This window comes from Vicia villosa, linkage group LG2 (genome assembly GCF_029867415.1).
Source record: "Vicia villosa cultivar HV-30 ecotype Madison, WI linkage group LG2, Vvil1.0, whole genome shotgun sequence".
Lineage (NCBI taxonomy): Eukaryota > Viridiplantae > Streptophyta > Magnoliopsida > Fabales > Fabaceae > Vicia > Vicia villosa.
Window position 1 is genome coordinate 190,528,154 of NC_081181.1, and position 72,089 is coordinate 190,600,242.

Below are 72,089 nucleotides of genomic sequence, written 5' to 3' on the forward strand. Positions count from 1 at the left end.
AACAGCCCAGACTAGTTATGGTAGGGAGAGACGAACATCCTGACGAAGTTGTCCACAGAGTCAGGAGAAATGATTTGGCAACAGAAAATAATCTTACTGCCATGATAGAAAGAATAATGGCTAATAACGACTTTAATACTGGATTTCGACGTCCAAATTACACATCTCCCATACCTGAATACATCATGCAAAGTGAATTGCCAAGGGGTATTAAGGTACCCAAGTTTACCAAATTTGCAGGGGATACTAGTGAATCGACGGTGGAACATATAGCCAGATATGTAACAGAGGCAGGAACGTTAGCAGGGAACAAAGATCTAAGGATCAAGTATTTTCCTAGTTCATTAACGAAGAATGCTTTCATTTGGTTTACTACTTTACCCCCAAACTCCATAGATACATGGACACAATTGGAAAGATTGTTCCACGAACAATTTTACATGGGTCAAACAAAGATAAGTTTGAAGGAATTGGCTAGCATTAAAAGGAAGTTCACAGAGCCTATTGATGATTACCTAAACAGGTTTCGTTTGTTGAAATCAAGATGTTTCACAGTCGTCCCAGAGCACGAATCAGTTGAAATAGCCGCTGGTGGTTTAGACTATTCGATTAGAAAGAAATTAGATACCCAATATTTAAGAGACATGGCCCAATTGGCAGATAGGGTTCGACAGGTCGAACGGCTGAAAGCAGAAAAGGCTAAAGTGAACAAGAGTTATAAGAAAGAAAGAATATCCTACGTTGAAGTCGAAGACATTGATAGCGAAACCTTCGATGACTCATATAGCATAGAGGAGGTCGAAATAGATCTAGTTGAACTAAAAGAAGCATCGCCTTATGCTTGCAAATTACTTACCCCTGCCAACGGAAAAAATCAAGTAGAAAATGATAAAAGCGATAGATTTACTAAGAAAACCTATACATTCGATGTCACCAAATGTGACAAAATATTCGATTTACTAGTAAAAGATGGCCAAATGATAGTGCCTCCTAACTCTAAAATTCCTCCGTTAGAACAACGGAAGAAGCAAGGCTTTTGTAAATATCATGGTTTTTTAGGCCATAAAACTTCACAATGTTTTCTTTTCAGGGATCTAATTCAGAATGCTATCAAGGATGGTCGTTTGAAATTCGCTGACAAGACCAAAAGTCATATGAAGGTCGATACCAACCCCCTGAACATTGCTGACACCAACCTGTGTGAGCCATGTGACATCAACATGGTGGAAGTGTCTGAAGTCGAATTTGCTGAACCAGAAATGATGTCAAAGGGAAAGCAGGCTACTGAAAGCCTAAATGATGACGCGGTCTTCAATACTGATGTTGAAGGATCCCTCGACCCAGAAATGACCGACAATCTGGAAGAAAAAACTAGTGAGGCCACTGAAGACCTCAGGATGAAACTTCAGCAGATACAAATTTCTGAAGCCCCTCCAGCAGTTGTCAATATGGTAAATGCTAGACGACCTTTGTCTGAAATCGAAGAGCTGGAGGAATGGTTGACAAGGCAACAGGGAAATGTGGATATTTCACCAAAGGGCGAAACTTTGAAAGATTACCTTTGGAATTGCCACGAGAAGAATGGAGGAAAAATGCTGATGTGCCCAAGATGCTCTATAATGCTGAATCGAAGAATCCAAGCTAACTTCGAGAGGACCCTGAGAGAGAGATTGGAGAAGCCTTGGAGAGGCGGAAACCTACTGCTAAAGATATACCCAAGAACTGCGGAAAGTTTGGTGAGTTTCTTGGTCAGATGCCACAAAGCAAATACAGAAGTGGTGTTATGTCCTAGGTGTGGAGCAGTGTATGATGAACTTCTAGCGCGTTCTCTCGAAAGGAGTTATTTTATCATGAATCGAGAAACCCAAGGTCTCCGTCCTAATATATATACGTTCGACAATCGAACTTCATATAAGAGGCCTGACAGTCCTCACCCTAAGGCACGAAGGGTCACATTCAAAGTCCCTGCAGATACACCTAGGGACAGATGGGTGCAAGCTGGCGTAAGAACCAATAAGTGGAGAAGTTGGGACCAAGGAGGAAGAACTGCGATGGCCTATAGGAAGCAATTCCAGACCTCAAATCGAGAGACGTATAGGCTTGAGAATTACAAAGGTAGAAATCCTATGTCCAGATCCCAATGGAGACGGCACCAGAGAATGAAGAAGGCCCAAAGAGAATACAAGCCACGAGAGATTGGAGAGTCTAGCAGCAACCAAGTCCAACACCAGGGGGCAAAGGCAAGCAAACCTCCGGTAGAACGCAGACTCTTCGAAGCTGAAAATATTTTAGAAGAAGAAGAAAAGATGCGTTCCAGTTCTTGGAAGGAAGAAGATAGAATGACAAATGATTTCGATTCGGATGGAGTATCATCTCTCAACTTGATATGCAACGTGGTGTCAGTCCTCCCTCACGAATTCGATCAAGAAATTGAAGTTGAGGAGTGTGAAGAAACTGACGTCGAAGAGATGACAAAACACATACCTGTGTGTTACTACGTATTAAACAACGGAGCAGTTGAGGAGCAGAATGCTTTCTTCGAAACGCCTGACGAAGGCATGCGAAATCATCTGAAACCACTCTACATAAGGGCTAAGATTGAGAACGTTGGCATTAACAAAGTTCTGGTAGATGGAGGGGCGGCAGTGAATCTAATGCCCCAATACATGTTGAAGAGAATTGGTATGTTTGACACAGATATAAGGCCTCATAACATGGTTTTGTCAAACTACGAAGGCAAAATTGGGCAGACTCTGGGAGTTGTTCAAGTAAATTTAACTGTGGGTTCCGTTACCAGACCAACTATGTTCATGGTAATACCAGCAAAAGCAAATTATAACCTCTTGTTAGGAAGGGAATGGATCCACGGAGTTGCTGCGGTGCCTTCAACTATGCACCAAAGACTAACCATTTGGAGACAAGATGGCATAGTGGAGAACATCGAAGGAGACCAGAGTTATTATATGGCTGAAGTTAATCAAGTCAACAAAACTAGCTTCGACAGGAACCTGGGAAATATAGGACCTTGTCATGTTGCGGAAGATATATACACTCCAAACAAGAACGCATTATATTATCTATCTTTACACCCAAATGGCTTCTAGTGGAATAGAGAGATAATGGACGGTCCAGAGGATGTCGCATCAAGAGAGAATTATCCAACGATACGGCCAACAGGCTGGGACGACGACGTTGATGATGTCTGAGTCCTCCTTCTTTGAGAAGATTTCGGCTTATATAGCCGAGAACAAAAGAAACACGGCTCTCGAAGCCGAGTTATCAAACATGACAGTAAATTCGGTTTCAGAAAATAAGAAGATATCAAATTCAAGGTTACATGCGTCCTCTCAATCCTTTGAAGATCCAGTTCGAATGGTAAACACCACAGAGGAAGAACTTACCCAAAAACTGGACGCAATTTACGACGAAGAGCCTCTGGGGTTCGAAAAAGACCCTATGGCCTCAAATATTAAAATGTTAGCCCAAGATCCACTTGAAGAAGTAAATCTCGGGGAAGGAGATCGGAAGAGGATAACGTATGTTAGTGCAAAGCTGGAACCAACTCTAAAATCTAAAGTCATTACGTTGCTGAAAGAAAACAAAGATTGTTTTGCGTGGGATTACGACGAAATGCCTGGTTTGGGACGAGACTTGGTCGAACTAAAGTTGCCAATCAAAGAAGGGAAAAAGCCTATTAAGCAAACTCCAAGAAGGTTTGCACCCGAGATCCATTCGAAGATCAAAGCAGAGGTAGAAAGACTCCTGCGCTGCAAATTCATCCAGACCACGAGGTATGTTGAATGGATTGCTAATATTGTGCCAGTTATTTAAAAGAATGGTTCTTTAAGAGTATGCATAGATTTTCGGGATCTAAACGCAACAACACCTAAGGATGAATATCCTATGCCTGTGGCAGAAATGCTGGTAGATTGAGCCGCAGGTTTCGAGTATCTGAGTATGTTAGATGGATACTCTGGATATAACCAGATTTTCATTGCAGAAGAAGATGTATCTAAAACAGCTTTTCGTTGCCCAGGGGCAATAGGTACATACGAATGGGTAGTAATGCCTTTCAGCCTAAAAAATGCTGGGGCAACATATCAGAGAGCAATGAATTCTATATTTCATGACTTTATAGAAACATTTATGCAGATATACATAGATGATATTGTGGTAAAATTTGTATCAGATTCCAATCATCTAGATCATCTGAGCCAATCATTCGAGAGAATGCGAAAACATGGCTTGAAGATGAATCCCCTTAAATGTGCTTTCTTTGTGCAGGCGGGAGACTTCCTAGGTTTTTTGGTCCACAAGAAGGGGATAGAAATTAACCAGAATAAGATAAAGGCCATTATGGAAGCGAAGCCTCCTTCCACGAAGAAGCAACTGCAGTCCTTATTGGGGAAGATAAACTTTTTGAGAAGATTCATCTCCAATTTAAGTGGACGCACACAAGCCTTTTCACCTTTGCTTCGACTCAAGCAAGGCAAGTTTGAATGGCTAGCTGAACATCAAGAAGCTTTCGAAAAGATCAAGCAATACTTGATGCATCCTCCAATATTGGCTCCTCCGAATGGAAAGAAGCACATGCGCTTGTATATTTCAGCTTCGGATAAAACAATAGGTAGCATGTTAGCTCAGGAGGATGAAAATGGCATCGAAAGAGCCATCTATTACCTAAGTAGAGTACTCAATGATGCAGAGACTAGGTATAGTGCAATAGAAAAACTCTGCCTTTGTTTATATTTCTCATGTATTAAACTCAAGTATTATATAAAGCCAGTTGATGTTTATGTTTCGTCCCATTGCGATGTTATTAAACATATGTTATCGAAGCCAATATTACATAGTCGAATTGGCAAATGGGCTTTGGCCCTAACTGAGTACTCTTTAACATTTCAACCCCTTAAGGCAATGAAGGGGCAAATTGTGGCAGATTTCATTGTCGATCATGCAGTAGTGGAAAATTCTCAGCAATACGTGGAACTGCCACCTTGGAAGATATACTTTGACGGTTCAACTCACAAAGAAGGAACTGGCGTTGGAATATTGCTAATTTCTCCTGAAGGAATTCCAACAAAGCTCAAGTATAAAATCGAAGGCCCTCTATGTTCCAATAATGAAGCTGAGTACGAAGCATTGATAGCCGGACTTGAAGCTTTGTTAGAATTGGGGGCAACCAGAGTCGAAATTAAAGGAGACTCCGAATTGGTGATTAAACAACTAACGAAAGAGTACAAGTGCATCAAAGAAAATTTGATCATGTACTTTGTCATAGAAAATAGGTTGCTTAGAAAATTCGAATATGTGGATCTGAACCATGTCCAAGATTGCATAATCAGGAAGCAAACGATTTGGCACAACTAGCCTCAGGGTACAGGGTATCGAAAAGCAAATTCGAGGAATTGATCCAAGTAAGAGGCAGAGCAATGGCTACGAAACTTTCTCCAAGTGATCTGGAAAACTCACAAATAGGGTTTGCTAACAAAGAAGAATTCGAAGTTTTGAACATAGACTCGTTGACAGACACAGACTGGAGAAGTCCAATTGTGAATTATTTGAAGGACCCTTCGTCAGACACGGATAGAAAGGTAAAATATCGAGCCTTATCATACTTTCTGATGGGAAATGAGTTGTTCAAAAAGACTCCTGAAGGAGTATTGCTAAAATGTTTGGGTGAAGCGGAAACTTACTTAGCTCTCTCGAACGTGCATAGCGGAGCATGTGGTGCCCACCAAGCGGGGCACAAAATGAAATGGCTTCTATTTCGATACGGAATGTATTGGCCTTCCATGTTAAAAGACTGCATAGAATTTGCCAAAGGGTGTCAAGAATGTCAAGAACATGCAGGTATTCAACATGCTCCCGCAAATGAACTAAGTTCAATAATAAAGCCTTGGCCCTTTAGAGGATGGGCGTTGGACCTAATTGGAGAAATTCACCCCAAGTCATCTAGAGGTCAAAGGTATATTTTAGTGGGAATCGACTATTTTACAAAATGGGTCGAAGCTATACCACTCGCGAATGTTGATCAAGAAGCTGTGATCGAGTTCATTCAAAAACATATTATATACAGATTTGGGATCCCAGAAAGTATAACTACAGATCAAGGATCAGTGTTTACTGGGCGAAAAATGCAAGATTTCGCCAAAGAGATAGGCTTCAAGTTGTTTACTTCTACACCTTACTATGCTCAGGCAAATGGACAAGTCGAAGCAGCGAACAAAATAATAATTGGTCTCATAAAGAAGCATGTAGGGAAAAAACCTAAAAGTTGGCACAGAACTTTGGACCAAGCACTTTGGGCTTGTCGAACATCTCCAAAAGAAGCTACGAACACTACACCTTTTCAACTGACATTTGGACATGATGCGATACTCCCAGTTGAAATATACTTGCAATCAGTCCGGATACAAAGACAAGCAGAAATTCCCCCTAACATGTACTGGGAACTGATGATGAATGAATTAGTTGACTTGGACGAAGACAGACTTCGAGCTTTGGAGATGATAAAGAGACAGAAAGAAAGGGTGTCCAGAGTATACAATAAAAAGGTGAAAGGTAAAACGTTTATTAATAATGACCTAGTTTGGAAAGTTATTTTACCTATAGATCGAAAGAACCAAGCTTTGGGGAAATGGTCCCCACACTGGGAAGGTCCCTTTCGAATCTTGAAAGTATTTTCAAATAATGCTTACGAGATAGAGGAATTAGCAGAAGATCGTAGGATCTTAAGAGTGAATGGGAAGTATCTAAAGAGATACAAACCAAGCATGCATGAAGTAAAGATTGCAAAAACGTAGACATCTAAGTAATACTACGTAAGCCAAAATGGTTAGGTTTGCACCAAAATGGCTCCGTGACCAGAAAACATGTATAAATAAAAATACGGCAGAAGATCTTCATTAATTTTAAAAAGGAGGTACAAGCGACTTTGGTCCATATGGAGCAGCAAAGATTACAAAAAGCGAAGCAGTAAAAAAACCTAAAAAGGATCTACCCTTTAGTTGACCCTTTGTTCTAAGTCTTCCAAAGACAGCATATGAAGACCCTCTGCTTCGAACATGTTCATGCGCCCCAAATCTCGCATCCTTCGCACTACACCTCTCTTGAGGAACAAGTAGGATAAAAACCTCCCAAAAGGAAGGCAACTTACTGAACCCTCTCGAGAGGAAGTTAAAGCGACAGTTTCCACGAGTCGTTTGAAGATCAACAAAGGAAAGTTGATCTTCACCCCTCGCAAAGCACAGGAGATGAACTCTAAGTCCTCCACCATAATGTTGTTCTCATCACAACTTCGTGGGTAAAAGTTACCCACTAGAAGTTGATGCCAAATCCTGATGACTTTGGCGCTATATGGATCATTCTCCATGAGATGGTGGAGGGCGTGGTGAAACTGTTATCATCAAAGGTTGCTCCAGTGTTGCTGCAGCGCAACAAGTCAGAGATGGTGGAGGGAGTGATAGAAACTTCATCCCCTCGAACTTCAGAAACTATGGTAGTTCTTCCTTCAGGATCAATGCGTAGGTACGCAAACATCCAGAAATCAGCAAGCATCTTGGGATAAACATTCCCTTCTAAAATTGTTGGGTAAAATCCCATCCCCTGATTGTGGAAAAGAGCATGAAGGCTGATGTAATGCCTGCTGAATTCTTCTGGGCAGGGTTTGAACTCTTTTTTTAATAAGAGTTCTAATGTTAGCATAGGTTAGGTTGCTGTTGAGTGCCATGCTAAAGGTTGAAAAAGATTGTGGTTGAAAAGAACACGAGAAGGAAGAAAAGAATTCTGAAGTGAAGGTTTGAAAAAAGCGTGAAGAAAAGAATGGGACACTATCCCTTTATATAGTCAAAATGAGCGATAAGGAAACGTTTCAGTTTTAATGATTGATTAGACTGCGTTTGGTGTTTCCAGTGAGAAGTTATGGTCACCGCCGTTTCCCGCCCTTGGAAGTTGGAACGTAATCATAAAAACTGATGCACGCACGTCTTAAAGAGACGTTTGAGAGGAAATGACGTCAGCAAATAATGATGATTACGGCTAAGGGGAGGAGAAACGTCAAGTTTAGGGCTGCGAAGGGCAATCGAGCCACGTGAGGCATTCATTAAGGTTACTGTGGCGTAAAAAGAAATATATTGATAATATTTCGAAGTATTGCTAAACATTACCATTGGTCATCTCAGAGCAAAAAATGTGAACACATAAAAAGACGAGTTTCGCATACATATATTCTGAAAATGAGCGATTACAAAACAAAGGGATTTACGCCACAAAAGGTAATACAAAGTTCGAAGAAAATTAACTGAAATCCCTAGGAAGGCTATCTTTGATCTTCGAATACTGAGCCTCCCACGAAAACATACGAAGCTCAAGCAATGCTCGTTGCTTCTTTAACTCTTCGATCTCTGGCACCAATTTCTGCGCAGCTTCGAAGTGTTGGATACCTAGTCGCGCTACTTCAGTTATCTCTTGATCATTGGTTTGTTGAATGGTTGCTTGGCGAGACTCAGCTTCCTGTATCTTCTCTTCGAGTTTCTTAATCTCTTGCTTCCAAGATTGTATATTTTTCTCACACTCATCATATTCTTCTTGGTTCTTCAAACGTTCCAACCTAAGAGCGTCACCCTTGTTGGTTGCCTCAGTGGCAGCTTTCCATGAAGAACTATGAGAGGCCATTTTTGCAGCAAGCTGCTCATTAACATTGTTCTGTCGGAGAATGTTAGACTGAAGCTGGTCGATTAAAGAGCCCAGAAGTACAATCACATCTGAGACCTCTTTCGAAACCAGAAGTAAATCCACTTTCTTCAAGAGTTGCTTCAAGCCATGACATCTCGTGGAGTCCTTACTTAAGATTTCGACGAGGTTCGTTTCGAAGAAATTCTCCTTTATTTGATGAAGGAGGCCAGGGGTGTCCTCTTTGTCTCCAGACTTGGTCTGAGCAGTTGGAGAAGCTTCGGACGCAAGAGCTGAAATACTATCAATGTTCATCATGGTTTTGAGAAAGCTGAGAGGATCAGTTTGCCTAAGTTGCTCCAATTCTGAAGGAGTAGGTATGGCTGGGGCAGGCAGTGGAGTAGTTTCAGGAATAACTACAGTTTCGAAATTTGAATTTCCACAGAGGTCAGTTTCGATCAACTTGGAGGTTTCTTCCACGACACCTTTATCAGATACGGTGTCCTCACTCCCAGTCGATGGTACAGCTGCATTATCTTCGCCTGAGAATTGGTCCTCCTCACCCATGTTTGCGTCTTTGCGAGTAGGAGGAGAATCATCAGTCGAATGGCTTCCTTCAACAGAGGATACAGTATTGATAGTGGAAAGAGGAGGAGCGTCTTCGAGGACTGGTGAAAGTATATGAGAGGTGTGTTGAGGGACATCTGCAAAAATGAACAAATATGGTTAATTGTGGTGTAAGAGTTGCAAGAGAATTATTCGACATAAGCAAAAGACTTCTTTGCTCACCTTGGGGATTACCAAGGTCAATGGCAGCGTTGAAGGAGTTGAAATCAGAAGTAGCTGTTCCAATATCATCCTGCAATCATAAGGTGACGTTAACTTAATCATTCGAAATAAGATTTATAGAAATGATTATGTTGCAAAGCCTAGATACCTTAGCTGTATTAGTGGCTGGACTTGAATTGTGGCTTTCCATCACGAGAGCATTGCTAGTGGCTTTTAAAGGCGATTCTTCAGAAGACACCTTATCACTCGAAGAGGTAATCTTCGAAGACCCGGGTCCTTTCCCTTTGCCCACAGGAGTGGTGACCTTCTGTCTCTTTTTATGCCCTTGCCTGGTACGAGGGGGAGACTTGTCTTCCTCATCCGAAGCAACGTCTGGAGTAGTAGTTGGAAGAACTTTTCGCTTCGAAGGCATTGGAGGCTTCGAACTCTGAAAAGTGAAAAGGAGAAAAATAAGCGCTATTCGTAAGACGTGCAAGTTGGAATATGAAATGTGTGTGTACCGTGGGTTTCGCGTCAGTCGTAATAGAATCGCTCCCACTTGGCTTATTGCTCTTAGAGGCCGCAGAATCTTTCTGCGCAACAGTTGCTTTAACCTTTCTCTTTCGAGCAACAACTGTAACAAAGATTGGAATTATTATTTCAATAAGAGAAAGAAGAGTCAGTCTAAAGATTAACTAGACCCAAACCTTCGGGTATTGGAGTCAAGACACGAACGTGTTCAAGATCTATATGAAGATGCCCTTTGAAAGTATCCAGGGTATGCTTAGTCGGGACCACTCGTTCAGCGCGCTTTTTGGTACTCTCTTGAAGAATTTTGAAAGCATTCCCACACACGAACCAGTCTGGGAAAGGAGGACTTAAAGCCACACCAAAATCAGCACTTGGTAGTGGAGGGAATTTTGGAGGATTAAGTTGAAATGCCACTTCATAACGTAGTTCTGGTCGAACAGACGGGGGCAATTTCAACTTATCCAGTTTTGCAGAAAACTTTTCACGTAAAATAAAAGCAGCTTCGTGAACGGTCCGACTAAGATCATCAGGCCTGTAAATAGTTTCAAAGAACTTTTGAAAAGCTTGGATTTCTTTAATGTGAGTGGAGGTACCTTTGTGGAATTTATCCTGCACAATAGTAAAAGCTTCAGTTAGTTCTCGAGTAAGGCCTTCGACATCATAGATTTGTGTGGTATAATAATCTAACCACCATTGTTGAAAATCTGGAGTGGAATAGAAAGCAGGAACGAAAGAGATAGGAGAAAGGGTGAAAACATCAGTATATCTGGCTATCTTCGTATCACATTCATCTTCAGTTAGATATAAAGTATGGAAGCACATGTGGTTCCTTTTGTCATACAGACACTTGGGCTTCACTTGGACCAACCCAAACTGTCTCGACACAAGATTTGGCTGATAGCAAACGAGGATACATTGACCTTTGGAAGGTCGAAGGCGGTGATAGAATAACCTCGGGGTAAGAAAAGCTTCCCAAATAGCCAAAGACTCAGCTTGGTGATCCGGAGATGTTGCAGGAAACTCTCGAGTAAACCATTCAGAACCTACAGCTCTTCGTACAAATGGAGTCATCGAAGAACTGAACTGGTAACGTTTAGCAAACATCATTACATATGCTAAGAAATGTTCACGAAGTTTCCCAGTTTCTTCTTTCGGGGTTAACAAGGCCAATCTAGTCCCTTCGACAGTTCAATTTTTGATTTCTGGAACTTCTTTGTTGACGACGCCCCGGAATGGAAGGTGAGCTTCGAAGGTGGCATTAAGCCACAATTGTAATAACCAGAAGGGACCAGCAAAAAGGAGAGATCCTGTTGTATAAGTCTTTACAAGATCTATAGCTTCACCAAGGTTTTCGTAAAGAAATCCTAGAATCAATTGGCTCAGGTTCAGTTTCTTACCATCATGTAACTGATTAGCCATGCAAAGATATCTTTTCGCTACTTGTATGGACCTGGAGCAGAAAACACACCTCGAAAGCCATAATGCCAGGAAAGCAATATGTTCTACGTCAGAGACTGCAGCATTTGCCTGATCATGATATTGCTGGATGAAAGCAGTATAAGTGACTGTAGCTTCGTTGAAGTTGATAGTATCAACATCCAAGACATTAGGATCAAAGGTTTCGCCAGTCGGTCGAAGCCCTGTGATGGCAGCTACATCGAAAAGGGTTGGAGTAATCATTCCACATGGAAGGTGAAAGGTATTGTGAGAAGTGTCCCAGAAATGGACTGACGCTACTAACATAGTTTGGTTATATTCTAAACCAGTCTTGGACAATTGAATTAGGTCATAAATCCCTAACTCTTGCCAGAAAGAAGCCTTCTGTTTCTCCACTTTGGCTAACCAAGAATAGTACAGTTCGGGATCTTTTGCTAAAGGGATTGACCTAAAAACCTTCACAAAATTGGTTACATAATCTAACCTAATTTTCTCTAAGGCTACGGGAGGCGCAGTCGAAGCCCCTTCTGTAGGGTTAGAATCCTCTAAGATTGGATTACCTTCATCGTCTATTTTAATTTTGCTAACCAGAGGCCTAGTCTTATAATACGCAGGAAATAATTTATTTGGTGAACTATTTTCTCCTGGTAACGGGCCCATGAAAGCATAAGTTTTTCCAGAAAGTTCAAAAGGGATGATTACCTGAGAAGCGTAAATGGCGCGTTCCTCCGCAGTATTCGGATTTGGTATGTATTCTTGGTTCCCCATTTACATAGGTTTCTGAAGCTTCAGAACTGGTTGGAGAGCATTTGAAGAAGACGCCATTGAAAGATGTTTGATTTGAGGAAGAAGTTTGGAGGCAACCAAGTACGGTCTTTTCTGAAAAGAGTTTGAAGGAATAGAACTGAAAGGGAAAAAGAGAGGAAAAGACTAAGTATTTAAAGGTTTAACGGAAACCCTTTCAAATCTTTTGGGTAAAGACTAAAGGACACGCGACAAGTATTGATTTAATCCAACGGCGGTCGAATAGTCACCAGCTCTATTCCTAGGATATAGGAGTAATGATCATAAAGTAAGGTCAAGACGTGGGAATGTAACTGTTGAGAAGACGTTTTTGAAAGTGACAAGACGTTTTGGAAATAGAGTCATAATTGATTATGACGTCAATTTTTAGTCTCGGGACTCTAAGAAAGCAAACGAAATCCCATCATGGCAAGAAACGCCCATTTCTCTCGTTTGTCGAAACAGACATTTATTGGGGGCAATTTGTTAGCTGGAGATTTCGTTTAAGAAGTTGATCTTCGAAGGTTTTAAGTTCGAAGAATGATGGTTACTGATGACCATCTTCGAAGATTTAAAAAATGGCTACTGATGGCCATGCTTCAAGAAAATGTCTAAGTTGAAACGAAGGAGAGAAGTATCGAAGCTAACACGGAAGATATCTTTGCCAAGACTTAGACATTTCGCGGAAAATTACATAAAGTACTGAAGCTTAATGTATTTCCGTAACATTTTCGAATATAACTATATGGCCACATGTCGAAAAGGACTTGAGCGGGAAGATTTGAATTGCGAAACGGTTTCTATAAACTGCACATAGACAGATGGCATCCCCAGAGTTCTCGTGGATAACGTGGCATTAGATTATTGTATGACCGTTAGGGTCAAATTTAGTATAAATAGGAGTCTTAATGATAGGATTTCGTGTGTTCATTTTGTACAAATCACTCACATATCGCTCAAGTATCAAGTGTTAAGAGAAAGAGTTCGCTGAGAAATGTACGTATGACACCACCAATTTGAATACATGTGTATTTACTTTTATCAAATATCTTTTCGTTTTCTTTACTTTCCTTGTTTAAACTTTTACTTTCGAAGTCATTAAGTTTCATGCACATTACTTTCCTGCAATTTATATTCTTGCGACTTACATTCTTGCATGTTAATTTTCTTGCAATTTACATTCTCGCAATTTACATGTTTTCTTATTACGATTTATGCGTCGAAGTTACACTAACTCATATAACCAGCGTTATCTCGAATGATTAGTCATTTGAACATAAATTTCTCGAAATCAAAACAAACAGGTATGAACCAAATCACATCAATAAACCTTTCGTTTGACCATGTCCTATGATCAATCTAGTCGATCCTGCGAGTAACCAAATCATATTTATTATAGTTTGGAGGACTAGCGGTTGTTTACCGGAAATCACCGTAAATAGTATGTTGCCACAAATGTGGTAAAGCTGGTCATTATGCAAACCAATGTTGGACCAAGAAAGTTCTCAATGAAATTGTGGATGAACAATTACGCTTTCAACTTGAGAAAGTTTGTTTACTTAAGTCTGACTCAAAGACTAATTATTCTAATGAAGATGTTGACATGATCTATGAATCATCATCAGATTATTCCTCTGATAATTCTGATAATAATAATTGTCAATGCATTCAAATAGATTACTGGATGTCTATTGTTGACATGAACGGTCTTAATGTTCTTACTAGAGAACAAGATGAAGCCATAAAGGCTATTGAGTCTATCTCTGATAATAATCTTAAAAGAAAAATGCTTGAAGTTTTAATTCAAAAAAATTCTAAAAAAGAATCTCCTATTATTATTGAAGCCTCTTACCAATTAAGTGAGGTTTTATCTAGATTTCAACAATCCAATATCCGTGAAACTCTAGTTTCCCTTACTGATTTACATAGAGAAATTAATCTTTTGAAATCTGAAATTACTCAAATAAAGAAAGATAATAAAAAAATTATCTCAAAGGGTCTCCTTACTTGAAACAGGTAACCTTAAAGTTGAAGAAATATCTTCTACTAACAATCCTTCTACTAATGATAGGTTTCTTACTCTTATTGATAGAGTAATTTCTCAAAAATGGTTTGTTAGAATAACTTTAGTTGTTAACAAAATGTTTATTTTAGAAAATTAAGTTGCCCTTATTGATAGCGACGTTGACGTTAATTGTCTACAGGAAGAAATTGTTCCGACCAAATACTATACCAAAACCACTTAAACCCTTGCCCAGGCTAGTGGTGACAAATTAATGGTTAATTATAAATTACCTAATACATATGTTTGTAATCAAGATGTTTGTTTACCTACCCATTTCATCTTAGTTAAAAACATGACTCATAGAGTTATTCCTGGAACTATTTTTTAAATAGCACTATGCATTTAATTAATGTTAACACTAAAGGCATCACTATCATAATTAATGGTAAAACTGTCACTTTTGAATTTATTACTGACCCTCATATTAAAATGCTTAATGAAGTTAAAAGTATTCTCTTAAATAAAGAAAAACAATTAGTTTTTCTTAAAGAGGAAGTTAGTTTATTAAATACTAATGAACAACTTAATAAAAATGAGATAAAAGAACAAATCAAATTGATTGAGCAACAGTTTAAAAATGAAGTGTGCAATGATTTACCAAATGCTTTTTAGAATAGAAAGAAACATGTTATTTCGCTACCTTATCTTGATGACTTTAATGAAAGTCAGATTCACACCAAAGCTAGGCCTGCTCAAATGAACCATGAGTATTTGGAGTTATGCAAAAAATAGATAGAATCTCTTTTAGAGAAAAAAATTATTGAGAAAATCTAAATCTCCTGGGAGTTGCACAACTTTTTATGTCAACGTGGGTTCCCTAGACTTGTTATTAATTACAAGCCTCTCAATAAGGTGTTAAGATGGATTAGATATCCTATTCCTAATAAAAAAGACCTTTTAGAGAGATTAAACAATGCTTTAATCTTCTCTAGGTTTGATATGAAATGTGGTTATTGGAAAATTCAGATTAATGAATCTGATAAGTATAAAACATCCTTTATTGTGCCTTTTGGACATTATGAATGGAATGTCCTTTCTTTTGGCCTTAAAAATTCCCATTCTGAATTTCAAAATATTATTAATGAAATTTTTAATCCTTATACAAAATTTATAATTGTTTATATTGATGATGTCTTAGTTTTTTTCTAAAACTATAGATCAACATATTAAACATTTAAAAATATTTAAATAATTAATTAAACATAATGGATTAGTTATATCTGCTCCTAAGATGAAACTTTTTCAAACAAAAGTTAGATTTTTAGGTCATGAAATTGACCAAGGAACAATAATTCTTATATAAAGAAGTATTGAATTTGCTTCAAAATTCCCCAATATTATTACAAATAAGAAACAATTACAAAGATTTCTTGGCAGTCTTAGTTACATAGTATATTATTATGAAAATCTTGTTAAAGATATTGCCATATTACATGCTAGGCTTAGAAAAAATCATGGCCCTTGGACTAATGAACATTCTCGGGAAGTCCAAGAAATTAAAAATAACGTTAAAGGTTTGCCTTGCTTATCTCTTGCTAACCTAAGTATTTCAAAAATGTTGAAACTGATGTTTCAAACTTAGTCTATGGAGGAATTCTTAAACAGATATATTTGATACATCAAAAGAAGTTTTTGTCAGATTTACTTCCGGAAAATAGAATCCTACTCAATCTAAATATTCTACTATAAAAAAAGAAATGCTTTATGTTATAAATTTTTTTTCAAAATTTCAAGATGATCTTCTTAATAAGAAATTCTTATTAAAAATTGATTGCAGCTCAGCTAAATCGATTATTGAAAAAGATGTTAAAAATCTTGTTGCTAAGCAAATCTTTGCTAGCTGGCAATCTCGATTATCTATGTTTGAATTTGACATTCAACATATTAAAGGTGAAAATAATTCACTTGCTGACTACCTAACTAGTTACTTTTTACAGGGAAAAAATGATGACCCCATATAGGGGAAGAGGCCGCGGTTATGGCTATGGTGGAAGAGGGAGTAACAATATGTCACTTCAACTAGAATCAAACATTCCTCTAATAGCGGATTGGACTACAGTTTACGAAGGAAGAAAAATGCAACAATTACTTGCATCTTCATCAAAAAAGGAAGATATTTCTTCCTCTTTTTCTAATAGAAATATATCCTACAAGGAAGTTGCGGTTAATAACCCATCTCAAGAACAAATGGATTATTTTGAAAATCCAGTAACTGAAAAAATCATGGATATTGATGAAGAAGATATTAAGATAAATCCAAATGATGGATGGTCTATCAAAACCAGATACCTCGAATCAAGAGGATATACAGGTCTTCATGGAAAATCTAGGCCTCACCTAGAGAATCTTTTGACTGTTACCGAATCGCTAACAATTACTCACCGCTACCAGAACAATAATCCTGGAAGTTTTATAAACTTCAGTAAATTCCATATTAATAAAATCTTGTTACAAAGAGAATGGGTCTCAACCATAATGGTGAGAAGGCAATAAGGATTGCTGAAGGAAAGTATATTTACTTTAATTATTGGGACTATGTCCAAGCTTTTACTCAAGCTTTTTATTATCAAAATCCTAAGAACAAGCATTCTTGGTTTTTCTCTATTAATCCAGAAATGATTAATAAACCCATACCAAATTGGTTTTTACAAATGGTGGACTAAATTTAGTCCGTCTTTAGAAATATTACCCAAAGAATTACTTGATTTATACAATCCATGGTGTGATAATAGTCCACTTATTGTAAATATTTTATCTGATAATTTAATCACAGGACAGTGTCCATTTTGGTTCTTTACCAAATTTCAGATTCCATGGATATGAAGATGATCTATCACCATATCTCAAGATAAATTTAACATACCCATTTTAGAAAGAAATTTCTTCTATAAATGGTGGAACAAGATGAGTTCTGAAGAAATCCAGAATAAAATTGTTCTAATTCAAGCAGCTATAGCTGAAGACCAAAATAATAAAGTCAAAGAGCAAAGCTCCCAATAAACGTCTATGGGAAATTTAAAGAACTTTTTCCAGAGAAAATATCCAAATGAATCGAAGAAGAAATTATGGTTAGAACTTTGGATCATATGAAGAACCAATTCTTCTCCACTTTTCCAACTAAAGCATCAAAAGATGATAATTCATCTATGAAGACTGGCTCTTCTTTAGGATAAAGAGATTCCAACAACTTTGATTGTTTAGGAGGAGAAGCCCAAGTGGATGACCCAATTGCTCAAGATTTATGGGATGCAATAATTCAATCCATGACTCAGAATGCAAAAGACAAAACAAATAGATAATAAAGAATCTTAGAATCTCAAGACAAATAGAAAAAGACAAGAGAGAATCTTATCTTGAAAGAAAAACAAATTAATGCAAAAAACAAATGCAAAGATAAGAAGGAATCTTATCTTGAAAGAATGCACATGCAAAGATAAGAATCTTATCTTGGAAAAAGGAAGAAATCTTTTCTGCTTTTTGTAAGAAAGTTTTGTTGTTAATGAATTATTGTTGTGTCGATGGGGCCCAGTGTGTACCTGACATTAATAATTTATTTTTGTTTGTTGTAATCGGCTATCATAGGTAGCTCTTACCAGCTTAAATAGTAAGCCTTTGTATCCCTATATAAAGGGAACTTCTTTCCTTTTGTAAGCACGCAATTTTAATAATACAACAAAGTTTTTATATACGTTATGTCTTCCATCTACCCTCTATCACTAAAATATTTAAAATTATGATCCTTATTCTGCTGTATTACATTTCTATATAAGCATTACATATTTTAGTGATAGAGCGTAGATAGAAGACATCATATACAAAAAATTTGTTGTATTATTAAAATTGCGTACTTACAACAGGAAAGAAGTTCCCTTTTTATAGGGATACAAAGGCTTAATATTTAAGCTGGTAAGAGCTACCTATGATAGCCGGTTACAACAAAAAAATATGACTATTTAATGCCATATACAAACTAGGCCATATCGACACAACAATAATTCATTAACAACAAAACAACAAAACTTTCTTACAAAATGCAGAAAAGATTCCTTCCTTTTTCCAAGATAAGATTCTTATCTTTGCATGTGCATTTTTTCAAGATAAGATTCCTTCTTATCTTTGCATTTGTATTTTGCATTGTTTTTCTTTCAAGATAAGATTCTCTCTTGTCTTTTTCTATTTGTCCAGAGATTCTAAGATTCTTTATTATCTCTTTGCTTTATCATTTGCTTTCTGAGCCATGGATTGAATCATTGCATCCCAAAAATCTTCAGCAATGGGGTCATCCGCTTGGGCTTCTCCTGCTAAACAATCAAAGTTGTTGAAATCCCTTGATCCCATAGAAGAGCCAGTCTTCATAGATGAATTCTCATCTTTTGATGCTTTAGTTGGAAAAGTGGAGAAGAATTGGTTCTTCATATGATCCAAAGTTCTAACCATAATTTCTTTTTCCGATTCATTTGGATATTTTCTCTGGAAGAATTTCTTTAAATTTCTCATAGGCATCTATTGGGAGCTTTGCTCTTTGACTCTATTATTTTGGTCTCCAGCTAAAGCTGCTTGAATTAGAATCATTTTATTATGGATTTCTTCAAAACTCATCTTGTTCCACCATTTATAGAAGAAATTTCTTTCTAAAATCGGTATGTTAAATTTATCTTGAGATATGGAGATAGACCATCTCCATATCCATGAAATCTGAAATTTGGTAAAGAACAAAAATGGACACTATCCTGTGATTAAATTATCAGATAAAATATTTACAATAAATGGACTATTATCACACTAGGGATTGTATAAATCAAGTAATTCTTTGGGTAATATTTCTAAAGAAAGACTAAATTTAGTCCATCATTCGTAAAAACCAATTTGGTATGGATTTATTAATCATTTCTGGATTAATAGAGAAAAACCAAGAATGCTTGTTCTGAGCATTTTGATAATAAAAAGCTTGAGTAAAATCTTGGACATAGTCCCAGTAATTAAAGTAAACATACTTTCCTTCAGCAATCCTTATTGCCTTCTCACCATTTAGGTTGAGATCCATTCTCTTGGTAACAAGATTTTATTAATATGGCATTTACTGAAGTTTATAAAACTTTCAGGATTATTGTTCTCGTAGTGGTGAGTAATTGTTAGCGATTCAGTAACAGTCAAAAGAATCTCTAGGTGAGGCCAAGATTTTCCATGAAGACCTGGATATCCTCTTGATTCGAGGTATCTGGTTTTGATAGACCATCCATCATTTGGATTTATCTTAATATCTTCTTCATCAATATACATGATTTTTTCAGTTATTGGATTTTCAAAATAATCCATTTGTTCTTGAGATGGGTTAATAACCGCAACTTCCTTGTAGGATATATTTTTATTAGAAGAGGAGGAAGCAATATCTTCTTTTTTTTGATGAAGATGCAGGTAATTGCTGCATTTTTCTTCCTTCGTAAGTTGTAGTCCAATCCCCTATTAGAGGAATGTTTGATTCTGGTTAGAGTAACATATTGTTACTCCCCCTTCCACCACGGCCATAACTGCGACCTCTTACCCTATATGGGGTCATCATTTTTCCCCTGTAAAAATTCACTAGTTAGGTAGTCAGCAAGTGAATTATTTTCACCTTTAATGTGTTGAATGTCAAATTCAAACATAGATAATTGAGATTTCCAGCTAGCAAAGATTTGCTTAGCAACAAGATTTTTAACATCTTTTTCAATAATTGATTTAGTTGAGGTGCAATCAATTTTTAATAAGAATTTATTATTAAGAAGATCATCTTGAAATTTTGAAAAACATTTTATAACAGAAAGCATTTCTTTCTTGATAGTAGAATATTTAGATTGAGTAGGATTCTATTTTCCAGAAGTAAATCTAACCAAAACTTCTTTTAATGTATCAGGTATAGCTTATTTAAGGATTCCTCCATAGCCTAAGTCTGAAGCATCAGTTTTAACAATTTTGAAATACTTAGGGTTAGCAAGAGATAAGCAAGGCAAACATTTAACCTTACTTTTAATTCCTTGGACTTCCTGAGAATGTTCATTAGTCCAAGGGCCATGATTTTTTCTAAGCCTATCATGTAATATGGCAGTATCTTTAGCGAGATTTTCATAATAATCTACTATGTAATTAAGACTACCAAGAAATCCTTGTAATTGTTTCTCATCTGTAATAATATTGGAGAATTTTGAAGCAAATTAAATACTTCTTTGTATAGAAATTATTGTTCCTTGGTCAATTTCATGACCTAAAGGTCTAACTTTTGTTTGAAAAAGTTTCATCTTAGGAGCAGATATAACTAATCCATTATGTTTTATTAATCCTTTAAATATTTTTAAATGTTTAACATGTTGATCTATAGTTTTAGCAAAACTAAGACATCATCTATGTAAATAATTATAAATTCTGTATAAGGATTAACAATATCATTCTTAATATTTTGAAATTCAGAAGGGGCATTTTTAAAGCCTAAAGGAAGGACATTCCATTCATAATGTCCAAAAGGCACAGTAAAGGTTGTTTTATACTTATAAGATTCATTAATATGAATTTACCAATAACCTGATTTCATATCAAACTTAGAGAAGATTAAAGCATTGTTTAATCTATCTAAAAGGTCTTTTTTATTAGGAATAGGATAACTAATCCATCTTTACACCTTGGTGAGAGGCTTGTAATTAATAACAAGTCTAGGGACTCTATGCCACGTTCTTTTTCAGCAGCATTGTTGACATAAAAAGCTGTGCAACTCCAAGGAGATTTATATTTTCTGATTAATTTTTTCTCTAAAAGAGATTATATATCTTTTTTGCATAACTCCAAATACCCATGGTTCATTTGAGCAGGACTAGCTTTGGTGGGAATATGACTTTCATTAAAGTCATCAAGATAAGGTAAAGAAATAACATGTTTCTTTCTATCCTTATCCCAAAAAGCATTTGGTAAATCATTGCACACTTCATTTTTAAATTGTCGCTCAATCAATTTGATTTATTCTTTTATCTCATTTTTATTAAGTTTTTCATCAATATTTAATAAACTAACTTCCTCTTTAAGAAAACCTAATTGTTTTTCTTTATTTAAGAGAATACTTTTAACTTCATTAAGCATTTTAATATGAGGGTCAGTAATAAATTCAAAAGTGACATTTTTACCATTAATTATGGTAGTGATGCCTTTAGTGTCAACATTAATTAAATGCATAATGCTATTCAAAAAAGAAGTTCCAAGAATAACTCTATGAGTCATGTTTTTAAATAAGATGAAATGGGTAGGTAAACAAATATCTTGATTACAAACTTATGTATTAGGTAATTTATAATTAACCGTTAATTTGTCACCACTAGCTTGAGCAAGGGTTTGAGTGGTTTTGGTATAATACTTGGTAGGAACAATTCCTTCTTGTAGACAATTAAGTTCAGCGCCACTATCAATAAGGGCAACTTCATTTTCTAAAATAAACGTTCTGTTAATAACTAAAGTTATTCTAACAAACCATTTTTTAAAAATTACTCTATCAATAAAATTAAGAAACCTATCATTAGTAGAAGGACTGCTAGTAGAAGATATTTCTTCAACTTTAAGGTTACCTGTTTCAATTAGGAGACCCTTTGAGATAATTTTTGATTATCTTTCTTTTTTTGAGTAATTTCAGATTTCAAAAGATTAATTTCTCTATGTAAATCAGTAAGGAAAACAGGAGTTTCATGGATATTGGATTGTTGAAATCTGGATAAAACCTCACTTAATTGGTAAGGAGATTCAATAATAATAATAGGAGATTCTTTTTTAGAATTTTCTTGAATTAAAACTTCAAGAATTTTTCTTTTAAGATTATTATCAGAGATAGGCTCAATAGCCTTTATGGCTTCATCTTGTTATGTAGTAAGAACATTAAGACCGTTCATGTCAACAATAGACTTCCAGTAATCTATTTGATTGCATTGACAATTATTATTGTCAGAATTATCAGAGGAATAATCTGATGATGATTCATAGATCATGTCAATATCTTCATTAGAAGAATTAGTCTTTGAGTCAGACTTAAGTAAACAAACTTTCTCAAGTTGAAAGCGTAATTGTTCATCCTCAATTTCATTGAGAGCTTTCTTTGTCCAACATTGGTTTGCATCATAACCAGCTTTACCATATTTGTGATAACATACATCTAGCATTTTAGCTTTTATTTTTCCTTTATAATTAAAAGTCTTATCTTTTGGTCTACCTTTATTAAAGTGACTCCTTTTCGTATTCTTCTTATAAGAATTTTTATAAATATCCTTATTATTTTTATGAGGTTTATTCCTGAAGATTTTTCCTTTCTTCCTTTTATTCTCTGAAGATCTTCCAAGATCAAAGACAAACTGGTCGCAGAATTCACCCATTTGGTGTTTTTTCAGAAAGTTTATGTTTCTTAAGCTGATTTCTAAGCTTAATATTATTACATAAGGTTAATCCTTCATTAACACAAGTGCTAATAATTTGACCATAAGTAAGATCAGGGTAATTAATATTTATCCCATCATTTTTACTTCTTAAAGAATGCCTAACCTTTTCAGAAAAGAAATGGGGTATACCATCAATAAATCTGGCTTTCTAGTGGATAGAATTAAGGTTGTTTAATTGGTAAACTCTAGACAAAAAGGTATCTTTATACCATCTAAAATATGTAAGTGAAGGACATCTTAGATTCTAAATTAGAGTTTGAATTTTTTCTCCAATAGGGATATTGGTTCCAACAAAATGTTGAAGGATAGAAAGCTTAGTGTATAAACTGCATCATCTTCACCTGTGGTGGCAATACCACTTGATCCGATTCCAGGAGCTTCGGTCTTAACCATTTTCTTATGGTGAAGAATATTTTTTTTCTGACTTTCAGTGAGATAATGACCCCACCAACCTCTTAATTGACCAACAAATCTAGTTGTTATGAAGGAGGCAATATTTTTGTCGGAATTTCCGTGCTGTTTTTAAACAGTTGAATACATAATTATTTTTTGTATTGTATCCACGATTTGCTTGTTATTTAATCCATAAATATTCCATTCATAAATGACTTTTGCAGAATACGAATTTTGGAAGGGTTCAGATTCCTCAAAAAGTAAATATTGAGGAGAGGGACTCTTATAATAGTATTTTTCTAAGGGTTTAGAGTTATTAACAGGGTTTATCTCAATAGTATTTTGATTACTAATGTCTAAGTCAGCAAACATATTTGCTAAATCATTAATGTCTTCTTCATTGGAAGAGTCTTTATTAGACATAACAGTTAAATGTAAATCTTTAAGTTTTTTCTTAAGAATACGGACAAACTCATCACCGCTGGTTTCCATTTTAAATCCTTCTATAGGAATTAGAGGTTGAATTAAAGGAACATATGAAATATTAGATGTAGAAGCTTGTTCCTGGGGTTTAGGCTTATTAACAAGGTCAATAATAATTTTTTGACGAGCTATTTGTTTGTTTAAAAGGTCTTTTATGGATACAAGTTCTTTTCTAGAGAAATAAATTGTTCTCCTAGATAAACAAGGTAGCACTTGGTATAATTGTTGGATCTAATTATGGAATTTAACTCCTTAAGAGTAATATGATTTTGTTCAACCTTTTGTAATTGAAGGGTGAGATATGGTGTAACTTCTGTATGAGAAACCAAACTTATTGTCTATTCTAGGGGAAAAGGAGATTCCATTTTTTCTCCTTGGAAATTTTTTCAAGAATTTTGTAGGACTAACAGTTCGTCTTGTTTCATGAAAAACAATTCTTTTTGTTTACTTATAAAGTAACTAATGAACCATTTGACAATGGGAATGAAATTTTGGTTCATATACATTTTAGTATAGTACTCATCTTTAAAACTTGCTAACACATGAGCCGAAAAAGTTTTAAAAAATTTGAAGTTTATATTTTGAATTTAAAACTAGGCAACACTTCGTGAAGTGTTGCAGTAGACGGTTTTTATTTTGAATTCTGAAATAGGCAACACTTTGTAAAGTGTTGTAGAATGCGAAACAATACAACATTTGAAAACGGTTGTTGTAGGCGAAACAGTGCAAGATTTAAAAAGTGTTGTTGTAGCCGAAATAATGCAACACTTAGCAAAAGTGTTGCTGAAAGTGTATGTTTCATCATGCAACCTTATGAAACAACGCCAGTTTAACCTTTAAATTGAGCATTTCGGATTCAGAAAAACACATGACAAAAAACATACATCATTTTCACTAAATTTCAGACACTCTTTGCTACGTTCGAGTTTTCGTCGATATTGCACAAACTCGATTACGGTTTAATTATCCTATCTATTTCTGCATTCCAACTCTAAGACATATTAAGAATGCTTGAAATACTTTTAGAAAAGTGATTCTATTCACGCTTTTTCCTCATTCTATTTAATTTAAATTCATTTTTCTAACACTAATTACATTATTGAGATTTTTTATTTTATTTTAAGGAATAACTCTTTTCTTTTTTTAGCCAAATAGATTATTAGTGTACTATACTATGTTTTAGATCACTCATAAACTATATAAATCTAATTATTATTATTATACAAATCAAACTATTATTATAAGAGAGAGAGAGAGAGAACCTTATTTTGTGGAAGTAAGTGAGGCATTCTAGAGTGTTTAGGAAGCGTTGTCATAGAAAACCTATCAGCCCGATCAAGCTTTTGTTCTTCACTCACAACATTTCCTTGTCCAAATCCCTCCATATGTTGTCCAGTTTGCCAAAACTTTTTCTTTTCAGACATTGGAAGGTTGAAGAATTCATGAATCTCCAACTCTACTGTCTCCACTAAGGAAGAACTAACATCATGATTTACCACCTACAATAATTAAGAATTAATAATAAATAATTTAATTTAACTGATCATATGTGATAGTTCAGTTAAATAATTGCAAACTGTTATTCTAGGATTCAATTTCTATCCGAAACATATATATATATATATATATATATATATATATATATATATATATATATATGTGTGTAAATAAATTGTTGATTTTTATAAAACATCTTTTATAAACAAAAATTGTGATAGAGAAAAGTGACCTGGAAGAATCCCCAATCTTTGCATGCAAGGTGAAGCTTAGCCAATTCTTCACTCCCAAATTCTAAAGAAAGCAATTTCTTCATATTAATAACTGGAATTTCAAGTATACCATCATCAGTTTCATTGATGACAAATTCTTCAAGTTGAGATTGAATATATCTTGCTGGAACTGCTGAAATATTGTTCTTGGCCAACTCTTGAACTGATGGTACAAGAAGAGATGTTCCAGAGAAATTCTTTATCTCTTCCATGGATTATTATCTGTCTATATCTATTATCACTAAACAGGTCAGAAGTGATGGCTCATTTAATTATTTAGAGGATGGTATTTATAAGTATTTTTTTCTCCTTTTACAATTATTTTAGAAAAACTTATGTAAAATAGTTTAGTGGACCACTTATTAGCGGTGAGTATAGAAACATGAACCTCTTTTTTCATTGTTTTTTTCTTCATTTCTTTATCGTAACCACCGAATCAATTTTTTCTCGAAAGTTGAACAAAATCAATACAAAATACTTGTACTGAACTACTGATATGAATAGCTTACACCATAATCCGACAATTAGATTAACTTGATATTTTTCTCTACTATGCTTCCATTAATTAGATTTTCTACCCTTAAATAAATGTTTTTTTATTATGTTTTCTCGCGAAATTTATATATATTATACAATGATTGTAATTTCTCTAAATTCTTCTTTATCTTCTTCATCAAACCCACGTCTTCAATTTTTATACTCCAATTTTTTCCAAACTCACATCTAAGTTAATTAATTCAATTTTAAATTAGTGTTGTTGTTATTTATAATTTATAGTTATGCTCATAAATTTCCACTTTTAACTTCAAAAGAATTTTTTTGACAAAACGTCTCAAACAATTTCTCAACAAAATGTCAGATCTGACCGAACCTCTCAAACAATTTCTCAATAAAATGGCAGATCTGACCGAACTCTCGTAACCATAACACAATGGAAATCATAATGCTCACACCAATACATTCGAGAACGGCTTGCGTGTGATGGTGAGCATGAAAGTCAGAGTTGTCTCAAACTTTTGAGAGGCCCAGTGTAAGAAGTTGAAGTTATCTTCAGTTGAATCCTGAAAAAAAATTCAGGGGTCCTATTTAAGCGTAAACTAGCAATGAAATACATAATTGGAGGCCCTTTTTGTTATAGCTTAAACATGAAAAAATTTGAGGCCCTGTGATGTAGGTCGCCTTGCACACCCTCAAAGACGGTCCTGATGAAAGTACTAACTTAAATTGTGACCTCTACTCTTATAGGGCGGCGTATGGACAGTTCTAGCTGTATTTGTTATGTACCATTCCTACTATGATCGTTGGGAACTTTACATTTTTACTTTGTATTTTCAATTCTACCCTCTAACGGATCTATCCTTCTCTATAAAGGAAGTCATTGGAAGAATTTGAAATCAACGAATCAGTTATACAAAACTACACTAAAGCGTTGCACAAACTCTTTCAGAGAAAACCTTTGTATAGTTTTGTATTTTTAGCAAGGAGCTTTTGTTCGTATCTTGCTTTTCAACACTTTTGTGTTGTTGTACTTAAACATTGTGTAATCTGTTTATTATAAGCATCTTTGTTAACACATATTTGTAATCAACGGTGGTTGATAGATGATAACACGGAAATATATCGTATATTTGATTCGATTAACATAAATTATGTCTTTATTTTATATTAATTATATTATTTTATTTTAGTATTATGCTGGTATTTTTATTTTATTTCAGGTATTCAATTTTTCCCGAGTTCGATTAAAAAGAAGTTAAATAAAGTATTTTCGAAGGATTATTCAGTGAAGAAATGAAGAAATACAAAAGCCCAATTGGAAGCCCATTATTCATTAAAGAAAAGAAGAGAAAAACAAAATAAAAAAAATAAAGAAAAGGAAGTGGAGGCGCCCACCCTCTAGCCAAGGGGCCCCCCCACTCTACTTGCCTAAGATGGAATATGAAGAAGAGAAAAAAATGGGATGTCCGTCCCTCCCTCGGTGGCCCCCGCCCCTAAGCTATTGTGAAGAAAAAGAAAAAAAAGAAAAAAAGAAAAGAGGCTCCCGTCCCTTGTGCTTGTGGCTCCCGCCACAAGCGTTCTTTTAGACTTTTTCTCCAGAAACTCTACACGTTCTCAACAACATTTACACCTTCAAGCGCCGATTCTTCAGGAAAACGGGTTCTGCCTCCCCTAAATTCTCTCAAGGCAGTTTACGAAGATGACTTATAAAAAGGAACCGAAAGAACATTTGGGGGTCGACCGTTTTTACTCAGATTTTGATTAGAGTTCAGGGCAAGTTTCATTCACGATGTAAACGGAATAGTTCTCCTCATCGAGGACTATTTCTAATATAGTCTTGGGATTTATTTCTGCATTTATTTACATTTTGGATTTCAGTCAGCCAATATATTACAATTCCAGTTTCCGATTAATTACAGGTTCATTTACTTTTACAACAATTTAATTTCTTGCTTTTATTTTCATTTTCTGCCATTTATATTTATGTTTTATCTTTCAGATATTGTTATCATTTTATGCTATTACCATTTCTTTCTTCAAACACCGTTTCAAATTACATTAGACTATTTATCATGTTTTTGTTTAATCTAAAAACCCAAATTTGCTTATTTATTTCTGTTAGTATGTCTAGCTAATTTGTTTTGAGTCTGGTGTATGAGGACCGTCGTTACCGACGGGTCTCGTAGAAAATAATAGGTGCGAACTTATGTTTAAAATGTTGTTTTGGTTTTAATTTCTAAGTCTAATTTAAATAGCTTTTTCACGAGAGTGAGAGGTTATTTGACACGATTTTGTCACAAGAGTGAGAAATCAATTAAGGTTAGAGTCGGCTTTGCAAGAGCGTGGGGATCGAATCAGATAGTGGAAATTAGGCAACAAATTTAAATACAGCGAGAGCGCTTTAGATGCGTTTAGGATATTATTGGCTTTCAAAATATATATCTTAGTTACCAAGCGAGCGAGAGCAAAATCTTGGGATTAGGAAGTATGAATTTAGTTAATACCGCGAGAGCGTGAGGCGGAGTCTTTAAGTTGGTATATTCTATAGAACTAAGTTATAGTCGTAATTAGTACCTGTTTTCTATAAGTCCTTCAGGAACGCGGAAATCATATTCTGGCCTCGTTTTAATATTATTTTCTAGTTTAATTTAGTTTTACCTTTAGTTCCCCCTTAATTAAATATTCATTAGCCTTAGCTTTACAAAGCAACGATAGATTATAGTAGGTTGATATTGGTCTCTATGGGTTCGACAATCTTTTATATTACTTTGATATTTCCGTACACTTGCGGACGCATCAAGTTTTTGGCGCCGTTGCCAGGGACCAACAGTCAATATTGTTATCCGTTGTTGCACCATATAAAGTAAGGCATTACTTTAAAAAAATTAACAAATTCCTATAATCCTAGGTAGATGGATTACCCAAATTTTATCTACAACCCCGACTCCTAGTATTTCGAGGAATCTCAAGAACCTTATAAATCCGACCTCGAGATACTAATGGAGAATTTCAATACGTCACTAACTCCTTCTCACCCAAATTACTCATGCAATTACCAATCACAACATTTTGAGGAATCACAAGAATCCCATAAATCTAATCTCGAAATACTAATGGGGGATTTCAGCGCGACACTAACTCATTCTCACCCAAATCATCACTCGCAATATTTTGAGGAACCGCAACAAGTCCATAAATCCGACCTCGAAATATTTTTGGAGAATTTCAATGCTGCGTCACTACCTGATTCTCACCCAAATCATCTCTTCAACCACCAATCCCAACATTTTGAGGAGTCGCAAGAATTCCATATTTCAAACCTCGATACACTTATTGAGGATTTCAATGCGACACTAACTTATCCTCAATTGAATTTCCTCTACAATCACCACACCCAACATTTCGAGGAGTCACAAGAATCCTATAAATTCGACCTTGAAATATCTATGATGACGGAGCTTTCTGTGGAAATACAAAATGTGACGCTAACCCACTTTGAAGAACCACAAGAATCCCGTAATTTCAACTTCGAAGCATCAATGGAGGATTCCGATGAGGTGCTAAATCACTCTAGGTTAGAATCTATGATGGATCACTTTGTAGAGACACAAACTATCCAAAATGAAGAGTTCAGCAAACAAAGTATCCATGCTAATGAAACCCTTAGGCAGCTGAACACTATGGTCGAGTCCTTAGCGACTCACAACATGGCCTTGGAGAGTCAAATATCCCAGCTTGAACAAAACCCTCCGGGAACCTTCCCAGAGGAGCAAGTGGATGTTGTAACAACCAATAGTGAAAAACAAATTGAAAATCCCGAGGAGAGTGATAATGAGGTTGAGGATAGCGACAATATGGTTGAGGAGAGTTCTGACGAGAAAAGAGTAGAGATTGAGAAAAATCCACCAACACCATCCAAAAGGGAGGTTGTAGAAGAGGAAGAGAAGGAAACACCTATTGTTGTTCCTCCTCCCTATACCCCGCTGATTCCTTTCTCGCAAAGTTTTATAGAAGCTACGATAAACTAACAATCGAAGATGTATGTGGAGGTATTGGAAAATATCCACACTAATACACCCTTGTTTGAAGTCTTGCATAAAAAGAGAAGGTTAGAGGACCATGAAACTAGGGATATCATTACTAGTAAGAGGGTAAGGTTAACCTTTGAGGTGGTGGATAAAATCACTAATCCTAAACTTGAAAAGTTGATACTTAGGATAGATCCAAAACCACCACCACAAGTTTACAAGAGTGAACCACCCCACAGGAGAAAGAAAAGAAAATGTGAGGGATATGTGAGATGGCTTGATAAGTGGCCATGGAAAGCGAAGATTATTAAAGGTTCAATCGAGGAGTCATTCTCGAGAGAACCACCTTGAGTGCTTGCACTCCTAAGCCGTCGAGCCATCGACATTAAACAAAGCGCTGCGTGGGAGGCAACCCACAAGCTTTCAATTTAATGTTTTCCTTTTATTGTTTGAACTTGCAGAAAATAAAAATATGGATCGGTTGTCACGTCTCGACCATATCTAGGTGAAAAATCTATAGATGATCATCTAAAAAATGATCCGGTCTTCACGCATATTCCTACGAATGTTGCTGTTGGTGGTGACACCGTTGATGAGTATGATAGGAGAATGTATTTCCTCCGGACGCGGAGCAGATTTGGTTGTGATAGCCTGTCAATAGCATCCATACAGGTTTTGTCTTTCCTTTATCCACCTTCTCTCAAAACATTGAGGACAACGTTTGGTTTAAGTGTGGGGGAGGAACATTATCGCTTCCTATTTATCGCTTTCTAGTTTAATTTATTTGTTTAGTTTATTGCATGTGTTGTCAAGTTTTTATACGCAATTTTCAGTTGCTATTGAATTTCCCCGAAATTTTAAAATTTTGACCTCCCACCAAATTTTTCCTTTTTGATGCAAGGCGCACACACTCTGAAAGTATATAAGTTTTCACTTTAGGCTATGTTAGAGAGACTTGGGAAAGCTTTGATAAAATCGATACCGTTTTGACACCCCAAAACCCCCTAAGTATGTGAACCAATTTGAGTACCTATTATGCAGAAACCTTAAGTTTGAGTTTTAAATTAACCCGAGTAGTTTATATTAGCAGTCGGCACCATCTTAAGCACAAAATACGTAGAGAGTCGATGAATATAAGTGAATGATCCAAAAATTTTAAAAATTTCATGCTTTAATAAAATTGAAAACAGAGAATGCACCAATTAGTTAAGTGACCCTCACCCGGTCACTTAACCCAACGATTGTGGAACCTACAAAAATACAATAAAGAACCTATTGACAGTTGGTTCAGAGGTGCCTGGTGCTGAACTTGGTAGGGCGGACTACGGTCCGAACCCCCACAACTTGCAATAGGGTAAATAATAGGGGTTACCAAACTTATGTACCAGAATCCCGTGCCAAAGAATCAAAATCACTAACCGACTAATCTACTATGTGCATGCAAGGATAAAGGGCTTAATGTGATTGCGCTCGAATGAAAGTGGGTGAAATAAAGCAAAAGAAATAGGTTGAGTTATAATAGAATGATTCGTACTGGTTTGCATATGGTTGGAGTTTTTGATTGCGTATTGTGATTTCGTGTCATTACGATGTTTTTGGTGTTGACGTTTAGTACCTATCGATCTAACATTAGCCTAGCAATCGCGTACGACTATGAGTCGTTTCGTGCCTTGTTTCAAAAACCGCACTTAATCATTCTGTTACCGTGTTGGTTAATTGTTTGAGGAAAAGCAATGGTTTAAGTGTGGGGGAATTTGATAACACAGAAATATATCGTATATTTGATTCGATTAACATAAATTATGTCTTTATTTTATATTAATTATATTATTTTATTTTAGTATTATGCTGGTATTTTTATTTTATTTCAGGTATTCAGTTTTTCCCGAGTTCGATTAAAAAGAAGTTAAATAAAGTATTTTCGAAAGACTATTCGGTGAAGAAATACGAAAGCCCGATTGGAAGCCCATTATTTATTAAAAAAAAGAAGAGAAGAAAAAATAAAAATAAAAATAAAGAAAAGGAAGTGGGGGCGCCCACCCTCTAGCCAACGGGCCCCCACCCCACGTGCCTAAGATGAAATATGATGAGAAGAAAAAAAGGGACGTTCGTCCCTCCCTTGGTAGCCCCCGCCCCTAAGCTATTGTGAAGAAAAAGAAAGAAAAAAAAAGGGGCGCCCGTCCCTTGTGCTTGTGGCCCCCGCCACAAGCGTTCTTTTAGGCTTTTTCTCTAGAAACTCCACACGTTCTCAACAACATTTCCACGTTCAAGCACCGTTTTAGATTTTTTTTTCTCTCAACCGAACTCTCAGCTTGAACGATTCTTCAGGGAAATGGGTTCCACCTCCTCTAAATTCTCTCAAGGCAGTTTACGAAGATGACTTATAAAAAGGAACCGAAAGAACATTTGGGGGTCAGCCGTTTTTACCCAGATTTTGGTTAGAGTTCAGAGCAAGTATCATTCATGATGTAAACGGAATAGTTCTCATCATCGGGACTATTCCTAATATAGTCTTAGGATTTATTTCTGCATTTATTTACATTTTGGATTTTAGTCAGCCTGTATATTACAATTCTAGTTTCCGATTAATTACAGGTTCATTTACTTTTACAGCAATTTAATTTCTTGCTTTTATTTTCTTTTTCTGCCATTTATATTTGTGTTTTATCTTTCAGTTATTGTTATCATTTTAAGCGGTTACCATTTCTTTCTTCAAACACCGCTTCAAATTACATTAGACTATTTCTCATGTTTCTGTTTAATCTAAAAACCCAAATTTGCTTATTTCTTTCTGTTAGTATGTTTAGCCAATTTGTTTTGAGTCCGGTGTATGACGTATGTCGTTGTTAGGTGCCAAATTGTGTTAATATTTAGTTTAATTAATGGCACCTTTCGACCGTTTTTATCGGATATTCGTACAATTCCCTGAAGTTTTAGATAATTATTTATAATTTATAATTTTAAGCTTTCTTTTATTTGATAATATGTGTTTTAGTGGTGATCTTGTAGGTTTTAGCCATTTTTTGGAAGTTTGGAGCTTATTTTGGCCTTCATTGGAGAGTGCTAGGCAGAAGATAGCGCGCGTCGCGCGGAGATCTGGGCGCGTCGCGCCCTGGGCAAGATATTAGAGCTTCCAAACCAGAGAGCTGCGCGCGTCGGGCGCATTGGCGGTTTATATTCCTTAAGTGTATTGGCGCGAAGCGCGCTGGAGGGCGCGACGCGCCCTGGACAGAAAACTGTTTTACTATATAAAGAGTAATTCTGATATTTGACCTTCTTCTTGATTTCTTAAGAGCTCTTAGAACCCTAACTACTGTAGCAAGTGAAGAATTGGAGATTCGAAGCTTTGATCGTCGATTAATCGCCGTAGATGCTTGTTGATCTTCATCCTTTCCTTCTTGAGCAAGCTACCATTTTCATGGATAGCTAAATCTCTTTTGTATCAAGATAAGATGTAATCTTCCTAGCCTTTGTTATGTTTTTCTTGTGAATATACTATGTATGAACAAGTGATGATCAATATAGATGGTTTAGTTTGTTCATTAAAGCTTTTCTTTGGTATAAGTGTTTGAGACATCAATGTTTGTATCTAGACTTAACTTTATCATCTATCAAACTATAAATTGCAGACATGGATTTAGCGTTTGATGTTTACTTAGTATCGGTTTTAAAAACGTTATTCGTATTGTTTAAACGGTGGAGAAATCGTCGGTTAAACAATACGGTAAATCTAACTATATCGTTGCGGACACGGACGATATAGGCGTCGATACGTAATTATATTGATCGTTACCGAGTTCATATACATATATTTATAAGGAGACATACAAATTTAGGTTGATGAAATCAAATCTTGATACATTGTCTTTAACTTAGAACTTTCATTAATTTACTCTTTGCTACTAAATTGATTGAATGAACTTTTGCAAACTCAAAACTAAAGTAACATTAACTCAAGACAAAATAGGCTATAGAACGGCGGTGATATCGCAATAATCCCTATGGATACGATATAAGCGAAAAGTACACCACAATACTCTTTCAACAAAATGGCGCCGTTGTCGGGGATTGTTGTTTAGATATTGCAAGCATTTCAATAGTTTGTTTTGTATTGAGTCTTATAATTAATATCTTGTTTCTAAATTTATTTTCCTTGTGTTTGTTAATTTGCTTGGTTAGTTTTTCAGATTACAGTTTATGCGAGGACGTATACCTGCAGATCAACTCCTTTTTGATCCTGAGATTGAGAGGACTGCTCGTAGAGAGAATAGCAAAACTCGTAGGAGGAGACAACTAGCTAGGGAAAGAAGACAACAACAAGAAGCATCTTCTTCTTCAATTCCGGTTGAAAACTTGGTTGAGGAAGAAATGGCTGCAGATCCTAATGTTCCAGCTCGAGGGCCTTGTGTTAATAGCCCTCGACTCAATGCACAATTTTCTCGTGATCAAGCCAATGGAAGAAACTCCGAGATGAAAACGGGGTTACTTCAATTACTTTATCAGAATCCTTTCACAGGAGCAGATCACGAGGATCCTTTTACTCATCTAACAAAGTTCTATGAAATCGCCGGAACCATTGGTGCTCCGGAAGCCGAAGAAGAACAGGTGTGTAGCAACCTGCCCTAAAAATTAAGATTCTTAGAGTCGCCACCTATTCTGAAGGGCGAATAGGAAACCCTACGTAGTTAAGAGATCGGGGTAAGTTATTATAATCAGGTTGAGGGAAGGTGTTAGGCACCCTCAACCCTTTCCTATGGCTTTGAATCTAAGGTAACAGTTTATGGCTAAAATATTTAGGTTTTATAGCTAAGGAGGTGAATAGGGGGAAAATTGAGATTTTAGGGTGGGGGACTCGCCTTGTTGCCAAGTGCCTACGTATCTCCTTATGGAGAATCAGAGTCAACGTAGTTCGGGCACAGGATTGTACGCCTTAGAATTTGAATTTGATTTGAGATGGTTTGAAGGCTTTTTGAATGGCCTATCGTAGCTTTGAATAAGGATGAAAATCCGTAGTTTGAAAAAGACAAGTGTTTTAAGAGTGGGCGTACAACCCTGATTTTAGTATGTCACCATTAACCGCAATGATCAATAGATTCGATCACCATAGTTAAAAGATTAGGAGGTTTGCACCATTACCAATTCAAATCGATTGATTCGATTATCACTAATAATGAATTAATGTGTTTTATTATTTTTTATGCATTTTATTTTGTATTGTTACCCCTCATAATCTATTAATACGATTACAAATAATAACAAATTGATAAGGTATGCTAATCATCATAACCAATAAGATGGTTAAAACCATTTAGCAAAATAATGAGTATTTTAATTTATAGGATTTGATTAATTAAATTAATCGATTATTAACCATCACGACCAATGGATTTAGTCGGAACGAATAATAAATTGAATCCTAATAATCTTCGGCCACATGGCCAATGGGATTGGGCAAACCCTGATATGTGATAATTGAATCGAATAGTCGGGAAATTAATGGGGAAAATAATTCTAAATCATAACCCTAATCCTTATTTATTCTAATTCTTAATTAACATATACTAAAAAATAGTAAGACAATTAAACACTTATATAAATAAATATAAATAATATATAGAAAAGAATAGAGGAAACCTGGCTGAGATCATGTGTGGGCAAGTTGAGAGTCTATGGTATGCATCCTTCGTCATGGTCCTTCGTCACGGTACGTTAGATCTGGAAGAGAGGAGATCATGTGGTGGAGATGTGAGGACGCATGATAGTCTTGTGTTGGTTGTGTGCATTGAATTATGGATGGAGAACCTGCAAAGAAAATCAACAAAATAAGGTCTTGGCTGAGGGTAGAACCCACGCCCTTTAAGTCATACACGCCCTTGCTTACCACCAGGGCCAGTCGCTTTTGTTGTTCGTACAATAGAAACCAACAAATATGTAGTTTCAGTAGGAAAGTCAAATAATAGCATGCGTGAGATCTTGTAAGAAACTGCAAAAAAACATTAAAATTTAGGCGCCGCGTATGGGGTTCGAACCCCAGTTCTCTCCCTCACCAGTCAACACTTCTTGCCAATTGCGCCACTGCTTGATTCTGTTAATTTCCTACATTCATATGTTCTTATAAGAATTAAAGGCATTATACATCAAAAACAAAACGCCGCTGGGTCTTCTTCTTCGTTTACCCATTATTTTACCAACATTCAACAACCATGTCCATAGTACCGAAGACTCTTTAAAATCCGCACACGCCATAAAAAATCCAAAGCAGAACACCATTCGATTTGCAGTGTTACTTGAAGATGTGACTCGGTTCAAATCCGATGTCGCTTTCGATCTTTGTGCCGCTATTGTAATTGAATCGGGGTCAGTCTTGGGGTGGTATTTTTCGATTTGTAGGGAGAAGCGAAAAACTCAATCGAGACTGGATCTGAGAGGGATAGTTTCCGGCGTGAAGGGTATTCACGGCTTTGGGCGCGGTTGTCGATGGAGGAGGTGGTTGCGCAAAGCTCACGCGGATTACTGCAAATCAGCGATGGTGTTTCGATGAGCGGTTGCTGTGTTGCGGGATTACTATGCTTCGTGGCGGCGTTTCGTGTGGATTCGCCGGAGGTTGACGGCGTGTGTTGCAGCGGGAGCGGAGATGGCCGTGATGATGTTCGTCGTTGTTGTTGATTTGCAGGTGTGGTGGACTTGAATCATCTTCCTTGTTCTTTTCTCACTCTGTAAAACAAGAATAATAAACAATATTTGTTGCTTTAAAAAGTGAGGCCACCTATTAAATTTGTTTGGATTGATTTTGTCTGGATTAGTGTCGATGATATTGATTTGTACAGATTGATGATTGTGATAAGGATAAGGTTGAAGATTGATATGAATGGGAAATTATTGTGTTATTGTCTGGTGGTTTGATGAAGAATTGAATATATTTACATAGTATGAAAACTGGATGGAATGTGCACGTGAGAGGCTGAGCGTGAATAGGGTTCTGTACAGGGTGAATTGCCTCCCCTAATTGACAAAAAACACTCTATTTATAATGTTTAAATTAGGGTTTTTTTTATTCCTAATGGGCCTAATACCCAATTAATCTAATGATTATAAAAGACTAAAAATAAATCCTAAAACTAATATTAGTATAAGCTTAAAAATAAAATATAAGGAACTATATATTTTTTTTGTGATTTTTTCTGAATAAAAAAATAAAAAAGAGGTTAGAAACATTATATAAAAATAAAAGAAAAAAAGTTAGAAGTGGGATTCGAACTCGGGACCTCTCGGTCACACACTCTTATCCTTAAATTCTTACTGACTGCACCATACCAATTCTTCGAAATGAAATGACATAGACAATTATAAGAGGGCAAATTTTGGGGGATGACAGCTGCCCCTGTTCAATCTTCTTAAACCTGAAGAGTCGGATAGGCACGTCTGCCTATCGTGATCTAAAGGTAGAAGATGATTGAACACTAAAATGCCCTGAAATTTGCCTTGTTGGGAAGAAATTTTGGAGGAGATGGGCTTACAGATGCCATCCGAGGTGAATACCATTTCTCAGAGTACAGAGCAAACGCTTTTTCGAAAGGGACCACTGTGTTTTGGTTGTAGCACGGCCTAAAAAGGCAACCCGAGTTTTATACAATGTCATGATGCATGCGATGTATGATGCAGCGAGCTTCTCAAAATAAATGAGAGCGATGTATGTATATGCATTATGTATGAATGAGGTATGTTAATTGAATGATGCATGATTGTTAGTTAAAGTATGTTAGTAGCTCTGAAAAGAAAGATAAAACCTTTGCGTGTTATTTATGATGTTTCGGAGAAGATCACTGCCGAGGGACTAACGTGATAAACCCAATTGCGGAACCCTTTGTAGAACCTTGCGCTTAAGTGTGAGAGAAGAGAACCGTCCTGCTAAAGCCTGAGTCTTACATAGCGAGGATTTGTAAGAGGGATCACTCGTTATGGTTCTAACAAGCTCACCTGCACCAATAGGGTTATTTGCGAGGGTTATCGCAAAATTTACCTGCACCAATAGGGTTATTTACGAGGGTTATCGCAAAATTTACCTGCACCAATAGGGTTATTTGCGAGGGTTATCGCAAAATTTACCTGCACCAATAGGGTTATTTGCGAGGGTTATCGCAAAATTTACCTGCACCAATAGGGTTATTTGCGAGGGTTATCGCAAAATTTACCTGCACCAATAGGGTTATTTGCGAGGGTTATCACAAAATTTACCTGCACCACTCAGGCTAATTTGCTACGCTCGTAGCAACTTCGCCTGCACCATTTAGATCACTTGCCCTAGTTCGGACGAGCTCAGCTGCACCAAAGGAATTGCCTGCCATGATTCTGACAAGCGTACCTGCATGAAAGAGATTCACCTGTTTTTAGACTCACGACTCGAGGGTCGGAGACTGGGCTGTTGTCACAGTCAGACGGGAACTGACTACCAGACGGGAACTGGATTTTGATGTAACAGTCAGACGGGGACTGACTACCAGACGGGAACTGGATTTTGATGTAACAGTCAGACGGGAACTGACTACCAAACGGGAACTGGATTTTGATGTAACAGTCAGACAGGAACTGACTTTGAAAATGATTTTCCAGGACGAGAACTGGACTTTGTGATATGTAGTATGTGAATGCCCCAGATGATATGCGTATGCTAATGCGTATGTATGTATGCTGATGGTGATGTCAATCCTAAGATTTTATCTCCTTATTGAGCCTGTTTAAACCATATTTTGCACCTACACCATGACTATGCTTATGCTTGCTTTGTAATTTATGCTTATGTATGCGGGTAATACTTATGTATATGTTGACTGATGAGTGGAACGAAGTAATGTCTTCTATAAGACTACCTGAAAAGGTTTCTGGAGTGGATGTGGGTGTTTATCTTTAAAGAAGACTATCTGAAAAGATTTTTTTTAGGATAGAAATTTGTCTTGAAGAAGATCACCTGGAAAAGCTGGAAGATGTCTAAAACAGACTACCTAAAAAGGTTCTTAGCAAGGAATAAGGAATGTCTTTAAAGACGGCTACCTGAAAAGGCTGAAAGATGTCTTTAACAAGGATTACCTAAAAAGGTTCTTGGAGAGGACAGTGAATGTCTTAGAAAAGACCACCCAGAAAGGTTCGTAGAATGTATTAAAGAAGACCACCTGAAGAGGTTCCTGAAAAGGATGCCAAACTGTTTTGAAAAAGACTACCTGAAAAGGTACTTAGAACAAGAATGTCTCGAAGAAGACTACCTGAAAAGGTACTTGGAAATGACGATGACTATCTTAGAGAAGGCTACCTGAAAAGGTTCGTAGAATGTCTTGAAAGAGACTACCTAAAAAGGTTCCTGAAAATGGATGACAATTTGTCTTGAATAAGACTGCTTGAGGAGGCTCCTAGAAAGGGTCGTGAGATTTGTCTTAAGGAAGACTACCTAAAAAGTAACGGTGTAATGCATCAACCAATGTATGTAATGCATGGCTTATGTGTATTTGCATGATGCTCCAATGATAGGTTATTAATAACCAAGCGTATATAGCTCGCTGGAGTTGGATGGTTGTTGGATGCTGGCGCGATTCTCCAATACCTGTTTTTTTTTTGAACTTTGAAGATCGTAGTCAGGAGAAAGATTGATTCGAGGTTGTAAAGTGTGAAGACGCCTTTTCCTTTTGTTATGCGTCTTATGGATTTTCTATCCATTGCCCCAGTATTTTTGTGGAAAAAGACGCTTGTGAGGGAAGTGCCTCAGGAAATAGCCTTGTCATATGCTTCGACGTTTAGATTGAAGGGTGTGCCCCTGATCTCCAGGTTATGGAAGGTTATCCATGGTATTCTATCCTTTGAATTTGAATTCTTCCCATGTTTGACATGCCCCTGTTTGAGATTGTTTCGAGATGTGACCCAGGTCGATTGAACCTTAGGAAGAATGCCCCTAGTAGATAGGATCTTTGATTGTATGCCCCTGCGATCCTTGAAAGTTTGCCCCTGTTTAGGAGAACCCCCTAGATGTGGTTCCCCCGACTCCAGGGTCTTTATTAGAAATGATCACCTTTGATTAACCCATTTCGAGATTTCCTCGATGCTGAGTGTATACTCGTAGATGGTGTTGTACCTTTTGAGAAGTAGCTCCAAAGGAATGCGTATGCAAGTTTTGAAATCGAAGTCCGTTATGAATTAGGACTGGATGGTTTTGGAAAGAATGCTTGAAGAAGCACATTGGTTAGAGATAGTTTTAACAAACATAGGAGTCAGTATAACAAATCCTGATTAGCATGCTTTCATGGTTAACCTTGCCTCAATTAGGACTTTTAAATGTTGTAACTTGGCCTGGTTCATGTGTTAAGAAACAATGGATATAAGGCTCAAAATTTATTTAACCCACCCCTTTCTCCTTGATGTTCTCCAGATCCTAAAAATTCGCCTAATCCAATGAATGTGCTTTGTTTACAAGAGAATTGTTTCAGTTCCAATGTTGAGCAAAAGCCTTAGTAGAGATTCAAGCATTAATGGAAAAAAAGTTGTAAAGATCCAAGCATAGACGAGAAGCTTCGATGATTTAGCAGTCACAAGATTGTACTTTGTATTTTGCCTTTGTTTTATTTATCCCTTATTTTTGCATGAACCAACTCCTTGAGTTTGATCCATCGGGATGCCCTAATTTTTGCCTAAGTCGTTCTTTTGTTTTCATGGAATTTTCCATTTTGACTTAGCGGGCGTTTTTCTCCTTTTTCTTTCGAATGCTCCTTTTGAAGTACTTGATCCTTGGATATTGAATGTTGTGACTGCCATGTCGATTTTGATTTGTAAGCTTCGCCTTTGATACTTCCTCGATCTTGAATGATGTAATGAGGAAGAAGATTGTTGTGAATGTTATCTCCATTACTTCCTCAATCTTTGATGAATGCGAGGAAGAAAATATGCTTGAACCTTTGCTTTGCTTGATCCTTTGCTTGGATTGAGTGATTCTCTTGACAACCAAAATACACCATTGAATTAATTGAAATCTACCCTGCCCCTGGTTGAAATCAAGGTTTATTTAAAAAGTATAAGAAAACTCCAACTCCTGGCTCGAGGGTGTGACGAGGGATTAACATCCTTATATCTCCACTGTTTGGGAATGGAAACAATGCCTGTACATCCTCGGCTCGGTCTTACCTTGAAAGCATATATTTAGCTGGACTTAGTTTTTGTATTCGTCATTCTCCCTCAAGTTTGTTAATAACCCTAAAAATAGAAATGTGTGACTGGAAAGTCATGGTAGTGAGTGAATGAATTGACTCCAAAACCTGCATGGTTGTCCCATTAGAATTACTAATCCGAAGGTACAACTTTTATCTTGAGTAACACTTAGCGGTCGTAAGGGTTGAAATTGTGAGCACGGTAAACACCTATTGATCCTAGGGATAATCTCCTTTGTAGATCCACTGACCTTGTTTCACTCCTTAGATTCTTAAACTTGTAGAAGTGAGGGCAACCTCGAATTTTCTTTGGACATGTCAAACCTGGCGGGAATAAATCGTTAGTGGTGGGTTTTCGTCGTATCGGAACTTCATGAGTTTCCTTTGACTGAACCTCTTTTGCTTTTCCTAAGGATAGTATCACCTATGACCCTTTTTTCTTGGTGTGGGGCTGACATATGTCGAATTCCCTCCATCGTGGTTATGCCTCTTTGTTCAGGATATTGCCCCAGTTAGACTAATCCTTGCCCCCAGGTTATCGTAGAGCGTCCTCGAAAGTTTGATATGTTCTAAGATGAACCCCTTTATAACTAGATACATCTTGAGTGTATCTATGAGGGAACTCTTTGTTGAACTAATCCTTGCTCGATGACAACCTTCATTGTATTCATAATCCTGTTATGACAAGGCATGGACATGCGGCTGGCATGGCGAAAGGCATCTTTTTTTTCTTTAGCAAGACTAAGATCTTTTATTCTCCTTGCTCCGTAGTCTACGATCCTTTGATTTTTTGGGAGTTTCGGGAAACCGGCTAGCATGGTTGGTATGGATGCGGGCGAAGATAGAAATGCAAATGTGAATGTATGAATGCATGAAAATGCAAATGCACGCGTAAGCGAGAGACTCCTTATATTGTAACTCCGTGTATGCAATGCAGACGTGTAACATATGATCCTAGGAATAGCCTTAGAGGCGACATTAGACCCTCTCTGAATCTTTACAGGGTAAATGTTATGACACGCTAAGGGAAATCCCTTGGATTCGAGAGTATGCAGAAGATAGAGGCTAGTGACCGTTCAAGACAGTCACTAAATCTCATGGCCATCGAGAGGCCAATCAACATGTACCAATGAATTTGTCCCTCGTGGGAAGGTTCTCTATGCGGAACACAACCTATCTAAGGACGATATGGACGAAGAGCAATCCCTACAGGCTAGGGATGTGATGTGTAAATGGAGATCCAAACCCTACAAGTTAGAGGGTGCGCGGGACTGAGCATGGAGTGACCGTTCAGGACGGTCACTAGATTTCATGGCCATCGAGAGGCCAATCAAACGCATGCTAATGAAGTTGTCCTTCGGGGAAGGACGCGTCGTCGTGAAAACACACGATCGTGAAAGAAAATCCCTATAGGCTAGGGAGTGCGTAGGTGTAGGCACGAGGTGACCGTTCGAGACAGTCACTAGATCGCATGGCCATCGAGGGGCCAATTGACGTGCGTTAATGGAAATGTCCTTCGTGGGAAGGACGCGTCGTTGTAGATACAAGGATATAAAAGTAAAGTCCCTACAATCTAGAGACCACGTAGATGCGGGCGCGGAGTGACCGTTCATGACAGTCACTTAGTCTCATGGCTATCGAGAAGCCAATTGACGTGCGTAAGCGAAGATGTCCTTCGTGGGAAGGACACGTATTTGCAAGAATACAAGGATATAAAAATAAGATCCCTACAGGCTAGGGAATGCATAGGCGGTGATATCCTTCGTGGGAAAGGCATGGTCTTCAGAAATTAGAGTCCCTATATGCTAGGGACCACGTAGGGACACCTGCAAAATCGAAACGTATAGACATTCGAAGTATATAAATTGCAAACATATAAAGAGCACAACAGCACAAAAGTCCTAGGTTCATAGGTTCGACGTAGCGGCTCTAGGGAGCCTACCCTTTTTTTGGGAGTGTTCTAGAAGGTCTCATGGGGTCGTTCGTAGCCTCCGAGACTTTTTCGTCTCTTCGGATTTTGGAACAACTCATTTTATCCATGAGGTTCGAATTTTTGGGGTAGGTTCCCGGAGAGATCAGCTAAGTATCCAGTCCAGCCCTCCACAAAGTCAAGCTTCGTTTCGGACCTTTCCAAATACCTAACCCACTCCGAGTGGAGTTATCAGTGAGACTCGTAAGGCGATTCATGTCCCCTTTTGGTCTCAAAGTTAACCCCCACACTTAAGGTTTAACCGACATAAAAATAGAGCAAATATATAATAATAAAGGCAAATATTTTCAGGCAGATGAAAACATAAAACAAATAAACAAATAAATAATTTAATGTTCATTAAAAGATAAACCTCCCCCCAAACCCTAAATGTGGCAATTTGCCAACCCTAAAGTGCGCCACAAACCCTAAACCAAAAACCACGAGCCATAAACCTAAATCCACTCAAGCCTTAGGTGCATAATAATTAACTAAAAGTGTTGTTTCAATCCCCAGCAGAGTCGCCAGCTGTAGCAACCTGCCCTAAAAATTAAGATTCTTAGAGTCGCCACCTATTCTGAAGGGCGAATAGGAAACCCTACGCAGTTAAGAGATCGGGGTAAGTTATTATAATCAGGTTGAGGGAAGGTGTTAGGCACCCTCAACCCTTTCCTATGGCTTTGAATCTAAGGTAACAGTTTATGGCTAAAATATTTAGGTTTTATAGCTAAGGAGGTGAATAGGGGGAAAATTGAGATTTTAGGGTGGGGGACTCGCCTTGTTGCCAAGTGCCTACGTATCTCCTTATGGAGAATCAGAGTCAACGTAGTTCGGGCACAGGATTGTACGCCTTAGAATTTGAATTTGATTTGAGATGGTTTGAAGGCTTTTTGAATGGCCTATCGTAGCTTTGAATAAGGATGAAAATCCGTAGTTTGAAAAAGACAAGTGTTTTAAGAGTGGGCGTACAACCCTGATTTTAGTATGTCACCATTAACCGCAATGATCAATAGATTCGATCACCATAGTTAAAAGATTAGGAGGTTTGCACCATTACCAATTCAAATCGATTGATTCGATTATCACTAATAATGAATTAATGTGTTTTATTATTTTTTATGCATTTTATTTTGTATTGTTACCCCTCATAATCTATTAATACGATTACAAATAATAACAAATTGATAAGGTATGCTAATCATCATAACCAATAAGATGGTTAAAACCATTTAGCAAAATAATGAGTATTTTAATTTATAGGATTTGATTAATTAAATTAATCGATTATTAACCATCACGACCAATGGATTTAGTCGGAACGAATAATAAATTGAATCCTAATAATCTTCGGCCACATGGCCAATGGGATTGGGCAAACCCTGATATGTGATAATTGAATCGAATAGTCGGGAAATTAATGGGGAAAATAATTCTAAATCATAACCCTAATCCTTATTTATTCTAATTCTTAATTAACATATACTAAAAAATAGTAAGACAATTAAACACTTATATAAATAAATATAAATAATATATAGAAAAGAATAGAGGAAACCTGGCTGAGATCATGTGTGGGCAAGTTGAGAGTCTATGGTATGCATCCTTCGTCATGGTCCTTCGTCACGGTACGTTAGATCTGGAAGAGAGGAGATCATGTGGTGGAGATGTGAGGACGCATGATAGTCTTGTGTTGGCTGTGTGCATTGAATTATGGATGGAGAACCTGCAAAGAAAATCAACAAAATAATGTCTTGGTTGAGGGTAGAACCCACGCCCTTTAAGTCATACACGCCCTTGCTTACCACCAGGGCCAGTCGCTTTTGTTGTTCGTACAATAGAAACCAACAAATATGTAGTTTCAGTAGGAAAGTCAAATAATAGCATGCGTGAGATCTTGTAAGAAACTGCAAAAAAACATTAAAATTTAGGCGCCGCGTATGGGGTTCGAACCCCAGTTCTCTCCCTCACCAGTCAACACTTCTTGCCAATTGCGCCACTGCTTGATTCTGTTAATTTCCTACATTCATATGTTCTTATAAGAATTAAAGGCATTATACAGCAAAAACAAAACGCCGCTGGGTCTTCTTCTTCGTTTACCCATTATTTTACCAACATTCAACAACCATGTCCATAGTACCGAAGACTCTTTAAAATCCGCACACGCCATAAAAAATCCAAAGCAGAACACCATTCGATTTGCAGTGTTACTTGAAGATGTGACTCGGTTCAAATCCGATGTCGCTTTCGATCTTTGTGCCGCTATTGTAATTGAATCGGGGTCAGTCTTGGGGTGGTATTGTTCGATTTGCAAGGAGAAGCGAAAAACTCAATCGAGACTGGATCTGAGAGGGATAGTTTCCGGCGTGAAGGATATTCACGGCTTTGGGCGCGGTTGTCGATGGAGGAGGTGGTTGCGCAAAGCTCACCCGGATTACTGCAAATTAGCGATGGTGTTTCGATGAGCGGTTGCTGTGTTGCGGGATTACTGTGCTTCGCGGCGGTGTTTCGTGTGGATTCGCCGGAGGTTGACGGCGTGTGTTGCGGCGGTAGCGGAGATGGCCGTGATGATGTTCGTCGTTGTTGTTGATTTGCAGGTGTGGTGGACTTGAATCATCTTCCTTGTTCTTTTCTCACTCTGTAAAACAAGAATAATAGACAATATTTGTTGCTTTAAAAAGTGAGGCCACCTATTAAATTTGTTTGGATTGATTTTGTCTGGATTAGTGTCAATGATATTGATTTGTACAGATTGATGATTGTGATAAGGTTGATGATTGTGATAAGGATAAGGTTGAAGATTGATATGAATGGGAAATTATTGTGTTATTGTCTGGTGGTTTGATGAAGAATTGAATATATTTACATAGTATGAAAACTGGATGGAATGTGCACGTGAGAGGCTGAGCGTGAATAGGGTTCTGTACAGGGTGAATTGCCTCCCCTAATTGACAAAAAACACTCTATTTATAATGTTTAAATTAGGGTTTTTTTTATTCCTAATGGGCCTAATACCCAATTAATCTAATGATTATAAAAGACTAAAAATAAATCCTAAAACTAATATTAATATAAGCTTAAAAATAAAATATAAGGAACTATATATTTTTTTTTGTGATTTTTTCTGAATAAAAAAATAAAAAAGAGGTTAGAAACATTATATAAAAATAAAAGAAAAAAAGTTAGAAGTGGGATTCGAACTCGGGACCTCTCGGTCACACAATCTTATCCTTAAATTCTTACTGACTGCACCATACCAATTCTTCGAAATGAATTGACATAGACAATTATAAGAGGGCAAATTTTGGGGTATGACAAGGTGTTCAGGAGACTCTTTCCTCATTCCTTAATTGGAAAAGCTAAGGAATGGTACATTGATCAACCAAATAATGTCATGACAAATTGGAACGAGTTAGAAGAGAAGTTCTTGGATCGGTTCTTTCCTCACAATAGGTTCATGGAAGCGAAAACTTCTATTGCGGTGTTCTCTCAAGGTTCGAATGAATCTCTCAATGAAGCATGGGAGAGGTTCAAGTCCATGGTTAGAAAATGCAAAGGTCATGGGTTTGATGAATTGTCTCAAATCCATATCTTTAGGAATGGACTCCAACCTCAACCAAAAACTCTTTTAGATGCTACTGCGGGTGGTTCGTTGATGTCAAAAACAGCTGCTGAAGCAATTGCTATCATTGATAGGATGGCTTTGAATGATTTTCAAGGGCAACACAACCGTAGTGCATCGCAAAGAAAACCTGGAGTTCTTGAATTGAATACTAGTGATGCAATACTTGCTCAAAACAAGTTATTGACACAACAAGTAGAATTGCTCACTCAACAAATGTCAAAACTCCCTCAACAAATCAAAGAGATACATGGGATCCCTTCTAAAAATCAACAGGTGATGTGTTGTGAATTGTGTAAGGGTGACCATCAAACTGGTTTTTGTCCTCCACCGGGTGAAGAGGTGAATTATGTGTCTAATCCTAATCAAGGATATGGTGGGAGACAACAACAACAACCTTACAACAATAACCAAGGTTACCAACAAAGAGGTAATCAAGGTTATCAACAAGGATGGAGGCCGGATGCGGGTCCATCGAATCGTCAAAATCCTTATCAAGGTGGTTACAATCAACAACCTCAACAAACAAAGCTTTCAATCGAGGACACTCTTAGCCAATTCATGCAATTGCAAATTGCAAGCCAAAAGAGTACGGATGCCGCCATAAAGAACCTTGAAAACCAAGTCGGGCAATTGTCAAAGCAACTTGCCGATCAAAACAAAGGTCCTTTTCCGGCTACTACACAAGAAAATCCTCGTGAGCATTGTAAGTCAATTCTAACTCGTAGCGGTAGAAATATTGATATGGGTGTAGGAGAGATAGTTGAGGAAGAAATTGTTGAAAGTGAAAAAAATAGGGAGATTGAAGTAGAAAAAAATGTTGAGGGTGATGTAGTTGAAAATGAGAAAGAGAAAGAATTAGTGGAAAAAGAAACTCTTGAGAAAGTTGTAGAAAAAGAGAGAAAAAAATTGAGTGTGAGTGAAAAAGGGAAGATGAAAGAAAACTCAATTCATGTGAAAAAATTACCTTACCCTCCCGGTCCGTCAAAGAAAGAAGATGCAAAGCACTATGCTCGGTTCTTGGACATCTTTAGCAAGTTGCAAATCAATGTTCCTTTTTCCGAGGCATTAGAGCAAATGCCGATGTATGCAAAATTCATCAAAGACATCATCACTAAGAAGAGAAGATTCTTGGATCCGGAGGTAGTAACGGTGAGCTCTTGTTGTAATGCGTTAATTCAACGCACTACACCGATTAAATTAAATGATCCTGGACGGGTAACCTTGCCGGTGTCTATTGGAAATGTTCAAATAGGCAAAGGATTGGTGGATACCGGCTCTAGCATTAATTTGATCCCATTGTCTATGGTGAGAAGATTAGGAATCAATGACTTGAAGCCGACGAGAATGACGTTATCATTAGCGGATAAATCCACAGCTCATCCTCATGGAGTTGCGGAAGACTTGCTTGTCAAGGTTGACAAAATTTGGTTTCCTGTTGATTTTGTTGTCATAGACATGGAAGAAGATCCTGATATACCATTGATCTTAGGAAGGACTTTTATGAAGACGGCCCGAATGATGATAGATATTGATGATGGCTTAATGAAATTAAGGTACCAAGATGAAGAGTTATGTCTTGATCTCTTTGAAGCCATCAAGCATCCGAGTGATGATGATGATTGTTTTAGAATCGATGCTACCGAAAGGGCTATTATGAAAGTGGAGAATCAAATGCACTTGTCGAATCCTCTTGAGAAGACTTTAATGGAAGCTCTTGAAGTTCTCACCAAAGATCAAGAGAAAGAAATTGAAGATTGCTTGAGAAATTTAGAGGCTTGTGATGAGATGAATCCATTTGAAACTCAAATTGAAGAGTTGAAGGATGAACCTAAAGTTGAAGAGCAAAAGGTGGAGTTGAATGTGTTACCATCTCACTTGAAATATGTGTTTCTCGGTGACAATTCTACTAAGCCGGTTATCATTAATAATGGTTTGTCTAGCAAGGAAGAGCATCGATTGAAGGAAGTATTGACAAAGAATCAAGAAGCAATAGGATGGGTTTTATCTGACCTGAAGGGTATTAGTCCGGCCTATTGTATGCATAAGATTATGTTAGAAGATGATTTACGGCCCGTGGCACAACCTCAAAGGCGATTAAATCCAACCATGAAAGAAGTTGTTAGAAAAGAGGTTGTGAAGTTATTAGAGGCGGGGATGATTTATCCCATCTCCGATAGCGAATGGGTGAGTCCGGTGCATGTGGTTCCTAAGAAGGGTGGATTGACGGTTGTGAGAAATGAGAAGAACGAGTTGATTCCTTCGAGAGCGGTGACCGGGTGGCGTATGTGTATTGATTATAGGAGGTTGAACCAAGCAACAAGAAAAGATCACTTTCCATTACCTTTTATGGATCAAATTCTAGAGAGGTTAGCCGGAAGAAACTTCTATTGTTTCCTGGATGGTTATTCAGGATACAATCAAATATCAGTGAATCCGGCGGACCACGAGAAAACTGCCTTTACATGTCCTTTTGGCGTTTTTGCATACCGAAGAATGTCATTTGGACTATGTAATGCTCCCGCAACATTTCAAAGGTGCATGCAAGCTATCTTCTCAGATTTGATCGAGAAAAGCATCGAGGTGTTCATGGATGATTTTTCTGTGTACGGGTCGTCATTTGACTTGTGCTTGAAAAATCTTGATGTGGTGATGGAAAGATGTATTGAAACAAATTTGGTTCTCAACTGGGAGAAGTGCACTTTCATGGTAACGGATGGGATTGTTCTTGGCCACAAGGTATCTTCAAAGGGGCTTGAGGTCGATCCGGCAAAAATCAAGGTTATTGAAAAGCTTCCCCCACCGGTGAATGTGAAAGGCATAAGGAGCTTTTTGGGACATGCTGGGTTCTGTAGAAGATTCATCAAGGATTTCTCCAAGGTCGCAAAGCCTTTGAGTAATTTACTCAACAAAGGTATGGAATTTAATTTTGATGAATCATGTCTAAAATCTTTCCTAGAACTCAAAGCAAATTTGACCACCACACCCATAATTGTCGCTCCTAATTGGTCGCTTGAGTTTGAACTCATGTGCGATGCGAGTGACTATGCGGTTGGTGCGGTCTTAGGCCAAAGGAAGTTTTAAATGAGAGCAAAGTTTTAAATGAGGCACAGGTTAACTATGCCACTACCGAAAAAGAATTGCTCGCAATTGTATTTGCATTGGAAAAGTTTCGTTCTTACCTCATTGGTTCTAAAGTGGTGTTTTATACTGATCATGCCGCAATCAAATATCTTCTCACCAAGCCTGATTCAAAACAGAGGCTTATTCGGTGGATTCTTTTGCTTCAAGAATTTGATCTTGAAGTAAGAGATAAGAAAGGTACAGAAAATTTGATTGCGGATCATTTATCTCGGTTAGTGAATACCGAGGTGACAAACAATGAAAAAGAAGTGAGGGAAGAATTCCCTGATGAAAAACTGTACATGGTACAAGAAGTTAGACCCTGGTTCGCAGATATGGCTAATCACAAAGCATCTGGCTGGATACCAGAGGATCTAACTTGGAATCAAAGAAAAAAGTTTTTGAACGATGTCAATTTTTATGTTTGGGATGAGCCTCACTTGTTTAAGTTGAGTAGTGACAATCTTTTGAGAAGATGTGTCGCGGGTGAGGAAACAAAAAGCATTTTGTGGCATTGCCACAATTCGCCTTATGGTGGTCATTTCAATGGTTTGCGTACGGCCACAAAAGTCCTTCAATCGGGATTTTGGTGGCCTACTTTGTTCAAAGATGCTTACCACCATGTTGCCTCATGCGACAGTTGTCAAAGAACTGGTGGAATTGGGAAAAGAGAGGAAATGCCCCTCCAAAGTATTTTAGAAGTAGAAGTATTTGATTGTTGGGGCATTGACTTTGTTGGACCATTCCCTTCCTCAATGTCAAATGAATACATCTTGGTAGCTGTGGATTATGTGTCTAAGTGGGTGGAAGCGATTGCTTCACCCAAAGCAGATAGTAAGACCGTGATCAAATTTCTGAAGAAAAATATATTTTCGCGGTTTGGCTCGCCAAGAGTGTTAATTAGTGATGGGGGATCTCATTTCTGTAATGCCCCGCTTGAGAAAGTGTTGGAGCAATATGGAGTAAAGCACAAGGTAGCTACTCCATATCACCCACAAACTAATGGGCAAGTTGAGAGGACCAATAGAGAGATCAAGAGAATTCTTGAGAAAACTGTGTCTAGCTCTAGGAAGGATTGGTCAATGAAACTTGATGAAACCTTGTGGGCATATCGGACTGCTTTCAAAGCACCGATCGGTCTTACACCATTCCAAATGGTGTATGGTAAAAGTTGTCACCTTCCCGTAGAATTAGAACATAAGGCATATTGGGCCTTGAAACTCTTAAATTTTGACCAAAAGTTGTGTGGGGAGAGAAGAAAAATCCAACTAAATGAGTTGGAAGAGATGAGATTGCATGCCTATAAGTCTAATTCAATTTACAAGGAAAAGACCAAATTCTATCATGATAGTAAGATTCGAATTAAGGACTTTAAGGTAGGGCAATTAGTTTTACTCTTCAATTCTCGGTTAAGACTTTTTCCGGGAAAGTTGAAGTCAAAATGGTCTGAACCGTTTTTGGTCAAAGATGTGAGAAGCCAAGGGGCTATTGTGATAGAGGACCAAAAATCAAACCAAGTGTGGGTAGTTAATGGTCAGAGGTTGAAGGTTTATCGAGGAAGCGATTTTAATCGTGAAACTTATGTTTTATCGTTTGGTGATCCTTGATTGCCTTTGACCGTCGAGCTGACCGACGTTAAACAAAGCGCTCTTGGGAGGCACCCCAAGTTGTATATATTCACTTGTATTTGTGTTATTTTTGCAGGTGGGATTTTTGAGCTGTCGTCGAGCCAGAAACGATCTACCAGTATTTTTTGGCGTGCTGAAACAATGCAGTTTTTTCTGCTGTTTCTGGTGTAGCGCGCGCCGCACTCATAAGCGCGCGTCGCGCGCTAGGTGACTTCAAATACCCCTTCCAGGCAGAGATGAGGGCGCGTCGCGCCGGTTTAGCGCGCGTCGCGCGCTGTATATATTTTTGAAAAAAAAATACTTTTGTTTGGGCCCACCCATGTTGGGCCCGACCCAGTACGCGTTTTAGAAGGGGGAGTTAGGGTTTTTGGAGGTCTTTGCCTCCATTGTTACCCTTTTCCTCTTTACTTCAAGAAAAGAAAACAACACTCACACTCTAGTTCTTAGTTTCTTGCAATTTTCCTCACTATTTTCGTCTCTCCATTGTCATCATCATCAAAGGTTTGTTCTTATTCCCTTCTATTTCCGTTAATATAATTTTAGAAGTTAGGTTTTTAGATTTAGGAATATTTTGAATAATTTTGAAAAATTAGGGTAGAAACCACGTTTTTGCTGTATCTTTTGCCTGCTGGAACCCTTAGAAGGGAGGAGAAGCGAGATCTTCTCTTCTGTTTTGCAGAAAAATGAAGTTTTATTCTGGGTTTCGCAGAGCGCGCGTCGCGCCTTGTTCAGCGCGCGTTGCGCCCTGGGTTCATTTTTGAATTTTTTTTATGTTGTTTGGGGTGTAGATAGGATCTGTTTGATGATTGATGATGACTGTGGCTTGAATTGTGCTGTTAATTTTTAGCATATGCTAACTTTGTTTCAATTGTTGTGTGTTTTTGTTTGAATTTAATTGTGCAGGAATGGCACCTTTTTTGAAGAGAAAGAAGACTGGTTCTGGTGAGGGATCTTCCTCACAATCTGGCAGGTTTGATCAGACGAAGTTTCAAGGTCCGGAGCAAGAGGCGAGGTACCATGAGCTCGAAAGCCGAGTTGTGTGGAGTGAACGCACTGTGCTCCCTATTGACCACGGCCACTTTCAAAGGGCGTGGACTGCTTTGTCTGAAACATGCTGGGACAAGTTGTTCACTCCACCACAATTCTATCAGGTGGAGATTGTCAGAGAGTTCTATGCAAATGCCTTGCCTCCGAGCAGTTGGGTAGGTACTGAAGCTTACCCGTTTAGAACGTGGGTGAGAGGTAAGGCCATTGACTTTAGCAAAGAGGCAATTTTTGATTTTCTGGATAACCCTCTTGCTTTGGTAGAAGAGTGTGAGTACCATCCCAGGTTTAATAGAGGAAACTGGGATGTGGAAAGTATTAGGGAAAAGATTTGCAGGCCAGGTTTCACCTATACTCTGACGAAGGCTGGGCTACGTAAGACTTTTACTCGTAGTCAGTTGACGGATGAGGCTCAGTTGGTGACCTCGGTGGTCCATTATAACATAAGGCCACGAAGTCACACTTCCTCCATCACCATTGATATTGCAGGTCTGGTTCAGGGTATCTTAAATGGTGATAACATTGATGTGTCTAGGATAGTGGCAAATGAGCTGAAAAGGGTCGCCCTGAATGGGACTCTTCATGGAGATGGGGTAAAATGTAGGTTGATTTTTCCTGGTTTAATAATGGGTTTGTGCAGGAAAGCTGGTGTCCGGTTTCCATCTGGGGGTATGATTCCCATGGATGGTGTTATAGATGATGTTTTTGCTAACAGGTACTGTTTGCCTGGAGGTCGTCCTTTTGGTGCTCCTGTTAATGCACTTGACCTTCCCGACGCAGCTCGAGCTGTTCCTGTTGCTGCTGCACCGCCTGCTGGTTCTCAGTATGGTGAGGCAAGTGACTGGAACTATCAGATGCACATGGCGCATCAGAGAGCGTTTATGTTTATGCAGGATTCTATCCGGCAGCTTTCTCTACAGCAGCCTGTTGGTTCCAGGGAGGATTTGTCTGCATATGCTTCATGGCCTGAGGGCAGGCCAGATCCTGAGGAGGGGATGGCTGACGAGGAGGACACTTCTGATGAGGAGTAGACTTTATGATTTATTGTTTTAGGTTTTATTGTTTTTAGTTTTATGTTAGAACAATTTCAATTTTAGTTGTTTTGTTTTTTATTTTGTTCCATCCAGTTGGATGAGGTACTTGAAAGGCTAAGTTTACGCCTTTGGATAGTTAACACCGGTTTGGTGTGTTTTTTTTTATTTTATATAAGTTCAGTTTACTTTATTTATCGCATTTATTTTTTTTTTTAGTATTTATATTTAAGATATAATTAATTTTGATAAGTTGTCTTGATGATTAATTAGTTGGAACATGAATTTTGTTGTCACGATGAATTTGGGTGATGCAACGCAATTTGAGTGGTGATGATATAAGTTGAAAACTGTACGTGCAAGGTACATCCTTTATCGTTTTGTTTATCAAGTACCGTTGATTCTGATGCTTTTAATTATACAAATTAGTTGTCATTAATTTCTGTTGATAAAATTAGTTCAATTGTGAATCACTTTAGCCTAGCTGTAGTTGTGAGGAGACTTTCCACTGTGTAGATATATAATAAATTGTGCTGGATACCAACAATGTGCGTTTTAACTCGTTTTTATTATGATTAATCTTGCATTTATTATTAAATTGTGTTAAGCATGAAAGTGATCAAGGCGTTTTGTTCTGCACTATGAGAGAAACTTCCAATCCAAATGTAACCTACCCGGTGAGTGTGTGAGTATTTGATAACCACTTTGAGCCGTTTTTGCCAAGATTCAATCGGTATCATTTCCTTGTTTATATTTGCCGATTTTTGATCTGAATCTTGATGATTTTCTTTTAACCTTGAAGAGTACCATGAAATATGGTTAGGAGTGTTTCTTTTTCGCCTTAGAATAGAGAGCATTCGTGATTATGTGGTGGTAATATTCAAGTTGGGGAGAATAAAAAATTTTGGTTGTATTGGTGATGAGAAGAAAATAAGTGATTGCTCAAGAGAAAAAGAAAAAGAAAGAGAGAAAGAAAAAGAAATAGAAAAATAAAAAGAAAAAGAAAAAAGATTTGTATATAGATAGTTTCCTTTAAATTAAAAAGGTGAACTCTTGAGCAATAAATTTTTGAGATTGGTTGATAAGGATATGTGGATGTAATTGTATTTGAATGCTCTCTTAGGTATTGACCCTTTCGTTTCAATGACCGTGAGATATGACACTTCTTTGTTAACCAAGCCAAGCTACAACCCGAAAGTCCTTAGTGATTCATGCTCATATACTTTTTATTTATTCTGTGCTTAGATGAGTTCATAATTAATTCGGTATGTTTGCGTCATTGTCTGGTGAGTGTTAGGATCTTCCATTTTTGTTCTCTCAATAGAGATGTGCGTAGGTGTGATTCGTTCTTGAACTTCTTTTGCTTGTGGAATTTTTGGCATAAAATTTGTATATAGGATTAGCATTGTTATCATGGTACTTTGATGGAAAATGGTAAGGATTGATCTTTTTGTACTGTTGGAATTTGAACCACTCAATTGATCTTGTTTCTGCCTGGTTGTTTCATTTGTGAAATTTTGTGTTCTTGGTAATTTATCATTGTTTTGTTTGAGGACAAACAAGAGTTTAAGTTGGGGAGAGTTGTTAGGTGCCAAATTGTGTTAATATTTAGTTTAATTAATGGCACCTTTCGACCGTTTTTATCGGATATTCGTACAATTCCCTGAAGTTTTAGATAATTATTTATAATTTATAATTTTAAGATTTCTTTTATTTGATAATATGTGTTTTAGTTGTGATCTTGTAGGTTTTAGCCATTTTTTGGAAGTTTGAAGCTTGTTTTGGCCTTCATTGGAGAGTGCTGGGCAGAAGATAGCGCGCGTCGCACGGAGATCTGGGTGCGTCGCGCCTTGGGCAAGATTTTAGAGCTTCCAAACCAGAGAGTTGCGCGTGTCGCGCGCATTGGCGGTTTATATTCCTTAAGTGTATTGGCGCGAAGCGCGCTGGAGGGCGCGACGCGCCCTGGACAGAAAACTGTTTTACTATATAAGGAGTAATTCTGATTGTTGTGAAAAACGATACCAATAACAAAGTATAATAGGGAATTATAGGGGAGAAGAAGAACACAATAATTGGTTATAACCGTTATTCTTTTACTTTCTCTTAAAACAAGATTACAAGTTTACAAGAATAACAAATAACCTCTCTCACCCTAATTTAGGATTTGCAGCTTAGCAATGACGAGAGACTAGTATGCTATTTATAATAAAACCTAACATACTAACTAATGGGCTTTTTTCCACAAGACCCATTATACAAGCCAACTTAATAAACAAGCTAACTTAACAAATTAGGGTTTAAACACTAAAACCTAATTTAACATGCTAACAACCCTAGCATCTTCGACACAAGCATGTGAACAACCTTCGACTTCATGCTTAACCCTGTCGAACCAAGAAGCTACCCTTCGGCCATACTAGAGTTCGATCCAAAATCTCACAAATCTCCACCTTGGACCTAACTCTACAACGTCAAGGAACAGACTAGCTTTCTTCATGCAGCTTTATCAACTGCATACAGTGGAAAAACTTGCAACTCGGCAATGTCTTGGTGATCATATCAGCAGCATTGTCTTCAGTCGAAACCTTCAGCACTTGGACTTCTCCACGCTCGATTACTCCTCTGACGAAATGCAGCCTCACATCAATGTGCTTAGTTCGCTCATGATAGGCTGAATTCTTCGACAGGTGTATTGCACTTTGACTATCACATTTAACAGTGATACCTCGACCTTGAAGTTTCAGCTCCTTCGCAAAACCTTCAAGCCACAATGCTTCTTTCACAGCTTCAGTTAATGCAATGTACTCCGCTTCAGTGGTTGATAGAGCAACAACCTTCTGAAGTGTTGCTTTCCAACTAATTGTTGTGCCAAACATAGTGAAAACATATCCAGAAATAGATTTCCTGGAATCCATACAACCTGCATAATCAGAGTCGACATATCCTTCGATTACTGCTTTACCATCTTCACCCAAGGCTCCACCATAAATTAGGACTCTATTCAGAGACCCATTTATGTACCTTAAAATCCACTTCAATGCTTGCCAGTGAGCCTTTCCAGGATTCGCCATGTACCTGCTTACAAGACTTACTGCGTATGCTATGTCGGGTCTAGTACAGACCATAGCATACATCAAAGAGCCGACTATATTAGCATATGGGATGCTATTCATATAGGCTCTTTCGACATCAGTACTGGGACACTGATCAATACTCAGCTTGAATTGAGGGTTTGTTGGAGTCACAACTGGCTTCGAATTCGACATACCATACTTTTCAAGAATCTTCCGTAGATATGCCTCTTGAGATAAGCATATCTTCGACTTCTTTCTATCTCTCCGAATGTCAATTCCAAGAATCCTGGAAGCAGCTCCCAGATCCTTCATATCGAACTCCTTATTGAGTTCAGCCTTCACCCTCATCACATCTTCAACACTGTTACTTGCTATGAGAATATCATCCACATAAAGCAACAAAATAACAAATGAATTACCAGGTCGAAATCTGAAGTAAACGCAGTGGTCGAACTGACTTCTAATGAAACTTATGCGTGCCATGAACTTGTCGAATCTCCTATTCCACTGTCGAGGAGATTGTTTCAGCCCATACAAAGATCTCTTTAACTTGCACACATAATCTTCCTTCCCCTTTTCGACATACCCTTCAGGTTGCCTCATCAGGATCGTTTCATCTAGATCACCATACAAGAACGCAGTCTTCACATCCATCTGTTCCAGTTCAAGATCGAACTGTGCCACCATGGCAAGCAACATTCGAATGGACCTATGCTTCACAACAGGAGAAAACACATCATTGAAGTCGACACCTTCTTTCTGAGTGAAACCCCTTGCAACTAACCTTGCCTTGTATCTTTTCGACGTCACTCCTTCAATTCCTTCCTTAACTTTGAAAATCCATTTACAGCTGACTAACCTTGCCCCATCAGGTTTCTTGATCAGTTCCCAAGTATGATTATCATGAAGAGATTTCATCTCATCATCCATGGCCTTCAGCCATTCAGTCTTATTTCGACTCCTCATAACTTCCTTATAGTCTCTAGGTTCTTCGTCTAGAACCTCACTTGCAGAGATTAAGGCATAAGCTATAAGATCTGCATATCCAAGTCTTTGAGGTGGCTTGATGACTCTTCTCGACCTATCTCTCGACAATAGGTAGTCATCGTCAGTTTCCTCAACTTCAGCATCTTCTGCTTCTTCTTCGACTTCATCTGGGATATGCAATTCAGCATCAACATGCTCCACCTCAACAGGAATCTCTACCTGTTCCAGCTCTTCGTCAGATGTTTCTGTACTTCGACCAACATCATCAGTTTTCTTAAAAGCCATTTCAGCTTCATTGAAAACTACATCTCGACTGGTGATACACCTCCTGTGACCTGGCTCTAGGCACCATAGCCTATAAGCTTTGACTCCTTCAGGGTATCCCATGAACATGCATTTCAGAGCTCTAGGTTCGACCTTGTCTTGCCTAATGTGAGCATAGGCTACGCAGCCAAATACTCTCAGTTTGTCGAGATCTGGTGGATGTCCCGACCAAACTTCTTCAGGTGTCTTCATATCTAACGCTGTCGAAGGACATCTGTTTATCAGATATGTTGCTGTCGAAACAGCCTCAGCCCAGAACACCTTTGTTAACCCCGCACTAGTCAACATGCATCTGACTCTCTCCAAAATAGTTCGATTAAACCTTTTAGCCAAGCCATTTTGCTGTGGAGTACCTGCAGTAGTTCTATGCCTTGCAATACCAGAGGCAGCACAAAAACTGTCGAATGCCTCATTGCAAAATTCAAGGCCATTGTCGGTTCTCAACCTCTTGACCTTTCTGCCAGTCTGATTTTCAACCAGAGTCTTCCAACTTTTGAAATTCTCAAAAGTTTCATCCTTAGTCTTCTGGATGAATACCCATAATTTTCTGGAATAATCATCTACTATGGATAGAAAATACCTTGCTCCTGAATGTGATGGACACCTTGCAGGCCCCCAAAGATCAGCATGGATGTAATCAAGGGATCCATGTGTTCTTTGTTTGCCTTTGTTGAACTTCACTCTGCAAGATTTTCCAAGTACACAGGGTTCACAAAACTTCAGCTTTTCGATTTTGTCTCCACCAAGCAGATTTTGTTTCCCTAATTCGACCAGACCCCTTTCACTGACATGGCCCAATCTCATGTGCCAGATTTCTGTTTTCGACAAAGATTTCGTGGATGCAACATTTGTCGAACCACTTACAACTTCAGCCTCAAGGGTATACAAGCCTTGTTTCTTCACGCCTCTCAAGACTTCCTTCGAACCCTTCATGACTCTTAGGATACTTTTCTCTCCTTGGAAAACATATCCTTTCTTGTCGAATTCACCAAGAGAAAGCAGATTTCTCTTCAAATCAGGAACATACCTGACTTCAGTCAACAACCTTATTGACTCATCATGGAGCTTGAATCTCACAGATCCAACACCTGCAATCTTGCAAGCCTTGTTGTTTCCCAGCAATACTGATCCACCATCTTGATCACATAATTCCTCGAACAAGTCTTTGTTTGGAGTCATGTGCCAAGTGCAACCTGAATCCATAATCCACTCTCTCTTAGAGTCACTGCTTGAAACCACAAGAACATCAGATGATTCGAAATCATCTTGAACAATGGCAGCGTTGCCATTATCCTTACCTCCATGATATTTCAGGCGTTCAGGGCACACCTTTCTTGTGTGACCCTCCTTTTTACAATGGTAGCATCGAATGCCAGATGCTTCGCCACTGTAAGACTTCGACTGGCTTTTGCCTTTCTTCTTGTCGAACTTACCATCCTTTCGTAAGAGTTTTCCTTTAACGGCCAAACCTTCGCCAACAGTCGAAGGTTTATGCTCCTTTCGTTCATTCAAGTCCTTAGAGTACAAGGCTGATTGAACTTCTTCAAACGTCAGGGACTCCCTTCCATACAAGAGAGTTTCTTTGAAGTGAGCATGTGATCTAGGCAAAGAACACAATAGTAACAGCGCTTGATCTTCATCATCGATCTTCACATCAATATTTTCAAGATCAAGAATCAGCTTGTTGAACATATCCAACTGCTCAGCCAATACTTTGTCTTCAATCATCTTGAATGAATACAAAGCTTGCTTCAGGTAGAGTCGATTTACCAGCGATTTGGTCATATACAAACTTTCAAGTTTCACCCATAACCCTGATGCCGTCGTCTCCTTTGATACCTGTCGGAGAACCTTATCACCAAGGCTCAACAAAATTGCGCTGTGTGCTTTCTCGATCATAGTTGTCTTCTCCGCTGCCGTTAATGCAGCATTCATGGCTGCCTCTCCCTTCAACGCTTCCAAACAACCCTGCTGAACCAGTAGGGCTTTCATCTTCAAGCGCCACAGACCGAAATCATTCACTCCGGTGAATTTTTCAATCTCATACTTTGTTGACGGCATCTTCTCCACGCTCACCGCACCAATTTGTTGTGAAAAACGATACCAATAACAAAGTATAATAGGGAATTATAGGGGAGAAGAAGAACACAATAATTGGTTATAACCGTTATTCTTTTACTTTCTCTTAAAACAAGATTACAAGTTTACAAGAATAACAAATAACCTCTCTCACCCTAAATTAGGATTTGCAGCTTAGCAATGATGAGAGACTAGTATGCTATTTATAATAAAACCTAACATACTAACTAATGGGCTTTTTTCCACAAGACCCATTATACAAGCCAACTTAATAAACAAGCTAACTTAACAAATTAGGGTTTAAACACTAAAACCTAATTTAACATGCTAACAACCCTAGCATCTTCGACACAAGCATGTGAACAACCTTCGACTTCATGCTTAACCCTGTCGAACCAAGAAGCTACCCTTCGGCCATACTAGAGTTCGATCCAAAATCTCACACTGATATTTGACCTTCTTCTTGATTTCTTAAGAGCTCTTAGAACCCTAACTACTGTAGCAAGTGAAGAATTGGAGATTCGAAGCTTTGATCGTCGATTAATCGCCGTAGATGCTTGTTGATCTTCATCCTTTCCTTCTTGAGCAAGCTACCATTTTCATGGATAGCTAAATCTCTTTTGTATCAAGATAAGATGCAATCTTTCTAGCCTTTGTTATTTTTTTCTTGTGAATATACTATGTATGAACAAGTGATGATCAATATAGATGGTTTAGTTTGTTCATTAAAGCTTTTCTTTGGTATAAGTGTTTGAGACATCAATGTTTGTATCTAGACTTAACTTTATCATCTATCAAACTATAAATTGCAGACATGGATTTAGCGTTTGATGTTTACTTAGTATCGGTTTTAAAAACGTTATTCGTATTGTTTAAACGGTGGAGAAATCGTCGGTTAAACAATACGGTAAATCTAACTATATCGTTGCGGACACGGACGATATAGGCGTCGATACGTAATTATATTGATCATTACCGAGTTCATATACATATATTTATAAGGAGACATACAAATTTAGGTTGATGAAATCAAATCTTGATACATTGTCTTTAACTTAGAACTTTCATTAATTTACTCTTTGCTACTAAATTGATTGAATGAACTTTTGCAAACTCAAAACTAAAGTAACATTAACTCAAGACAAAATAGGCTATAGAACGGCGGTGATATCGCAATAATCCCTATGGATACGATATAAGCGAAAAGTACACCACAATACTCTTTCAACAGTCGTTACCAACGGGACTCGTAGAAAATAATAGGTGCGAACTTATGTTTAAAATGTTGTTTTGGTTTTAATTTCTAAGTCTAATTTAAATAGCTTTGTCACGAGAGTGAGAGGTTATTTGACACGATTTTGTCACGAGAGTTAGAAATCAATTAAGGTTAGAGCCGGCATTGCGAGAGCGTGGGGATCGAACCGGATAGTGGAAATTGGGCAACAAATTTAAATATAACGAGAGTGCTTTAGATCTGTTTAGGATATTATTGGCTTTCAAAATATATTTCTTAGTTACCGGGCGAGATAGAGCAAAATCTTGGGATTAGGAAGTATGACTTTAATTAATACCGCGAGAGCGTGAGGCGGAGTCTTTAAGTTGGTATATTCTACTGAATTAAGTTATAGTCGTAATTAGCACCCGTTTTCTATAAGTCCTTCAGGAATGCATAAATCATATTCTGGCCTCGTGTTAATATTATTTTCTAGTTTAGTTTAGTTTTACCTTTAGTTCCCTCTTAATTAAATATTCATTAGCCTTAGCTTTACAAAGCAACGATAGATTAAAGTAGGTTGACATTGGTCTCTGTGGGTTCGACAATATTTTATATTACTTCGATATTTCCGTGCACTTGCGGACGCATTAATAGATTCCTTGGGGGACTTAGTGATAGTCAAAATTCTCAATAAAACTTTGGCCGCGGTCATAGTGGTTTCATGATAAGGATCAACTGAACTTGTTAGGCTTTTCAACAAGGTTGATCGGAATTATTGTAGTTGATTCCTTAGGGGACTAATGTTAGTCAGAATTCTCAAGAATACATTGGATGCGGTCATTGTGGTTGTCTGTAATTGGTTTGGTTATAGTGGATTAAGTCCTTATTGAGAAGGAGAAATTACATTAGCGGGTGGACTGGAGTAGCTTCGTTAACAATGAACCATGATTAAAATAATTGTGTTTGTCTATTTTTATTCACTTGTTAACTGTATGTTTGAGTTGCGAAAAGTTTATATTTGGTGCAACCTAATTCAAACCCCCATTTCTTGTGTTTCTCGCACCTTCAATTAGCATCAGAGCTCTAATTCTAATTTGATACACTTAACCATGTTAGATAAAGATCCATACGAGTTTTAGAAACACTATGGTTGATCCTTCACCACCACCACTTGCTCTAGTTTCAAATGAAAGCTACAATTCTAAACCTCCACTCTTTGATGGTGAAATTTTTTTATATTAGAAAGATAAACTAGAAAGTTTCTTTCTAGGTCATGATGTTGATCTTTGGGATATAGTAGTTGATGGTTATATCCATCACATAGATAGAAATGGAAAGCAGCTTTAAAGGAGAGCTATGACTGATGAACAAAAAAAAGGTTATAAGAATAATCATAAAGCAAGAACTATCTTGTTGAATGCTATTTCTTATAATGAGTATGAGAAAATCACAAATAAGGACTCAACTAAGTCCATATTTGACTATCTCAGAATGACTCATAAAGGTAATGATCAAGTCAAGGAGATCAAGGCGCTGACCTTGATTCAGAAGTATGAAACCTTCAAGATGGAGGATGATGAAATAGTTAAGATTATGTTCTCAAGGTTTTAAACCTTAGTTGCAGGACTAGATTTCTAAACAAAGGTTATTCTACGTCAGATCACGTGAAAAAGATTATCAAAAGCTTATCATCCAAATGAAGGTCTATGGTAGCATAAAACTCCCTTATTAATTCATAGTTCAACAGCTTGGGAGGATAAACTAACTTAGCCCACTTTCTTGCTTCAATCATCTGAGCGATGTTTATAAGTTCTCCATTCTCCTTAATTATGAATTTTTGTTCTAACCATGTCTTTCGCTCTTTTAGCTCTCCTAATTTTTACTATCTATTTTTTTATAATTTGGACTATTTTTTGTTGTTGTTATTTTGGAATATTAGGTGTATGATTTGATGAATTAATATTTTATAATGTATGTTATTATTTGTTAGAATTTGGTACATTTTATAGGTTCGGAGTGAATTGCGGGTTCGGGACAGAATATATATGGATTTAGGAAAAATTCTAGGTTCGAGGCAGATTCTAGATTAAAGACAAATTTTAGGTTTGGGGGCATTACAGAGATTCCAAAACTCATTTGTGACAGAGTTCAATTAATCCTCGTTAAGGGACCAGAGCTAATAATAGGGAATTATCTAAGGTTTGGGTTTTCGATTGGAGAATGCAAAAATCATCCCCTCTCCGCCCTATTGTCATGCCACAAAATCTTAAAGCATTAAGTTTTTGGATCCATCTACTTATAAAACTTTTACATCAATTTTTCTATTCAATATATAACTTATAATCACACTTGGTATACCAACAACTACTATGAAAAAAAAAACAAAAAATCGAGTCTTGTTTTTTTTTTTACGAAACATAGAAAAATGTCTAAAAAAACCAGTCAATTATTATATCAAATTGAGGAACCATTATGTAACAAGCAAATATATCATATAAATATAAGTGCTTTTCATTGTTCCCTAAACTTAAATACTTTATTTCATATTTAGATATTCAATCAAACTCTAATATACTCTTTAAGAAAAATAATATCAAATAACTGATTATTTATCCACTTAAACGGATAAACTCAAGAAGCAACAACATGGAATATGATATTTTATTATTTATGATATTTCTTAGCTTTTTACAAAGCCTTATTAATTATTTATGATATTTTATTTTAGCAACAATACACGTCTTGGCATATATGATATTACACCAATTTCAATCCTTGACTTAGTGATCTTGTGTCCTCATAGCATCTAGAAAAGACTTGCCATAAAGTTTACCAGCAAAAATATTCTTTATGTATTCTTCTAATCCAATTCTTTTGAATTTTGCTGGTGTTTCTTCGGTGACAAAATTTGTCAAGGGTCCTATCTTTCTTTTCCATAGTTTACAATTGCTCGATGTTCAATACTTCTATATGTTCCATTAGTTATAATCTGCAAACAAAAACATGTAATTAAAAGAGAAAATTAGAAGTAAGAAAGTGTAAGAATCAAACAAATAGTATGATGTATCTGATGGTTCAATTCAAGCCATTTTTTTTTCTTGTTCGGATAAAAACAAACAAAATCAATCAAATATGACCTCTATTAGTTCAAGTATTGATTTCACGTCATTCCAAATTGATCACGCGAGAAACGAACTAAATTATTACTATTTTTTTTTAAACTATTTAGATTTGTAGTATTGTCTTGAAGCAAGTGTTTTACTAATATATGTTTAAGTCGTTATACTGTATAAGAACTTATGTACTTATATGACTAGTATCCAAAATTTCTATATTATATTAAAAAAAATATTTTTAGATTTCTTAATATTGATTTATTAAAAGTTAAAGAATATTATAATGAAATTGAATTCAACAAAAAAAAATGTTGGTAAAAAGTATTATTCTGATAACGCTATTTCTAATCTATAATACATTTTAACCATTCATAATATTCTCATAAAGTGTGCGTCATCCACGTCACGGGATATGACTCACACTAGCATGTCACTCTAAGCCTAACCATAATACGAGCTGTTGTAGATTCTTGAGAGAACTTGAAGAAATAATGAGTTAAAATATCCAACATTTTAAGAGATATTGACACCACCTCTTAAACTAAAACTTTAAGGTATTAATTATATTATTAAAAAAAAAATTATATGACTAGGTTATCTTATATATCCAATACCTCTATTTATAATTGTTGTGGTACTTAAATGTTAATAAGTGTTCTTTAAACTCTAAGATATTCTCTATCTCTCTATTTTTTTCACATAAAATCATAAGGTATGTTATAACAAACTATCTCAATGTAAACCAATAATACTTGAATGAGATAAAAAAGATCTTTCCAATTTAACTAGAGCTCTTAAGTTTAAGTTCCATCTAAAATGCAATAGTGTTAAAGCATTTAAGATAGAGTTTTAGTATTTACTGTGGTTCTCTTTGACTCGAAGGAAATCTGATTCATACCAACAAAAATTATTTATATAAAACTATTTACACAAGTATTAATAGTTTTTTAAAAAAAATTCGAATGCACTTCTTAAGGTTTTTTTAATGGATATATATTTCGAGATTAACATACATGAACTAAAATGTATTAAACCTAATTAAATAGAAGTTTTTTATAAAGAATAATTAGTGCATTGAACAATGTAAAGTGAGTTAAAAAAAAGGAACAAATTTTAAAATAACTATTAAATAAAGAAGGGAACTTTACCTCAATAATATCCCCAATCTTGACAATGAAGGCATTTGGGAGGGGTTTAACTAGGATCCACTTGCCATCTTTCCTTACTTGAAGTCCTTGTACATCATTGAGTTGTAAGAGAATTGTGAGCCCTGCTCCATCTGAATGTGGTGTTAAACCAATAACCTTTTCTGGTTGAGGACATGGAGGGTAATAGTTTATCCTCATTAATTGTAGCCCTTCTTCAAACATTTTACTCATTTCTTTTTCATCAACTTTCAAAGCTTTTTCCATATATTCAACAATAATCATGGATAGTTTTTGTATTTCAATGGAGTAAAGTTCAAAAGTGTCTCTGCAAGAAAAAAAAAATAGGTAACATTACAACTTTTTGTACTATGAATATGTATATTATTTAGGTTAAACTAAAAAAAAATATTCTAAGATGTAATTATAGTCTATATATCAAAGAAGATTGTGCTTGGTTAGCAACAATTCGGTGTTTATGGATCCTTAAAAATAGATTATTTTTAGAGAGGAAGATTGGAGCGTTTTGGATGTCGTTTGGAACATCAAAACGTTGTTATGGAGGTGGCCTTTTATCGAGAATATTATACAAGCCAATTGTAATTTTAATGAGTTTTGTAAAAATCCTTTGTTTTTATCTCTTAAATTTCATTTAATGTGTAATTTTCCCTCTTTTATAACCGGGTTTGAGAACTTTTGTTCTCTTTTAATGAAGCTTGCTTAAAAAAAAAAAAATTGTAAAATTTTACTGGTTCAGTTCCCTTATCATTTATTTGTCAATGATGGATCGTTAGTAAGAGAAAAGCCAATGAGATTTCTTTTCTTCTCTAACAAATTTGGTATAATCCCATATAATTATTTATTTTCTAAGTTTTATTAGACCACCTCCAGCGGAGGTTTTTCAACAAGGTTCGACAGCATGACAGTTTATTTTTACTTTTCATATTGCTCCAGGCTGGCAAACGTAACAAAGACATCAACCGTTCTATCTTTTATTTTTATATTAAAAAATTCAAACTAGTTAATATTTTTATATTATAAAATTTAATATTGATAAAATATTAATTTATAAAGTAAAATTAAGGGACCCAATATGAGTTCTTCAGAGTTGCAGCATTACAGTGAAAAATTAATTGAGTTGCTTCAAACTGACGTGGTTTAATAGATCCCACAAAAAACCCAAAAATAGATTCACGGTTGAAAATGCTCTTAGAGATTCCTTACAAGTAGTTAGAAATTTGTGGTCACATCGTGTTACCCTTGTGACTAGCGTTGAAGTCATTATACTAGGTTGCCCTTCATATAGGGCTAGTTTGTTTTACCTTTAAAAAGAAAGTTTTTTTTTTTTTTTTGTATTTTTCAAAAAGATTTTTATAAAATGTTTTTTAAAATATTAAACCTTTTTAATAGATTAATTTTAACATTATATAATATAAATATACATTATTGAAGATTAGAACATAGTCAAAATCACAATTTTTTTTTTTTAAATTTGTATCTCAAAAATTATTTTTTATGAAAAAAGTCATTTGAAATAGCTTTAAAGCCAAGCAATATTTTGAAATTTGGATATTCGAATAAAGTTACAACAAAAGAATAAAATACCACTACCACAAAACATACCTACGGTGAACTATTTATTTACTTATCAGCTTGGTAATCTCTTTCTTAAAATTCATCTTGTAAGCCTTATAATATTTACGTTTACCTTTTTAGATTTAATGTGATCTGGATGTTTACGTTTACCCATTTTTATAAGAAAAAAAAAATCTTTTTTGAAGACTATGCATCAAGAATCTGACCTTGACTATCTTGAAGACTATGCTTAAATTCTCTATGTTTTTGTTTCAGCAAACGTCTATTTATATTTTCGTTAGATTCTCTCTTTTTATCTTCTATGTGTAGATTCTTGTTCCTACTTCATAGGAAGAACATCAAGAAGGAATATGAGAAAAATAACAAATAAGTATTTTGTATTCTTCATTCATAATTTAATATAAGTTATAATTTCTAAGGTTATTCACTCACAACTATTTTTATTTGAAATTATAGGTGTTTATTTGTATGTTGTTGTATGTTGTTGTATGTTATTGATGTTGTTGACGTTGTTTGTGTATTTTATTAATAAATGGTATTTCATGTGCAACTAGCAAGTGGTTATGGGTCTCTACTTTTCAGTGATGCAGCTGAAAATACTTATCAGTGAACATGGATCTAAGACAGTTCGAACTTGTGTTCGCTGTGGAAATATTATATGATTGTTTCATATCATATTTTCGTAGAGAACACATGTTTTTAACTCTTCATATCTTCCAGGAACAGTTAGTTATCAAGTTCTCTCAATCTATCTTAATTATTTGATGTTTTTGTTAGTGAGTTTGTTATTTAAAAGGTTTTTTTTGTTTCACTAACCACTCATTGAGCATTCATTTAAATATATTTTTGAGTTAATAATAAAAAATTAAATTATTTTTGAAAAACAACTTTGTCGATCCAATGTTTTTTCGAATTGCATCCATCTTGTAAATCATAATTTCCTCTTTAGCCTATAGAATTTGATTCAATGCCACAAATTCTCCAAACAATGTTGATAAATGGATGTTAGTCTAAGTCTTTCATACAAATCTTGATGTTTGAAAAATAAACTAGAAAAGAAGAGGAAATTAAATTTTGCATGAAACACTCAGAAGACATCCATTCATCAACATTACATTGAAAATTTTGGATTGAATCATGTTCTAAGGGTTAATTTTTCAGAATATTATCTTAAAAAATCTATTTGAATTGTTGTATATGATTAATGAGGGGCAAGGAAAATAAGCAATCTCATACTTTATAATAAAGTGTTATATATACCACAACGGTTCTGATATATATATATATATATATATATATATATATATATATATATATATATATATATATATATATATATATATATATATATATATATATATATATATATATATATATATATCCGTTGTCGTTTTGATTTTGGTTTTAGTTGAATATCGAACCCAAGACCCTATATTTATGACAACAATTGTTTAAAATAACTGTTGTGATAGGTAGCACGCTACATAGTTTATCACAATGGTCACACAATTGTAATGGAAAGCATCGTACATATAATCACACCTTACCTCACAACACTTGGTTAGTCGTTGTGGTATCACTTTTGCATAGTAGTATACTTAAAATAAAAATTTAAGAATAACAATTTAAAAGAATTTTTCATTTGTAACTTTTTATATTAAAAATTCTTTGTAAATTTTTTCAAACAAAATTATGTTACACTATAAAATAATTTTAAAAAAAAATTGAAACCAGAGGCCCCTTAATTGAATCGGTTGTGCCATATTTTGAATTTTTTTAAACCACTAGTGACATGTCCAATCGCCTAGAACTTAGAACTAGAGAAACAATTGGACATGAACACGTCTAGTTATTCTTCACCATTAAATATTGTTTGAAATTATTCTTCACCCGTCGATTGGTTAATCATTAGGTGTTGTTTTAAATTATTCTTCACCAGAATCTGTATTGTTTGGTGATGGGCTGCCAAAAATGTATCTTTGTTATCCGACATACTTGTATACGTAGTTACTTATAACACTATGCTTTTATTTTCCTGCATCGTCAGCTATCAGAGTCTTATTGGCAAGAATTTTGTATGTTGGAATCGTCATTGTTGTTATTGCGTCTGACTGAATCAAAGTTTGCAGTGTTTTACAAGCATGCAATCTATCTTCACAATATTATCTTTTTCTTTATTCTATTGGCTAAAGCTATTGTATTGTGAGATATTATGCCTAACGATGAAATAATGGTTGTAAAGAGATAATGACTACCCATTTCTTTGTGTCTAAAGAGTCGAAGGATATTGGCCCTCTTGTATCAGTGAAGAGAAGATCATCTCCTTCTGGATAGAAGTTGATATTTCTTCTTTGGAAGATTAAGGAATGGTCATCCTGGAGGCTTGTTCTCCGTCAAAGAGGGTTGCGATGGTTTTCCTTTCTGACTCTCCTATATTTCTGCTTCGATCTCCCCCTTATTAAGAATATGAGTATTTTTCTCTTCTCCACTTTTACAAAGGAGGTCCAGAGGGTCCTCAATGTTGCGCCTTCCAAGTTACTCCCTAATAGTTAGGGCTTAATCAAGGCCTTTGAGATGGTGTGCGAAGGTTTGGATATCTTCCATACTATTGGGATATTTTTATTGTTTTACGCCACCTGACTTTCCAAAGGGGAATGGGTATCCTTATGTGGTATGCTAGGAAAATCCCATTTCAGACCTTGTTGCAACCATTACAAGAAATGGAAGAAAAAATTTACCCGAGAGAGGGGACGAGAGGACTCTTGTGTAACGGTGGGGGCTGAAGGTGCCCCGTTCTTTCCCTTAGCTTGGATGGATGAACTTGTGGCGATCACGGAGTATTATAGTAAGTAACTTATCCCTAGAGAGGTGAGAATTATTTGCCTCCTATAGAAATTTGAAGTCATGGATTCTCGCATAGTGATTGATCTATGGTTGGAGGGCGGTGATTCTCTCGATGACCTGTTAGGTGCCAAATTGTGTTAATATTTAGTTTAATTAATGGCACCTTTCAACCGTTTTTATCGGATATTCGTACAATTCCCTGAAGTTTTAGATAATTATTTATAGTTTATAATTTTAAGCTTTCTTTTAATGATAATATGTGTTTTAGTTGTGATCTTGTAGGTTTTAGCCATTTTTGGGAAGTTTGGAGCTTGTTTTGGCCTTCATTGGAGAGTGCTGGGCAGAAGATAGCGCGTGTCGCGCGGAGATATGGGCGCGTCGCGCCCTGGGCAAGATATTTTGGAGCTTCCAAACCAGAGAGTTGCGCGCGTCGCGCACATTGGCGGTTTATTTTTCTTAAGTGTATTGGCGCGAAGCGCGCTGGAGGGCGCGACGCGCCCTGGACAGAAAACTGTTTTACTATATAAGGAGTAATTGTGATATTTGATTTCTTCTTGACATTCTTAAGAGCTCTTGGAACCCTAACTACTGTAGCAAGTGAAGAATTGGAGATTCGAAGCTTTGATCGTCGATTAATCGCCGTAGATGCTTGTTGATCTTCATCCTTTCCTTCTTGAGCAAGCTACCATTTTCATAGATAGCTAAATCTCTTTTGTATCAAGATAAGATGTAATCTTCCTAGCCTTTGTTATGTTTTTCTTGTGAATATACTATGTATGAACAAGTGATGATCAATATAGATGGTTTAGTTTGTTTATTAAAGCTTTTCTTTGGTATAAGTGTTTGAGACATCAATGTTTGTATCTAGACTTAACTTTATCATCTATCAAACTATAAATTGAAGACATGGATTTAGCATTTGATGTTTACTTAGTATCGGTTTTAAAAACGTTATTCGTATTGTTTAAACGGTGGAGAAATCGTCGGTTAAACAATATGGTAAATATAACTATATCGTTGCGGACACGGACGATATAGGCGTCGATACGTAATTATATTGATCATTACCGAGTTCATATACATATATTCATAAGGAGGCATACAAATTTAGGTTGATGAAATCAAATCTTGATACATTTTCTTTAACTTAGAACTTTCATTAATTTACTCTTTGCTACTAAAATTGATTGAATGAACTTTTGCAAACTCAAAACTAAAGTAACATTAACTCAAGACAAAATAGGCTATAGAACGGCGGTGATATCGCAATAATCCCTGTGGATACGATATAAACGAAAAGTACACCACAATACTCTTTCAACATGACCACCTGAGTAAGTTTTGAATAACATGACACTTTTTATAGATGTTTCTAAATACTTTGTTTAACCTTTATGCATAGTCATGCATGTTAGATGGCGAAGATTACTGTAAAGTAGCGGAGGAAAAGGTGGGACAAAATCCAAGCCGCTCGTGGGAAAACTGATAGTCCTTAGAGTCATCATGGGAGCTTTATTGTAAAGGGAAGAAAAGGAAAATTGAAGGGAAACCTCCGAACTCGCCCAACATAAAGGCCCAAAAATAGGAGGAGGCATCTTCGCGGGATGCTGGGGTCAACATTCATTGTATTTCCTACTTCAAGGGAGGTGAGCACTCAAAGGTCCGTTAATGGCATGTCTCCACCGTTACAACCTACTTTATGGAACGATGCTGGTTTTGATGTTATTTAGTTTATAGGTTCCCATATTCCTTTCTCTGAGAATTTACCCTGTGATTACAAGGCTCTTCAAATTTTAGCCGCCCTCTACGCTTATTGGCATGAATGATAACCTTTTTTGAGAGTGCTAATGTTGGAGGATGTCAACCAGGGGAGGTGGGACTATGCTGAGAAGGATTTGAGAGAGAAGCCCAAGAAGTATGAGGAGGACTACTCTGAAAGCCAAAGGTTGTTGGAGGCCTTGCAAAAGGACAAGGATGCATGGGTGCAAAAATGGGTTGCTGCAAAGACCAAAGCCAAAAAATTTGTCGCTAGAGAGAAGTCTCACAGTACATCCCTATAAGATACCCTTCGTTCCAAAAAGAATTGGAAGACGATGTGTCAGATCTCAGAGATGACTTGTTGGAAGTTTCTGGTATTTATTTTGAGTGTGCAAAGGAACATGTGTCCTTCTACTACCCCTTGTTCACGGTGGTGAGAGACCCTGTTTGATGGTGGTGTTCGGCTATGGAAAGAGTAAGCTCA

General features: G+C 36.7%; 2 protein-coding genes and 1 pseudogene across 3 annotated transcripts; all 3 read right to left on the reverse strand.

Moving 5' to 3' along the window:
- Positions 1-735: 735 nt before the first annotated feature.
- Positions 736-10,136, reverse strand: LOC131653371 (uncharacterized). Its single transcript, XM_058923494.1, has 4 exons — positions 9,963-10,136; positions 9,611-9,889; positions 9,463-9,532; positions 736-9,377 (listed from the first exon to the last, which is right to left on the reverse strand). The coding sequence occupies exons 2-4, from the start codon at positions 9,872-9,874 to the stop codon at positions 8,299-8,301; spliced, it is 1,413 nt and encodes a 470-aa protein (XP_058779477.1). The 5' UTR covers positions 9,875-9,889; positions 9,963-10,136; the 3' UTR covers positions 736-8,298.
- Positions 10,137-11,163: 1,027 nt separating this feature from the next.
- Positions 11,164-25,617, reverse strand: LOC131653372 (protein SRG1-like). 2 transcript variants are annotated; one of them, XM_058923495.1, is made up of 3 exons: positions 25,304-25,617; positions 24,837-25,073; positions 11,164-12,313 (listed from the first exon to the last, which is right to left on the reverse strand). In XM_058923495.1, the coding sequence occupies exons 1-3, from the start codon at positions 25,553-25,555 to the stop codon at positions 12,095-12,097; spliced, it is 708 nt and encodes a 235-aa protein (XP_058779478.1). In that variant the 5' UTR covers positions 25,556-25,617; the 3' UTR covers positions 11,164-12,094. The 2 variants fall into 2 exon arrangements, with proteins under 2 accessions (XP_058779478.1, XP_058779479.1); XM_058923496.1 differs by lacking the exon at positions 11,164-12,313 and adding an exon at positions 18,069-19,824.
- A 38,176-nt stretch (positions 25,618-63,793) lies between these two features.
- Positions 63,794-72,089, reverse strand: part of LOC131653374 (protein SRG1-like) — a 10,551-nt pseudogene continuing 2,255 nt past the window's right edge.

What these genes read in the sequence shown, in the direction of transcription:
- LOC131653371 (XM_058923494.1), bottom strand. Translation starts at nt 9,874, where the DNA reads ATGCCTTCGAAGCGAAAAGTTCTTCCAACTACTACTCCAGACGTTGCT. An exon ending in CAGCCACTAATACAGCTAAG is followed by an intron (nt 9,533 to 9,610) that starts GTATCTAGGCTT and finishes TTATGATTGCAG; the next exon opens with GATGATATTGGAACAGCTAC. An exon ending in TGACCTTGGTAATCCCCAAG is followed by an intron (nt 9,378 to 9,462) that starts GTGAGCAAAGAA and finishes TCATTTTTGCAG; the next exon opens with ATGTCCCTCAACACACCTCT.
- LOC131653372 (XM_058923495.1), bottom strand. Translation starts at nt 25,555, where the DNA reads ATGGAAGAGATAAAGAATTTCTCTGGAACATCTCTTCTTGTACCATCA. An exon ending in AAGATTGGGGATTCTTCCAG is followed by an intron (nt 25,074 to 25,303) that starts GTCACTTTTCTC and finishes TAATTATTGTAG; the next exon opens with GTGGTAAATCATGATGTTAG. An exon ending in ACTTACTTCCACAAAATAAG is followed by an intron (nt 12,314 to 24,836) that starts GTTCTCTCTCTC and finishes TTTCCCTTTCAG; the next exon opens with TTCTATTCCTTCAAACTCTT.